This window comes from Dipteris shenzhenensis, chromosome 18 (genome assembly GCF_047967505.1).
Source record: "Dipteris shenzhenensis isolate YYH24624 ecotype China chromosome 18, Dip_SZ_1.0, whole genome shotgun sequence".
NCBI classification, from domain to species: Eukaryota; Viridiplantae; Streptophyta; class Polypodiopsida; order Gleicheniales; family Dipteridaceae; genus Dipteris; species Dipteris shenzhenensis.
This window is the reverse complement of record NC_141613.1, coordinates 42,869,022-42,926,097: the sequence shown is the minus strand read 5'-3', so window position 1 is coordinate 42,926,097 and position 57,076 is coordinate 42,869,022. Positions and strand designations below refer to the sequence as shown.

General features: G+C 45.8%; 1 protein-coding gene across 1 annotated transcript; it reads right to left on the bottom strand.

Annotated features, from left to right (window-relative positions):
* Nucleotides 1–1,003: 1,003 nt before the first annotated feature.
* LOC147891259 (beta-galactosidase 2-like) lies at nt 1,004–56,226 on the bottom strand. Its single transcript, XM_087389190.1, has 20 exons — nt 56,065–56,226; nt 55,849–55,944; nt 55,462–55,574; nt 55,281–55,347; nt 55,071–55,163; nt 54,839–54,976; nt 54,651–54,742; nt 45,949–46,054; nt 45,458–45,545; nt 45,226–45,347; nt 44,080–44,244; nt 43,705–43,925; nt 28,216–28,587; nt 11,195–11,304; nt 8,527–8,636; nt 3,937–4,047; nt 3,435–3,545; nt 2,118–2,275; nt 1,724–2,042; nt 1,004–1,135 (listed from the first exon to the last, which is right to left on the bottom strand). The coding sequence occupies exons 1-20, from the start codon at nt 56,224–56,226 to the stop codon at nt 1,004–1,006; spliced, it is 2,886 nt and encodes a 961-aa protein (XP_087245316.1).
* Nucleotides 56,227–57,076: the final 850 nt, after the last annotated feature.

The window sequence follows — 57,076 nt, the reverse complement described above, 5'->3', positions numbered from 1 at the left end:
TTAATCCGTGGTGTTCATCCATGACCAAATAAATGGACGAGGAAGGATACAAGTCGATAGACATTAAGAAATGATTCTAACTTCCAAAGTTTTGTCAATACATTTTATAGTTGATGCGCTAAGGGATGGAGAGAAGGAAAAATATACTCATAACTCTTTTAAGATTTCCAAAATAGGAAAGTCTTTGAATAATATGTTATAATAAGAATCAATTTATCCATTTAAAGATGGTTACAGAAAATCAAAAGAAGAAGACTTTAAACAAGGTGGCAACCCACTACGACCCTGCTTTTAACAAGGTGGCACAATCACTAAATCCCCATTTAGATAACTGTAAAGTAGCTCGGCTAAATATTACAATAAAATTTTCCAATAACATATAAAAGGGAAAGGAAAGGTGTAAATTGGAAGAAAAGAGAAAGAGAAAAAGGTAGATGAGAGAAAAGAGGGGAGAGGAGAGAGGTGAAAGAGGGTCTCAATATCATTTTTGAGTGGGGATGTAAGTGGAGACCCTCATTTAAATAATACCACATGCTTTTAAATAAAGGTGGTGTCCTACAAGCTAAAATATAAAATTATTCACTACACCTCACATAAGGAATCCTAAATCTCATTAGTATTAACTAAACTTGCCACTAACTTAAATTTAAACTATCATTAAGCAATATTAAGAAAGTCAATAATAAGCAGTTTTGAACTAGTTTTCCAACATGTATCATTGGCTACAAAAATATTACTTTTCACCCTTAGCAGGGCCAAAAAATAATATTTATCACCCACTCTTCATATACCCCCAAATGGGCTCTTAACTAAACTACATGATTACTACTATCATAATGAAACTAGGCTAGGTTTGCCACTATGAGGCCAAAGAGTGCCTAAAGAATTGTTGTGCAAAGAATGAGACGTGGCTACGGGTTGCATAAGGAGCTACAATTGGTAAAATAATAGAGAGGACCTAAAGGTAAGGGGCATATGCCCAATCCCTTTGTTAGAACACCCACTATCGAGTGGATGATGAGCTTATTGTGCAAACGGCCTCCACTGACAAAGTCTTGCTTATGTTGGGGCACGGGTCCTCTCCAAAGGAAGATGATGATACTGTTATAGCGCAGGAAGCCTTCCCGAGGCATGCCTATATCACAATACATAGAAAGGCATGGAGAGAGTTAGTCTAGTGACCTTGCAAGCGGATGTGTGTACTCATTTATTGCAAATGCACTTGTGCACTTGTGCGAATTTATAGAGTCTACATTTTTAAACTACAAGTGCACTTGTGCAAATTTACAGAGTCTACATTTTTAAACTAATAATTTCTTAAAGAGAGCGGATCTACTCTACGTATTACCCATGAAAAAAAAAAGGGAAACAAGGACAGGTTTTTGACATGTGGTAGCATGGAGGAGAAAAGCTTAAATGCTCTACCACATGACACCCTGGGACATCACTACCTCTTGGATTACCACCCTTGGAGTGCGACTCATGAAGTGCTAACAAGCTCTTAGACTAACACACACATAAACGACTCATGAAGTGCGACCAAGCTTTGGGACACACATACATATGCACACATGAAAGACTCATGAAGAACAAGCTCTTGGACTAATAACACACATACAAGTGTTTAGATGCATACAAAAAGACACACATAAGCGTGGCCAGCGAATGCAGACATACTCCCACAACTACACACACATAGGGTGGTAAGATTCATGCAAACTACCTGTTCCACGAGAAGCTTGGATTCACGTGCATGGCAGGCTCCTCTGCGGAATTGCCCACAGCTTCCTCGCGGCGTTCCGAAGCTTGCGAACGCTATCGACGACATTGCTTGCCCTTCGTTACACTCTAGCCTCAGTTCGGGCATCCCTCCTATAGATGGCCATGAGTCTAGCGGTGGAGGATAATCTTCTGATATACTGGAGCAAATGTTGCCTACAGATCGAGTGACCAGTTTGATCCCCGTTGGATCCCCTCCCATCTCCTCAAATAATACTAACAGATTCTCTTGAGGCTTTAGCCAAGCTCTGGGAATATGATACCTGCATCTCCGGAACACATTTAGAACACTTGCAGAAGCCAAAATATGAAAGTTAAGCTTTTGAGAGATTAGTTACCATCGCTGCGAAGGTTGTGAACAATTATTATTCACGGGTATGCAGTAAGCGGGCCAAAACCTTCCGATACTTCGACCATTGACCCAGGCCTGGCCTTTACCCATAGTGAGCAGATCCAGAGCAACCGGTGAATATCCTGTCGGAGAGTCGAACACCGTCTGCAAAACAGCCACAGACAATTTGATCCAGCGTTAGTCGGTAAAGGGCACCCTGTTTAACAGATCGCAAGTTTTCCTAGTTGTGTGACCCATCCGTGAAAGGTTTTCTCGACATTTGAGCAAAGCTATATTTTATCGTCATTTTATGCATTAGGGTGAGTAGTATTCTTTAACAAGACTAAAACAGACTGTTAGCGTTGCCGGTTTTTTTTTGAACGTATTTTGCTCTCATCGACGTTGGTGGTTTACTTTATTTTTGTTATTCTGTGGCAAAGAAAGCAAAATTTTGTCCCCAGAAAGTTGCACAGAAAGCGGTTTTTCACTCAACCAGATTGCTCAAAATTAGAAGAAAGATTATGCTCATTGCAAGGTTGCTGCGTGGCGGCTGGGACAGTTACCAGTTTATAGGTAAATGTGAGACTCCGCTGGACAGCCCAGGCAAAAATGCAAAGGCGTCTGCAGTTGGTTTCATACCACATTATATAAAGAAAGCTAAATATTTCTTGAATGGTTAAGATGAACATCAACAAGTTTTCAGTGAATTGAGTCTGCTATGCAGAAGTCAGGCGAAAAGTGGAAAAACGTTCCCTCTGCCTGTGGGGTTGGTATGACAACTTGCATTTAGGTTATTTTGATGGAAATTTGCTCCTTGGAAGATATGCAAAAGCTTGGTTAAGGGTGCATTGAATTTCTCTTCCAGATTTCATATGGAAGTTTTGTGAAATAAGAACCACAGGCAATCGAGGCACATGGCGTAAAAGGATATTCGTTAGGGCAGATTTTTCAAAAGACACATCTTTGTTTAGAAGGAAAGCCGCATGATTTAGGGTGCTAATGCCTTTGAAGGTGCAGAGGATGAAGAGTCAGAATGGAGCTATACACTTCACACACCAGGGACTCTTTCAGAATGCGTCTTTACACCAGAAAGCAGATTGCAAGGGGAATAACTTACTTACACGAGAAAACAGATTGCAAGGGGAATAACTCACTTCCTGTATCTATGTTCTGCATCTTTAATCTAAACACTTCCATACCACTTTCACTTATACGTCAGGTTATCATGTGTAGCTCCCTGCTCAGAATAAGTGAACGAATTCCTGCACATTGATAACTAGAGTGCAACAATGTATTCTCTTCACTATAATATTGAGATTGTTACCTTGTACCAAATTAATGAATTGTTTTGAGGAGGGACTGAAGCTGAAGTCCAGTTTACGCTTTGAATTCCTCCTTCAGAATATATACTCAAGTTTTCTCCTTTCAATCCTACCTGCAACAAGTATAAATATAGATTTGTCACAATATGTGCTTGATAGATCCCTTTTTAAGCTGGAGGCTATTATGCTACGTGTCCCATCAATGTCGTTCATGTTAGGATTATATTTTTAAGTCAATCAACAGAATTTCGTATGGTTTTTCTTAGCTAAATCTACCAATGTTTTGGACGTGTGCAATGGTGCAAAAAATATCGTTTTATGAAAGGGTGCAATTTTGATGTCTCTGTGAATCCTTCAAAAGTCATTGACCTGCTCACAAGGATGTTATCTTAACCACAGCCAAATGCTTAATTTTGTTGAAGAGTTTTATGCTATTGGCTTTGCTTGTGTTTTCCACCATGTAACCGCTGCTTAGAGGAGATATTGGGCAAAGAGAGCTCTCACCTGGTGTATCCAGGGTTGAGACGATAGGTTCAGGGGTCCATCTTGCAGGCCATTTATTGTAATAGAGCCTTGGATACCAGCATCTCGAATGTGGCCAGGCCTTACTCCAGTCTTGCAATTCAAACATGTAATTATTGTAAGCGTCACTTTGATACAAGTTCATGACTTACATGCACTAAGGTCTTTATTTAAGCTTCTGTTTCCAAAAATAGGTGGCTTATAAAGTCTACACAGAATGATAAGAATCAAGACAAGAAATGTCAGTTGTAAAATCAAACATTCAATGCTCTTCACATGTAGCATAAGCATGTAGTGATTCAACATGGTCATCCTATCCCCCTGTTGAACCCACCTAGTGCGAGAGGAATGATATGAGAACTTTGCATGTTGGACCTCCGTGGCCTAGAGCTCTAGCCTTGCACTCTCGTAGCAAGCACTAAGCCATTGACAGCTTGAATCCTGCTCCTTGAGTCTCTCAATGGAAGCTAGATCCTGTCGCATGGCTCTCTCCTGTTCCTTAAGAGCATGTCTCTATCTGAGGGCCTGTGACTGTAACTCTGTGCTGCTCCTTTGAATCGCATCAGCCTAGGTGGCCCATCCTCACTAGGCCCTCCTTTTGAAGGCTGCCAGATCTCTGCAACTGTCTGCTGCACCTCCTTGTCCTAAAGTAGCTCATCTGGGATGCGAACCCCCTTTTGGGGGAGACCTCTATGGGGCTGATCAGGGTATACTACGGGGAGTGGTCCGATAGAGTGGTGCCTGCCAGAATCCCTATATATCCTCCTCTATGTAGTGCCCAATCTTCAACATAGAATCGGTCCAGGTGCTCCAGCAGCCCATCATGTCTCCTCTGAAAAGCCGAAGGAGAAGAGTATGCTGCTTGGGGTCTACCCCTGAACGCAAAGTTGAATTGCTCCCAAGTGCTCCTCTTTGCTGCCGGCATCTTTGCATATGAAGCACCTCCTTGTTTGTCCTTCTCGATCTCTAGATTGTTGAAATTGCCCCCAACAATCCAAGAGTCTACCTCCGGGAGGCACTCCGTCAAGTGTCTCCAAAAGGCTAGGCGGTGATGTGGGCAGGCTGGTGCATAGATGTTCAGGATGCCAATCTTAGACTCGCCCATGCGGAGGCCCATCCAAACCGCTCTACTTGTGATAAGTTCCCCATGATCATACACCTCGGGTGCCACTGCTTGAGATGCCGAAATGCAAACTCCCCCGCTGAGGCTAGTGCGGGAGACCACACCCCCGGGCCTCTCTTCGGGAGCAAGTGATGACGACGGCTGATATTTGCTGAACATGTGCTCTTGAACTAGAAGGAAATCCACTGCTCGTCCTTATACTGCCCTTTGCAACTCCTGCTGGAGTAACGAGTACTACTAGGGTTGGCTCCTTGTGCGATCATGGAGACCATGCACCAGAGCTAACCATGGTCTAGCTCATGGGGTAGATGACAGTGTGAACAAGGCTCGTCTATGTGTAGGAGCCTGTACCACAGTCTCGGACTCCTGTGATTTTGGGGAGGAGGGCCTTGGAAGGGGAGTAGTCCGTATCCGTGCACCTGTGCACTAGGGGCATGACCGGTTTATTGCCTACCTTCCGTTCCCACTGCATCATGAAGGAAACATCTACCCCAAACTTGTCGACACACTGCTGAAGCGTCCTGTAGGTCGGATGCATGATCTCCAGCAGACAGATCACTGCTACTGCTAAGCCCTCTCTTGGCCTCAATGTGAAAAAGCCTAGTTGATAAATTGCAGAGTCTCCATGGTTGAGCTACAGGTCGATCCACGGTGGGCCCCTCATCTACTGCTCCATCATGCGATACATCTGCTCACTCATCATGCAGTCAAAAAGCGATGGGGTCCACTGCTCCTTTCTAGTGGATGCGAAGTGAAGTCCCCAAAATGGGTGGGTGCGGGAGCCAACCACGGTGATAGAGCCCCCTTTAAGGGGTTGTAGAATCAGCAGGTCATCTCCAGGGACAAAGGATACGCATCGGGGACCTCAAGATAGTTCCACGGACCCAATCTCCAGAACTCCCTCGGTAAAGGCTCTAGGGCGTAGTCTCAGACCCGGTGGTTGAAAGAAGCGGCCGTGTGGTCGAAGAGGCTGCCCTAGGAAAATCTGGTTTGTTGCTGCTGGGGGAGAGTCTTTACCTGAGTGAGGCAAGGTGGGGAGAGGGGCCCCGGCTTTCCCCCCCGCCCCCGGATTGAGGGACCAGCTCTTGCCTAGAGGAGTTGAGGTGGAGGAGGCTGAGGAAGAGGATGGGGGTGCTGTGATGAAAGGGGGGGCGAAGAGGGGGTGGGATGGGGGAGAGGAGGGGGCAGGTGGTAATGGATGCTAGAGCAAGAGGTGGGGGCGGACGGGACAGAGGATGTGAGGGAGGGGGTGGGAGAACAGGCGGGGGAGGATGGCTCACCGAAGAAGAGGCTGCCGACGAACCTATTGCACCTTTAGTGCCTTGCCCCCGTTGTTGCACCGGGGGCTGTGCTCCTTGAGCCTCTACCTTGGCCGGCTGGGGCCTGGTAGATGGGGTAGTTGACACTCGAGCCTTAGGGGATCCTGCATCCTGTTGTTAAGTGTGTGCCCTAGGCCCTAGTCCCTTGAGGGTCCTCCGGAAGTTCAAAGAAGGTCTTATCCTCTAGCGTCTATAGGCATGTTGAGGGAGCGCTCCTTGTGTGCACATCCTGCACATGGGAAGCAGCCTCGCTCTCTGCCACTTCTCCTTTGCCTTTGCCTTTCTTTTGCTGTTCCGTTCACCTGCTTTCTTCACTTTCCCAACTTTGGTCCACCTCCCCTCGGATTTGTCCATCCAAGGGGTGTGGGACTCATGTTGTTGTTGCCTTTGACGCTCGTGCTGCTGGCTATAAGCCCGCTGAGGTCCCACTGCCTGTGGTGCACTCTGTGGGCTTCGCTACATCTGCTGCTATGGGGGAGAGGGGTGCTCGTCTTTGACCTCTAGGGCAATCCTGTGCCATGTGCCCCATCAATCGGCATCGAAGGCACTGGCCTTGAGATCTCGACCCTTTGACAAAGCTCTCCCCCATCTAGTGTCTCAAGGTAGATCTCCTCTCGGCACTCCACCACTAGCCGGAGTCTAGGGACCTTGTCCTCCGCTACAGCTTCTGTTGCTGTGTTTGGAGGGGACTCTAGTACCATGCCAAAAGCTCAACCAATGGACGGGAGGATAACCCTATACTCTCTCAAGAGCCTTGGAAAGTGGAGCATCACTGGAAAGCATGGGACGTGATACGTCGTGTCCATATCCTCTATGTTGAATCTATGGTACCATGGGAAAAGATACACCAATTGGGGGCCGAGGAAGATCAAGCTCTACTCCATGAAGGTCAGGGTGGTATCTAGAGAGCGCAGCTAAAGGAGAAAAACACCCCTTCCATAGATGGTGACCTCTTGAATGTGATCACCCTCCAGTGCCGAGCTCGCTTGGATCCAATCACGCACCTGTCGCCTCGTAGGCGTGAGACCCACGATCTTGCCCATCACGACTTTGTCCAGCAATGATTGAACTGCATGTTGCACTTGTTGCTTATCTTTTGGGGAGAGAAGGACCTTAACGGCAGTGGGATTCGAGGGTGCTGCCATGAGAGGCCCTGTGGCCAGATGAGGGTCACCACCAAGAAATTCTCTCTCCAAGATAAGGCAAGTAACCACAGCTGCAAAAAGGGACAGAGGTGAAAGAGGAAAAGAAAAAAAGGGAAAGGGGAACCACCACCTCTCACTAAAGGAATTTCCAGCCAAGGTGGGCTGTCATGAAAGGAAAAAGGCTTGCCATTTTGCCAAAAGCTGAGTTGAATATCTCCTTTGTTGAAGCTGAGGAAATGGAGGGCGCCAAACTACACAAGTTGCAGCTGTACACAGAAACAGGCCGAGCTGAGCAGCCCTTGTGGGGCACAGCCCCCTCACAAGGGGTGGACATCAAGAGGTCCCAAACGTGGCCCTTGGGCTCCCTCTACCAGCGCGGACTGACAGGGGTGCCCTAGGCGCAGTGTACGGGTGCTTGGGGCAGCAGTTGTCGTGGGGCAGTGAGATGATGGTGCAGCAGGTCACGGGCTGCAAGGAGGGGCCGTAAAGGGGATGGGCAGCAAGGAGGAGGGTGCGGAAGGGAAACGGGAGAGGAAGGAGAGGTGTGAAGGGAGAGGAGGCGGCAGGAGGAGGAGGGAAGGCAGCGATTGAGGAGGAGCGCTAGCAGCTCACGGCCCTCATAATGGCATTTTTTTAAAGTGTGACTATCGTGGTGTTTAAACTGCAATGTTGGTTTGCTGTTACAAGATGAGTTTCAGAAACAAACATAATATATAGAATATGAGAGAGAGAGAGAGAGAGAGAGAGAGAGATAAGGTGTGTGTGACTCTTGATGTGTAACGTATACTTGTCATAGTGGTATGAAGTTGTGTATGCAGTCCAAACCCGATTTGTTTTAGTTATCCAATGTTGTAACCTTAAAATAAACACAATCTTTTCATCTGGATTTCAACCTATTATTTTGTTAAAGTAGCCTTTAAGGAAATAGCATCAACTTTTAACAGTTTTTCAAGAGAGATTTTCTGCTTGGTGTGGTGAATCTGACCTGTAGTCCAACTGTCATGCTTAAGATTGCTATCTGATTTATGCCACTTTGAAGCTGGATCGGTTGTTTAACTTCTACAAGTGGAATTTTGTAATCTCCTGCAACGCTGACTGATCATGACAAGATTTAGTTTGAAAAATATGCGCCATTCTGAATTGGGTATGATGAGTTGTGACATGGAAGGAGGAAAGCATGTCTGGCTGTACAAAAGCAAATTGCAGTACAATTTGAAAATTTGCTCTGAGGTAATACAACTTCAGAAACCTAATCAGGAATGATTATTGTCCCAGATAAAGTGTTACATTGAGGGGAATTGGACATAGACAGCAGAGAAAGTCAAGGTGAAGTCAAGTACCAGAATATAAGAAGAAAAAAATTTAACCTTCAAGGGCATCTCTCTCTCTCTCTCTCTCTCTCTCTCTCTCTCTCTCTCTCTCTCCGGCTCCTCTGGCAGGAATGCAGAGAACGCAAAAGATCAGTTTTTCTTCATATAGTTGCACAATTTGATAAAGAAACATATCAGCTCAATATAAATAGGGTGGGTCTTTGGGAGCATCCATGGAGCTCTCAAGACATTCAAACATGATTGTCCTGTACTGCTTTGTCTTTTATCGAGAAAATGTCACCTATGAAGTTCAAATATTCAGAACGCACCGAATGTCTGCCAGATTGGAGAACGTTTAACCTCAGGGAGCAATTCAACCAAGCTATGAGAATGTTACCATCCTGTTCTTGGTTGCACAAATCTGAGCCATGATTGTGAACTACTAGGTGAGGCACTCAATATCGTGTTTATTGGAGCTGAAAATTGCATTCAAGCAGCTTGCTCAGGTGTGCTTGGCTGTGCATCTCTACGGTTGATACTCTCTCTTCCATGCAGTATGGGTTTACATTGGTATCAAATGGATGTCAAGTCTGACTATATGAAGAAATGCAAGAAGATAAGCAGCAAAAAGTCATTAAGGATCTGAACATTTGGCATGCCATCTTAAAAAGGATCGAGTTCGAGCAGGTCCATGGGCTTGGTAGAGCAAGGTTGACACATATTTCAGGAACAAGAGTTCATAAGGAGTGATCTCAATCATTGGGTGTATATGAAGGGAAGTGCGGATGCTCTCAGTATTATTGCACTCTATTCGGATCACCTCACCATAGCAAGCAAAAATAACAAGCTGATCAAAGCGGTCAAGGTCAACCTTTGCAGGCAGTTTGAAATGCATGATCTAGAATTACATTCTAGGTGTTGAGATTGAGTAGATGGAGAAAGGCATATTTTTGAGTCAAACCAGGTACATAGAATCCAATGGGCACAGTTCATAATGCTAGATGCCATATCTTTGAGTACATCTATTGAGCCTGGGCATAATATGTCAAAATTGAAAATCGTCCTTTACCTATTGAGAGTGTGCATAATATGTCAAAATTGTCTCATTTTGAGATCCAACCTTATATCGATAAATACGCAGTTCGCAAGCTTATATACTTAATGACATCTACACGACCATATATTTTCATATGACTTCTAAGCCACATCAAAGCGGTGTGTCCACCATTGGAATGATGTGAAGTGGAATTTTCAGATATCTTAGTTTGACAGCCAATCTAGAATGACATTTCTTGAAAGAGAGCCAATATACAAAGCTAGCTTTTATATATATATATATAGCTTTTAGGTTTTTGTGATGCAGATTAGGGAGTTGGTCCCAAATGTAAGATACACATTCATACTGAACTCTCAGTGTGTGCCCTAGTTTAGCTACAAGCAGCAACCGTGGCATTGCCTATAGTAGAGGCTGAGTACATTTCCATTGGACTCCATATCCATACGAATAGTCCTCATGGACTTAGGGTAACCCACATTTAGGATTCGATATATATTGTATCATGTTCATGTTTGTAAAGAAAGAGTGTATATGTTTGTATGGCCAAGATAGGTGTGTCTCTTCCTCTTCACTGTGAGTATAAAGTGTGAGTTGTGTGTTCATCCCAACAACTTTTTCACATACTGCACTTCTATTGTTTCCCAATAGGCTCCCAAAAATCCTGAAATGACCTTGTCTCCTCATATTTTAACCATGAAATTCTCTCCAAACTTTGAATCCAAAAGCTTCTCATACTATTGACCAGCAACGTGAGGTCAAATCCTTTTATCTGGACATGTAAAGGAAATCCTAGTCTCTGCTCTTGAGCACTTTCTTTGTGAGATCACAGAAGTCGAGATCACAGAAGGCTACAATATAATGCAATTCTTGCAAGTGCTGTATCCTAGTATTTCTTACCATAAGAGACAGTCCATCAAAGTTTAGACTCATGTAAATAATATCAAAGCCTATAATATAAGCTATCATGGGATTGGCATGTGAATCTTGATATTGTGGGTTTGTGTGTGCAGTCCATCAAATTTTAGATTCTCCTAAAGAATATCAAAGCCTATAATAGAAGCTACCATGATCCTGGTATGTGGACCTTGATATTGTGGGCGTGCCTGTGTACGTGCATGCATGTGGATCTGCAGAATGTGCGCATATGCTCGTTTCTATGTGTCCATGCACGTGTGTGTGAGAGAGAGAGAGAGAGAGAGAGAGAGAGAGAGAGAGAGAAAGAATTCCCATACTGGGGCAAGAAGATTAATTTCTTAGTTTGAGTATGAAGATGTGTTGAAAGGTACCTGTGCGTTCTGTATTGAGAAATATATGTGCGGCATTTCCTATTGAAGGAATTTCCAGAATAGCTTCACTTTGATTCAGTGTTGATCCTTCATCCTGAGATATCTCCACACTGTTGACAGATTTATACAATATCATGGTTGAGAAAGATATAAGTATGACATGCTTCTCTTTAATATATATGCATGCATAACCTTGAATATGAAGATCGTAAATGTCACAGTAATAACATGGATATTAAAATTCATTTGTAAAGAAAGGCATGCATGTTGTTGGGGATTTTAATTCTCCTCTGTTGTAAATTTAAAAGTTGGGACTAGCTTTGGTTCTCAGATCCCTGCTTTCATTTATTGGAACGTAGCACACTTTCTTTATTTAAGAAACGTATGCATCTCCCTATAAAGTTTTACTGTACTGAATCACAAACTTATACCATGCAGGATCACCATTTCATATGATTTGCAGCTATAGTTTCAGCATTGCAAGATCTTTTATCCCAATTTGTAGTGCTGTCCAGACTTGCTCTAGCCCAACAGTCCTCTCTTTTGTGGCAGATTGTGTGTGTTCGAACATGCTCTGCTTCATCTCAATGGTGCATAGAAGTAATTCTACATTACAATGTTCATGATTTATGACGTGTCTCAGTGAAAGAATTAATCACAGTTAACATGAGCAAAAGAAAAGACATGAGAAAGCCGTGGAAATACCATATTTTTTACATACATATAGTTTTGTGAGAAGTGGCAATATGAAGTCTTTTGACAGCCAATAACAGCATTGTTCTGCTCTTCGAAGCACACGCAGGCAAAATGAGCTTGAACAATACTTTTAATGATAACAGAACTAACTTTCTTGTATAAAAATTTATGTAGTATTTTCATGAATCAAGAATCACGCATGTAAGTAGTTAGCATATGACAGGTAATGTCAACGAAGAAAATAACTATTGAGAGATGAACATGACAAGTCCCTAGGAGTGTTAGAAATCGACGAACAGAGGGTACGCACAACGGAAGACTGATAGAATAGCCCAGGAGCTCACATAGTGTGTGTGGTGGGGTGGAATCACAAACTTATTTACTTAGTGTGCATCAAATAGATGTGCATACTCATCAATAGACAATAATCCAGCCAGATATAGAAGCTATCAAAATAATATATTTTCATCCAAAAGTATTTGAGACGAGCGCTCTTGAATTTGTCACTAAGCCACTGAGACACTGGGTCCTGCTCCCTGAGCCTCTCGATGGATGCGAGGTCTCTCCTCAAAGCCTGCTCTCGGTCTTGAAGGGTACTCCTCCATTGAAGGGCGTGAGCCTGCAGCTCCTCACTGCTCCTTTGAATTGCATCGGCCACCCACGTAGCCCAGCCCTCACAGGGTGCCATCTTTGACTGCTCCCAAATCCCTGCCATGACCTGCTGAATCTCCTCGTCTTGCAGGAGGTCCTTTGGAATGCGGACCCCCTTCTGGGGGAGACCTCGGCGGGACTGATCCAAGTGAAGTACCACTGGAGAGTGGTCTGACATCGTGGTACCTGCTAGAATCCCGGTAGATCCGCCTCTGTGTAGTGCCCAGTCCCCAACATAGAAACGGTCTAGTCTCTCTAGCAATCCATCATGTCTCCTCTGTCCAAAGGAGAAGAGAAGGCTGCCAGGTGTCCTACTGAAATCTAGCTCTCTCCACCGGTCTCTGCCACTGACCATGAAAATGAATTGCTCCCAGGTGCTGCGCTTTGCTGCTAGCATCTCTGAAAAAGAGGCTCCGCCCCGCTTGTCTTCCCCAAACTCCAAGTTGTTGAAGTCACCTCCAACAATCCAGGAGTCTATATTCGGAAGACACTCTGACAGCCTCCTCCAAAAGTGTTATGCTCTGGCCGAGATAGCATGACCTCGGAAAGATCGGTGGGCATTTTCTCTTAGATGACTAACTTTTGTAATAGTTAATGTGCGTAATTGAAATGGTCAAGAGAAGTAACTGCCAAGGTCCTAGGTGAGGGTGAAATGGCATTGACTAGGTAGTTCTGAGTGCTAAGGCCTAGGTGCACCTAAATGTGCAATAATGCCAAGGGGCAAGTGGTTTTAAATGTGCCCCAAGAGAGGGGTAATAAGGTGCACCAAGTGGAGAGGCTAAAATGATGACATTTGGCAAGGAGAACTATCTAGGGAATTGAGGGTCTCGTGGATAAGCATGAAAAAACAAAGGAACGAATTTAATTGGGATATCTGTGATCCACGGGAGTAGGCTGGGTGGAACAATTTAATGCTATCGCCCGTGATTTGTATCAACGTAGGAATAGAGATTCAGGACAAGAGATAGAGTTGTTGACAGTTGGTATCAGAGCCTTGTTGAGAAAGCAAGGGACAAGTGACGGAGGCTGTGCGTGAAGGGACCAGGTGGACGGGCAATTTTGTTTGGTGTCGACTGTCCGTGGCTGGATTGGAGCGGAAGGTTCTTGGGTGATCCTTTGACAGCAGTACTCGGTGATTGATCGATTGATAGGAAGCCCGTGAGGCGCAGACGGATAATTGACCTGCGCCAAGAGGAGCGTAGGGCCTAGGAAAGGGTAGACGAGTCGAGCCTGGTAGCTGGAATGGTAGAGCGGGAATTCGTCACAGGGTCAGAGGTGACGCAGCGCAAGTTGACTACCCGTGGTCTACGAAGGATTTAAATTAACGAACTGTTGAGCTTGGGATAGCGTGGTGGTTCGGCGGTCGACGGGAAAGAAAACCAGACGGGACTTCTGAAATTGTGGTTGGAAGTAGAGGGTTGCCGTGACAACGGACAGCAGTAGTTCGGAGGCTGGAGACTGTGTGGTCCGAAATACTCAACGAAATAAGAGAAGGATATCCCGCTAGCTAGCGCTTTGTTTGCATCGGAGCTACATCGGGCGTTGGTACCTTTAACGAGGAAAAATCAGGAAGCACCTTTTTCCGATACAGTTTTATATATATAGTCCTGTTATTCCTACACTGTGAAAAGGAACGTTCAAAGTATTGTATATTTTGGGGGTTTAGTGTGCAGGAGAAAGAAGAAAACAAACTAGGAAAACAGAACAGAAAAGAAGAGTATATATATATCTTTTATTTGGATTTTAGAAAAGACTTAAAAAAAAAAAAAAACCATTTTCCATTGTGAACCTATGGAGGCAGAAGGGCAGAATTCGAGGGTGAATCCTAGTGAGTCTAGAGTACAGTCTACACAACAAATGTCACATCATGCAGCACCTACTTTGATCGGAAGGATTTCGATATTAGAAGATGCTTTACAGCAGATTATGAACCAGCAGCTTCAAGTGAATGCTGGTCAAAATGAGATAAGGGAGATGGTACAAGCCTTGTCGGCTAGACCGTCTAGAATTGATAAGGGCAAAGCTCCAGCAGAGCCAGAGCCCAGTATACATTCAATAGAGCGCACAAGGGTCAAAGTGCCTAATATTGCTAATTATAGACCGGAGAAGTACGCTGGTCGGATGACCGAGCGCAGCTCTGATGTGATCGAGGTTTGGTTACACAAGTGGGAAGAAGCCTTCGCCATTTGTGAAATTAGATCTGATCTAAAGAAAATCCGTGAGGCCACACACCTGTTTATTGAGGCAGCGGATAGATGGTGGATAAAGCAACAGAAGGATCAAGTTGCTCCTACCACCTGGGAAGGGTTTAAAGCTGAATTTAAGAAACACTTTCTCCCACCTGATGAAGAGTCCCGAGCTTGGGATGCTCATAGAAATCCTCGTCAGAGGACTCTGTCGGTGGCAGAGTACACCAACAAATTCAGGGAATGTGTCATGAAAATAACAGACCCTCTCCCTATGTCGGTTCAGTTAAAAGACTATATCTATGGACTGAACGACAAAATCAAAATGGAAGTTCAGGCTAAGTATGTGACTACATTAGATGAATCTATTACAGTAGCCCTGAACTATGAGGATGCTAGAGGCAGATCTGGTGGATTTGTGCAGGCAGGGACTCAGTATGAGTACCCGAAAAAAGGGGGATTTCAGAGGAAATGGACTTCAAAGACAAGTGTCTCGCAGCCAAGTGGCCAAACCAAGCAGGTGAAGCCGGTTGAGGGACCAGTAAAAACAAGTACCACCGTTGGGGTGAAAAGGAAAATAACTCCAATGGCAGCCCGGGCTTGGTCAAAGTCCTCGTTGACCCCTGAACAAAAAGAGAAAGCTAGAAAAGAAGGATTGTGCTTCGGCTGCCTTCAGCGACATCAATGGAAGGATTGTCCACTGAATAAAGACCGTCGCACGGCTAATATGATAATATCTGAATGCGACGTGGAAATGTAGGAGAGTCCCAATGCGGAACATATGCAGATGCAACTGGCGGGACCTTCTCAGAGGTTAGTACCTTGTTTGTTATGTGTGTCTGTTGCTAAGTTAGTGACGAGTGCACCTGATAACATCCTATCTAAGCCCGCAGCAACGGGGTATACGGCCTTTAATGATACGGAGTTAATTAAAATGAAAGGGCAAGTGGCCAGTCATGATGTCATTGTGTTGTTTGACTCGGCGTCAACTCACAATGTGATTAACTCCAAGCTCGTGAAGAGGCTGAAATTAAAAACAAGCCCATCTGACTATGCGTATACAGTCAGAATGGCAGATGGAAGTTCAACTGAAGTATGGGACCAAAGGGTTACCCAGTTGGAGCTTCGGATTCAGGACTATGCTGAGAAGCTTGATTTTGAAATGACCAAGCTTGCTCATGCAGATATAGCCCTGGGTATGGTGTGGCATTCTAGGAAGAATCCAGCCATTGATTGGAAAAAGCACGTATATCAATTCAAGATGAATGATGTGCTTTATGTCTTGCGAGGTGAAAAAGATATACCTCAGGGACCGTTGGTTTCCGTGATGGAAATCCGAAAAGCTTAGGAAGAGTTTTTATTCCTTTGCACAGCATCGGTAGAGCCAGTTGATGATTCTTCGGCTAGCACTGATGTTACGCAAAGTGGTGAGATGGCCAAGCTGGCTAATCTTATAACAGAGGAGTTCTCTGAATGTTTTAGGGATGAATTACCTTATGGGTTACCTCCAGAGCGGAAAGTTCAACATAAGATTGAACTGATCCCGGGGGCAGAACCTGTAAATAGACCTCCCTATAGAATGAGTTTTATTGAAGAGGCGGAGGTGCGTAGACAACTAGAAGAATACCTCAAGTTGGGGCAGATTCAACCAAGTTTCTCACCTTTTGCTTCGCCAGTGATATTAAAGAAGAAAAAGGATGATACGTTTCGCCTATGTATAGATTACAGAGCATTGAATAATAGCACTGTTAAGCACAGGTATTCGATGGCTCGGATTGATGATTTGCTAGATGCATTACATGGAGCCGTGATTTTCAGCAAGATAGATCTAAGTGTGGCTACCATCAAATCCGGATTAGAGCTGAGGATGTGCATAAAACCGCTTTCAGAAGCAGGTTTGGTCATTATGAGTTTTTGGTAATGCCCTTCGGACTTACCAATGCTCCAGCGACATTTGTCATGCTTATGAACGATTTACTACGTCCGTATATCGGAAAGTTCGTAGTACATTTTATTGACGACATCCTGATATTCAGTAAAAGTATTACTGAGCATCGTGAACACTTAAGAATAGTGTTCAGTACTTTGAGGAAAGCCAGTCTTTATGTGAATAAGAAGAAAACTATACTATGTATGGTTAGGCTTGAATATTTAGGGTTCATAATTACTCCACAGGGGGTAGAAATGGATCCGAAGAAAGTGGCTGCGATACTAACTTGGCCAATCCCTCAGAGTCTGACCGCGTGTTGCGATCATTCTTGGGATTTGTCCAGTTTTATAGAAGGCATATCAAGGGATATTCCGGAATAGTATCGCCATTGACTGATCTTTGCCGAAAAAACAGTGCTAATTATATTACTTCGAGAACAAGATACAAAAGGTCAGCTTGTAGCTGACGGGCTGCGTTCACAAATTGGACACAGCCCTAAAAGGTAACACCATAAATCACTCTCTCACGTCGGGATAAGGCGAGTGTGAATGAACAGCCATCGGGGTGGTGAGTAGCGCCACCGAAGGCCCTGCGAAGTCTGCTCGAAGAAGAGGCCCTGAGTGTTCCAAGTCCGAAGGAAGCGTCTCCGCTTCTCTTGACCGGACCGGGAATCTCCCTGAATCTGGTCCCACTGGCCTCTGAGGGTATGAATAATCTCGCACCAAATATCAGTCATGATCTGTGCAGTCGATAAGGAGGTGCCACCGAGGATCTGCGCGCAACGCGAGGTCCAAATGTGCCACCCTGCTATGCTGCTAATAATCTCCCAGACTGGCTGCCTCTCTTGAACTCCTGTATCCGCCTCTGCTAGGTGTTGCGGGATACCCTCGAGCAGCCCCCATGTACCCTGCGTGATAAGGAAAGTGGGGTCCTGCTGGCATGCCTCGCATAAGTGATGTAGACCAGGTGCGGTGCTGCACCAACAGAACGCGCCCCATGTGATCAAGCCTAGCTCTGGTGCTGCGCGAGTGAGAATCCCGAAAGTCCACCTCCACACTTCCTGGGCGCGAGTGCAGCTCCACAGGCAATGCTTTGGTGACTCCTCAACCTCATGGCAGATCTGATAGCGTCCGTCCTGGCCTATCTGTCTCAACCAGCTCCCAACCGGAAGACCTTTGTGGGCGAGAAGCCACAGGAAGTAGGAGATCTTCCGCGGCCGCCAGCTCTCCCACAAGGCCTTCTAGAAGGCCTGCAAAAAGAACCTGGAAATACCCTGTGCATACCAACTGGGCCGCTGGGTGGGGGGGCGGCTCTGCATCCTCCCAAGAACTCGCCTGCCCAAAGTCGTGCTGTAGGCAAAGAAGGAGGTCGGCCCCTGTCCTGTCACAACCTCTGGCCAGCTCCACTCTCCTGGGTCCCACTCAAGCTCTGACAAGGCCCGCCCCTCCCAGAGCCAGAGTCGCCAAAGCTGCAGCTGATCCTGCTCAATGCTAGGATCGGTACGCCAGACCTTCCCCAAAAGGCCTACGATCCGAACCCTCTGCCATGGGAGTAGGGGGTCGATGAGTGCATCCTCTCTCCTGAGTCGTCCATCCCCCATAACCGCGAAGAAGGAAATAGAGGAGTCGTCCAAACGTCTTGCGACCACTAGTGGGATGCCACGAGGGGTGAACTGTCCCAGCCAACGGTCGTAACCAGGCATGAGGATCTGAGGCTCAGGTGGAACCAACCAATCAGCTGGGATCGCGCCGTCGATCTCCGTGCGTCTCGCCTGGGCTCCACGAGCACCTCCAGCTGCGTCTGCGAGATCAGCCGTCTCCAAATATCTGTATGTGTCCCTCCAAACTCGAAGGGACCGGGCTGGCCCCCTCATCCAACCATCCCACCTGATATGTGATCTCTCCCCCAATTGAGGGCCCTCGGCATCTCTGACCTGATCATTCCAGATAAGCGGCTGGCGATCAATCTCCTCCTGACAGCGGGGAGGAGACTGAATGAGACTGAGACGGAGCCGCCTCCAAACCATGAGGAGGCTACGAATGAGTGGGGAACGGGGCTGAGTAAGCGGGGCGGAAGTGAAGATCCACCTGAGGGATGGGAGCCACTCTCCACCTCGTCGCGGGACACAAGAACCGATCCCCTGCTGAAGTAGCATCTTCCACGTCTGCCCCCCCGGGGTCAAACCGCGGATGACTAACTTGCCTAACACGGCCTGACTCTGCAGCTCTGGATCGATGACTCCCAGGCCTCCCTCAGCCTGCGGAAGAATAACTGTCTGCCAAGCAACCCTGGCTCTGATATCTCTGAGGCCATCCTCCCCAGCCTCCTAAGCTGTGCCACACTGGATCTCGAGAAACACCAACAGGAAGCCACATACCAAGCCGTGTTTGTTCCAGTTGATTTTCGCACCAGCAGCCGAACAGAAGACCTCCAGGGCCATCCTCACCCTCTCCAGCATCAACTCATCGTCCTGGACATACAGGGCTGTGTCATCCGCGTACTCCGAGTCCAAGAGCTCCGTGTCCTCCCGGAGGGGAAGGCGAACACCCCTGATCCCTGTAGACCTCGCCCGGAGGTAATAAGTCATAGCCTCGGCGAAGAAGAGAAACAGGTAAGGGGCAAGGGGGCAGCCCTGACGCACTGATCTCTCCAAGCTAAAACGCTCACCCATCCTGCCTGCAATGATGACTCTGCTAGAGGCTGTCCTGTACAAAGCTGAAATACCCTGAATCCAACCTGCTGGGAAACCTAGCCGCTCCGGAGTCCCCTCCAGAAAGGACCAGTCAACCCGATCGTAGGCCTTCTCAAAGTCGAGAAGTAGGATGGCAAGGTGTGATCCGTTATGCTGAGCCCACTCCGCCGCCTCTGAAAAGGTGAAGACATTATCTAGGATACTGTGATCCTGGACAAAGCCTGTTTGAGTGTCGTGAATGAGGTCTGGAAGTAGAGGCCGAACTCTGGCGATGATCATCTTGGCTAGGATTTTGTAGGCAGTGGTAAGGAGAGTGATCGGGCGCCACTGACGGATCTCCTGTCTATCTCCTCCCTTCGGGATGAGGCAAATCAGTCCCGAGGAGAGGCTCTCTGGCATATAACCGCTGCTAAAAATCCTCTGAAGAGCTGCTAAGAGGGGCTGATGGATCTGGTTCCAGAAGGAGGTGAAGAATGCCCAGGATAGCCCATCGTCACCTGGGCACTTCTGTCCATCGATGGCCATCAAGGCCTCCAGCATCTCATCCGTGGTAAACGGTGCCAACAGCGTCGCCTGCAAGGAAGGAGTATGTCTCCACACCTCCTCACGGGCACGACGAGTGCGAGGAGCAAGCGGCTCCTGCTGGAAAAGGGTCCTGTAGAAGTCGGTGGCCAATCCCAAGACCTCTCCTGGATCCGTGACGATGTGTCCCGCCGCTGTCCTGAGACTCCGAAGCTGATCACCTGCAGCTCTCTGGCCATGTGTCCTGAAGAACTCCCTGCACATCCGGTCACCCTTCCGAGCCCAGAAGGAGAGAGAGGCATGATAGGAAAACTCTGAGCGACGCTGGAGTGTCTCCTCAAGAAGGGCTCTGGCTCGAAGGGCCTGGGTCCGAAGCTCCTCCGAGCCCGGGGATGCCTGCTGGAGCCGTTGAAGGGAGGCGAGGTCTCTCCGAAGGGCTCTCTCTCTACCCCACCACTCCTGTCGAGCCTGTAGGGCTGCGAGCTGGCAGATCTGGCTGGACTCCTGCAACGCCTGCGCCACCGAATCAACCAAATCTGCGCACTCGCCCCAATCTCTATCCCAAAGACCGCAAATACTGCTGCGCACGTCCTCCCTCGAGAAAATGGAGTCGGGAATCCGGCATGAGCGGGGGGGAAGGGCCTGAGCTGCCGAATCTAATGATAAGAGCACCGGCGCATGGTCGGAGAGTGTCGTCCCTAGAACTATACCGGCCTGACCGCCTCTGCTGATGGCCCAATCACTAACATAGAATCTATCCAGCCTCTCCAGGAGTCTGCCTCCTTCCCTGCGGAAACCCCACGAGAAGTCCAAGCTCCCGTGCCAACGCCGGAAGGACGGGTCTCGCCAACAGTCCCTTCCTCCTGTCGCAAAGATAAAAGAGTCCCAAGCGGACTGCTCTGCCTGAGACATACCTGTAAACTCCGGTCCTCTGCCCTGCTGGTCCTCCAAGGTCTCCAAATTGTTGAAGTCACCTCCAACAATCCAGGAATCCATGTCTGGGAGAATCCCTGTAAGTGTCCTCCAGAAGGTGGCTCTACAACGGAGATCTGTGGGAGCATAAATGTTGAGAATTCCAACTCTGGAGCCCTCCAATTCCAGACCTACCCAGAGGGCACGACTTGGAATCAACGTGCCGTGACCGAAAACTCCCTGGGCTAGCTGCTCTCCCACGGAAGTACAGACACCACCACTCCTCCCCAGTGCACCGATCGAGGGCTCCCAATAAGTGTGAGAGCGACCAGGGAGGATCTTCCCGCATCTACGGGAGTGAGCCGCCGAAAGCTTGTGTTCCTGGAGCAGAAGTACATCCAAACATCCTATCACTGCTGGCTGAAGTTCCTGTCTCAAAATGAGCTTCCTGGGACCACGGGTGCCAGAAGAGTGAAACCCGTTCACATTCCAGGATACGAGGTGTAGGCTCATGGTGAGGACTGGGAGGCAGCGAACAACTGTCTGCTCGCGGTCGAGGTCGAAGAAGAAGCTGACATTTCGGAGTAGACGCGCTGGCGCTTATGGGAAGGTTTGGAGGGGGAGGCGGGGTCGTCCTGCCCGTCCTTCAACACCTTCAGCAAAGGCGAGAGGCCTTTGGTACCATGAATGAAGGCTTTCTCGAGCCAGCTCGAGATCTCTGAGGTGGACATCCCGTAGAAGGCACGGAGTTTCTGAGGCGTCCAGGCTCTGACATCTTGGGGGAGGGGCCAAGACAGGGGGGGCCTGAGGATCACAATCAGCCTGAATCGTTTGGCGGCGCAGCGCCACCGCAGGCGCACGTCACCCTCGGACCATTGAGTCTCGAGAAGCTGCCCACCGGACGGGCCTATCCAGGAGCAAATCTGAGCATGCGTCTGCTCCCTGAGAGCCTCCCAGACCGAGTCGTCTGTCCAGGTCTCGGTGCCGTCGCTGAGGAACGTGAAAGCAAAGCTAGGGCCATCCCTAGGGGCCAAGGCGGCTATCTTCCCATCTGCCCCTTTGCGGAGCAGGAAGATACTGATGTCGAGGCAAGCAGGGAAGGTCCCGAGGTCGGCCACATCCAAGTAGTCCCAGGGGCCAGATCTGTAAAAGTCGCGGGGGAGCTCTCTCTCCTGAAGCTGAGGCCCATCAGAGTCTGCCACTGAGGGGCTAGCGGACGGAGAAGCCTGCTCCGGTGGTGGTGTAGACTCCGGGTGTCCTGCCAGCGGAGGGGGAGGGGGAGGGGGAGGAGGCTGGGGAATAGGCAGCTCAGACTCCTCAGGGGCGGCTGGCGGAGGAGAAGGAGGGGGAGCGGGAACTGCCCTCGGCTGAGGAACCGTCGGAGCAGCTAGCTCTACGGGAGAACTGAAAGAGGCGGGGGGGGGGAGGGATGGGGCTGCAACTGGAACTGGGGCTGAGAAGAAGGGGGAGAAGACTGAGGAGGACGAGGGGGCTGAAGCTGCGGGTCGGGAGACAAGGGGTGCAGTTGGGGGATGGGCTGGGGCTGGATGGGGAGAGGCTGGGGAGAGGAAGAGAGGGGGACCTGAGGCTGTGGAGGGCGGGCTACCGTTGAAGAAGATGCTCTCCCATGTCCCTAGGGCGGCTGCCTATCGGGTCTCTGAGGTGCAGCTACAGGCGGGGTAACCTCTTATTCCTTGCCTTTATCAGAAATCTTCTTGTTCTTTCCTCTTTTTCTTCTAACCTCAGTCCAGCCGCCAGCAATCTCTGGTCCGGGCTCCGGCTGCCTCTGCTCCTCCTGGCGTGGCTGCACGGAGGGGGGCGGAGAGGGGGGAGGCGGGGGAGGCCGAGAAGAGCTGGCGAAACGTGGGCAGGCAGCCGCTAGGTGTCCAAAGCCGTGACACCTCAGACACTGTCCTGGCTGTCCGGTGACTACCATGCTCTGGGTGATGCTGCCGGCACCTGTCACGATCTCGATCACAGCCGGGAGAGTCGTAGGATCCGCCACAGCCACATGGACTCGGGGGGCTCCTGCCGTAGTCACCGCATCGGCGAAAGTATCGTGCATAACCCAGCCGAAGTGGGAACCCAGGTCCCTAACAATCGGCCGCAGCTCAACAGCAAGACCAGGAAAAACTAGCGTCACTGGATGGCGAGGTATACGGAACCGGGCATCAAAATCTGCTGCGCTGAATCCACGGTACCACGGAACTATCATGATAATCTTTCCGTCCACTGACGTGGGGGAGCCAGCAATCAGGTTGCTCGCAGCTTTCGCACTGGAGAGTTTAAGCCAGAAGATGCCCCTTCCCATAAGGGCCACCTCCTCAATATGGCCGTCCTCTAGCATGAGAGTGGACTGGAGCCAGTCCCTGATGGCTGATCTGGAGGGGGAATGTCCAATGACTCTGCCATAGACAGAGGTAAGAGCAAAGTCATTGGCAACCTCCTGACCCGAGATGATTGCTGCTCAGTCAGGATGACGCGGTAGGCATCTGGAGAGGGAGGGACCGTCTGGGCCTCCGGTTTCGGGCAGGGAGCCGCCATACCGCCAAGACAAACTGCGAGGCTTCCGATGAGGAAGAGGCTGTCACCAAAAAACGGGGGGAGGTAGAAGCGGGAGGGTGGAGCCTGGGTGTGGCGGGAACGGAGGTGGCGCGAGGTGAAGGCATGGAGGCGGGAGACTGGTGAGGTGGGGCGGCGGGAGCGGAAGCGGGGGCGGGGGAGAGGCGGAGCGAGACGAGGTGGCGGACGGGGGGCGGGGGGGGATGGAGGGGCGGAGGGGGCGGGGTGGGGCAAATGAACCGGGGGGGGCGGGGGTGAGGGCGGGAGGGGAAGGCGGAGGTGGAATGGGAGGGCGGAGAGGCGGGAGGGGGCGGGGCGGGAGGCGAGGGGTGAGGGGGCGGACTGGCGGTGGGGGTGAGCGGAGTGGAGCGAGGGGGTAGCGGGCTGGGGCGGAGGGGGGTAGCGGGGCGGGGGTGAGTTGAGGGGGTAGCGGGGCGGGGGGGAGCGGAGGGGGTAGCGGGGCGGGGGTGAGCGGAGGGGGTAGCGGGGCGGGGGGTGTGGAGCGAGGGGGTAGCGGAGTGGAGCGGAGGGGGTGAGCGGGGGTGAGCGGAGGGGGGTGAGTGGGAGTGGAGCGGAGGGGGTGAGCGGGAGGGGAGCGGAGGGGGTGAGCGGGAGGGGAGCGGAGGGGTGAGCGGAGGGGGTGAGCGGGAGTGGAGCAGAGGGGGTGAGCGGGGGTGAGCGGAGGGGGGTAGCGGGCGGGGGGGTGGAGCGTGGCAAGGGGGGACGGAGCGAGGTGGGGGTGAGGGGGGAGGTGAGGGCAGAGGGGTAGGGGCAGGAGAGGCGAGGCAAGGAGGGGCTAGGGGGAGGTAGAGGTACGGCGGGGGAGGAGGGAAAGCTCGCAGGAGCTTTTAGCATGGTATCATCCTACGTTAGAACATCAGGGAAGACTGCATGAGAGATGAAGCAAACACTGAAAGATGTGAGATAGGAAACCCGCCATTGACTGATCTGACCTCAGATAAAGTACCTTTTATTTGAGGACAGAATCAACAAGAAAGTTTTAACACCATAAGACAAGCTGTGGTCACAGGACCGGTGTTAAAAATAGTTGATCCCCAGAAACCGTTGTTCCTAGAAACCGATGCAAGTGGCATTGCGGTAGGAGCAGTTCTCCTTCAAGAGGGAAGGCCAGTAGCCTTTGAAAGCAAGAAGCTTTCTCCCTCTCAAAGGAATTGGCCAACTCATGAATTGGAGTTGTATGCTGTTATCCATGCTTTGAAAACATGGAGGCATTATTTGTATGGTTCAGAGTTTTATGTGGATGTAGATCATGATACTCTGAAACATTTTTGTAAACAGGTTGACTTGAGGGGCCGCCAAGCTAGGTGGGCAGAGCTCATGTAGGAGTTTAATCTAACGATTCGGTACCGAAGAGGAAAAGATAATAAGGTTGCTGATGCGTTGTCTCACATTATGCACAACCTGAGTTTCACGGTATTAGAGAGTGCTCTAATGACCGAGATAAGAGAAACTCAAAAAGTGGACGAGTTTGTCCAGAGCTTATGGCCTAAGGCTCATGTGTTAAAACCCGGGGAAAATGAAAAGGATGACCTGGCATCCAGAAAAGGCCAAACTTATGCAAGATATGCCATAAGGGATGGTATGCTAGTTAGAAATGGCAAGGTTGTAGTACCTAGTCAGAATGATCTCAGGCAGAGAGTCATTCGACAGTGCCATGATAGCCCGTGTGCGGGACATCTAGGAGTCGAGAAGACATATGATCTCGTGAAGCGAGATTTCTTTTGGCCAAAGATGAAAAAGCATATTCATGAATATGTGACACGGTGTTTCTCGTGTCAGGTAAGTAAGGCCGAGCGGGTGAAGCCACCTGGACTTTTACAGCCCTTGGAAATACCACTAAGTAAGTGGGAGAGCATTTCCATGGACTTTATTGTAGGACTGCCTACGACGCAAGGAGGGTATGATTCTATTTTTGTGGTGGTTGATCGTCTAACCAAGATGGCTCACTTCATTCCGACTAGGGAGTCTATTAGTGCCCCGCAAGTGGTGGATTTGTTCATTAGACATATATTTCGTCTGCATGGATTGCCTAGATCCATAGTGTCAGACAGAGATGTCAGATTTACCGGTCATTTTTAGACAGCGGTATTTGAGACACTAAGGACTGAGTTGGGAATGAGTAGTGGGGATCATCCTGAGACGGATGGTCAGACGGAGAGAGTCAACCAGACTTTAGAGGATATGCTGAGAGCATATGTGTCATTGAGGCAACATACGTGGGACAAGTGGTTGCCATTGTTGGAGTTTGCCTACAATGATAGAAAACATTCATCTACCGGGTTCAGTCCGTTTGAGCTGAACTATGGTTATAGACCAGCCAATCCAACTATAGTTGGAGTACCTCAGAAAGTGCCTAGTGCCGCGAACTTTGTAGTTCAGATGCGGGAGATGCTAGCACTTGCGAGAGCTAATATCCGCCAGGCCATGGATAGAGCCAAGGTGTATGCGGATGAGAACTATAAGAGTATTTAAGGAAGGAGAAAAAGTTTTTCTCAGAGTTCCTTCGCACTCGAAGTCGTTGACTTCAGGAGAGTGTGCTAAGTTATCACCTCGATACTGTGGGCTGTGGTTAATTCTAAAGAGAATAGGCAGTGTAGCCTATAAATTAGAATTGCCACAGGGGTGTAAGGTGCACCCGGTTTTTCGTGTTTCGCGCTTAAAGAAATTTTTGCATACAGGTGACTCACTAATCGAAGGTGTGGTTTTGTTTCAGGAGATAGAGGATATTGCAAGGCGCCAGCCAACAAGAATCCTGGACCGAGGAACAATGCAAATACGAAATCGGAAGATACCCACGGTGTTGGTTGCATGGCATGGTCAGCCTCTATCGGAAGCTACCTGGGAATCCGTATACCAGTTACGAAGAGTGTTCCCAGATTTCATCATCGAGGACGCTGATGCTTGAAGAGGGAAGGAATGTTATGCTTTGGCCGAGATAGCATGACCTCCGAAAGATCGGTGGGCATTTTCTCTTAGATGACCAACTTTTGTAATAGTTAATGTGCGTAATTGAAATGGTCAAGAGAAGTAACTGCCAAGGTCCTAGGTGAGGGTGAAATGACATTGACTAGGTAGTTCTGAGTGCTAAGGCCTAGGTGCACCTAAATGTGCAATAATGCCAAGCGGCAAGTGGTTTTAAATGTGCCCCAAGAGAGGGGTAATAAGGTGCACCAAGTGGAGAGCTAAAATGATGAAATTTGGCAAGGAGAACTATCTAGGGAATTGAGGGTCTCGTGGATAAGCATGAAAAAACAAAGGAACGAATTTAATTGGGATATCTGTGATCCACGGGAGTAGGCTGGGTGGAACAATTTAATGCTATCACCCGTGATTTGTATCAACGTAGGAATAGAGATTCGGGACAAGAGATAGAGTCGTTGACAAAAAGGCCAGGCGGTGCTGTTTGCACGCTGGGGCATACACGTTCAGGATCCTGATCGTGGACTCTCCCGTCCGAACTCCCATCCAAACTGCCCGTCTTGGAATGAGCTCGCCCTGGTCGTAGATATCTGGGGCCAAAGTCTGTGAGATTGAGATGCAGACCCCTCCACTCCGTCCTACCGCAGGGGACCACTCCTCTGGACCTCTCCTTGGGAGAAGGTGATGGCGCCGTCTAATGTCTGAAGCTGAAAACATGTGTTTCTGAATCATAAGGATGTCCACTGCCCGTCCTACCACTGCCCTCTGCAACTCCTGCCGGAGTATCAGGTACTGCGGCTGGCTATGGACACGGTCGTGGAGCCCGTGTACGTTCCAACTCACTATGGTCTAGCTCATGAGGACGGGGGAGTCGGGACCCTGTGAGTGGGTGCCTGTTCCAGAAAGATTGCTTTGTGTGATTTTGTCGGGGGTTTAGAGGGCGAGTAGTCAGTATCTGTGCGTTGCTGTACTAGTGTGGATATCGGCTCAATACCGATCTTCCGTGCCCACTTCATCATGAAGGAGGCTTTCACCCCGAACAGCTCCGCACACTTCTGGAGGGGCCAGAGCTGTGCTTGCTCCACCTTTGCCTCCAACGGCAATTTGATAACTCCTGTTGCCAAACCACACACCGGCTCCTCGTGCGTGAAGCTCAACTGAAAGTTCACCTCCGCACCATGGGTGTACCAAAGGTCTAGTCCATGTGGCCCCATCCACTCATCCATCATGAGTGTAATCTGATTTTCCCCAAAATAGCATCGAATACCTTCGGGGACCATTTCTCCACCCCTGTGGAGGCAAACAGAAATCTCCAAACGGGGTGTGTCGGAGATCCCACTACACTGATCAAACCCCCCTTTTGGGGCTGAAGGACCATGAGCATTACCTCCAAAGGTAGAGGATAAGAGTCCAGAACCTCTAAGTAGTTCTAGGGTCCTAACCTCCAAAAGTCCCGCGGTAAGGGACGCCCAGCCTGGAGGTTAAGGGATGCTGATTGGGAAGACGAGCCTCATCCCTCAGGATCCCTCCCTGAACGGGCCTGTTGCTGCAATGAGGAGGTAGAAGGGGGTGTCATCGTTCCCATGCCAGCTGATAGAGGTATCGAAGCGGAAGAACTTGCTGCAAAAGTGGAGAGGGGGACAGCAGGAGAGGGAGCGGTGGGGACGCGGGGGATAGACGGAGGGGGGCGGGTGGTGAGGGTGACTATAGGAGGAGGGGCTGAGGGGGGGGGGAGGGGGCGGGGGGAACCCTTGAGGGGGAGGGGGAAGTGAAGAAGAAGAGGGGGAAGGGTTTGGGGGGGGAGGGGGAGGAGGAGGGACAAGGACCACATGCCCCCCTGCTGGTCGGGCTCGCTAGGGCTCTAGATCTCGGCTCCTCTGTGGCTCCCATCGGGCTAGCGTTTGCGGCTTCTGGAGCTCCTGGGGCTCACTGCTGCTGCAAGGGTGGAATCGGAGGATGAATCTCCGAAGCTGGAAGACTGTCAGGATGGGCGGTGGCCCCTGTCGCTGGAGGAGGTGGCTTCTGCTGTTCCTCCTTCGGGGCCTCTCGATCAATCCTGTCCCTCTCTCTGCGATTGGCTCTTTGCCTGCGGCGCTTGCGGGCTTGCTTGCTTGGGTTCTTTTTCTTTTTAACTTGGGTCCAGTCTCCTTCTGAGGGGATAACCCAAGGGGTCTGAGACTCCTGCTGCTTTTGCCTGAGAGGATGCTGGCCTGAGCCTGCTGACTCTGTGTACTCTGCGGAGGGGGGGGGAGGCGCACGAGGGAGGCCACGAGGGCAATCTTTGGCGAGGTGATCCATCTGTCTGCGCCGAAGACACTGGCCTGGTAACCCAGAAATCTCCACGCTTTGGCGAAGTGTGCCCCCTTCAAGGGTCTCGAGAAGGATCAACTCTGGGAGCGACTCTGGGCTCTCAACCACCAGTTTGATCGTGGGGACTCCAGCATCTGCTAAAACTAAGGCGGCCAACTCTGGCGGGGACTCGAGCACTGTGCCAAATGCCCGACCAATGGGAGGGAGGACGGCTCGATACTCCTTGGGGGGCCCTCGAAAGCGAAGTGTAATTGGGAAAACGTGGAACATGGTGTGTCTTATCCATGTCCTCCACTGTAAACTGATGATACCAAGGGAAGAGGTAAACAAGATGTGGGCCGAAGAGGATGGGGCTCTACTCCACAAGTGTCGAGGCAGTGTCGGGGGAGCTCAGCTGGATGAGAAAAACGCCTCGTCCATAGATGGTGACCTCCTGGATGTGGTCTCCTTCTAATGCCAAGCTCGCCTGGATCCACTCTCGCACCTATCTCCATGTAGGCGTGAGGTCCACAATTCGTTCTACAAGCGCCTTGTCCTGGAGGGACTGAACTGCTTGTTGTACCTGTTGCTTGTCAGCTGGGGAAAGAAGAACCTTAACGGCCGTGGGATTCGAGGGTGCTGCCCTCTGGCCAGACCAAGGGTCACCACCAAGGTTTTCTTTCGCCTTAAGAAGCGTAAATGCTCCCGCTGCAAGGAGGAAGAAGAGGGAAAAAAACATCAGAGGGGGAGGCGGAGATGAGGTAGTGTGAGGGGGGGTAAGGACAGAAGAGGAAGGAGGGAGGCAAGGAGGGCGAAAGGCAGAGAGGAAGGGGGGGACGAGAAGGCGAGGAGGGAGAGAAGATGAAGGCAAGAGACGAAGAGGAGGCGGAGGGGAGGTGGTAGAGGGGAGAAGGCAGGGAAGGCGGCGAGGGGGGAGGAGGTAGGGGTGGTAGGAGGCAGGAGAAGGCAGCGGGGGGAGGAGGTAGAGGAGGTGGGGAGGGGCAGCGGGGGAGGCGGAAGGAGGCGGTGGAGGGAGGCGGGAGGGGAGGTGGTAGAGGTGGGGGGAGGCGGCGGGAGTGGAGGTAGAGGTGGCGGAAGGAGGCGGGGAGGGGCGGTGGGGGAGGCGGAAGAAGCAGCGGGGAGGGGGAGGAGGAGGGGGAGCGGGGAAGCGGGGAGGGGAGACGGGAGGAGGCAACGCGGGGAGACGAGGCGGATAAGGTAGGCGAGGGGAGACGGGGAGGGGGAGTGGAGAGGTAGCGGAGGAGTTAGAGTGAAGAGGCGGAGAGGGGGAGCGGGAAGGAGGAGGGGTCGGGAGGGAGGGCAGGAGGCGGGGAGGGGCGGCGGGGGAGGCGGAAGAAGCAGCGGGGAGGGGGAGGAGGAGGGGGAGCGGGGAAGCGGAGAGGGGAGACGGGAGGAGGCAACGCGGGGAGACGAGGCGGATAAGGTAGGCGAGGGGAGACGGGGAGGGGGAGTGGAGAGGTAGCGGAGGAGTTAGAGTGAAGAGGCGGAGAGGGGGAGCGGGAAGGAGGAGGGGTCGGGAGGGAGGGCAGCGGGAGTAGCCTGAATGGCAGTGTGTGGTAGCAGTGTCCAGGGTCCCCTTTTGCCTTCGAAGAAGGCCCATTCCTTCCAATCTCGCATGACCTGAGATAGATGAAGAGCAGATTCTCTCCACAACATGCTATAAAGGCTTAACTTAAGAACATCAAGTACATACCAGATTGTGGTATTGCCTATGTGCTTGCTCTGAAAGCAAACCATGCACCTCATCGAGGCACATACCAATAACCAGTGTAATCGTGAACTGCCCCCTTCTGAATGATAGCAACCATTTGAACATGAAACCCTAGGGTACTCCATGGAATCCACCCTCATGTCAGTGTCAACAGCCACACACTTGGAAGATACCAAGCAATCCATGCTGTCCTTCACCTTCACAAAGGTTTCTGACTCCTCATCGATCCACATCATCGATCCACATCTCAATGTCAGACATCTTCAATGTGGCTTCTAGGTTGGCATATCTGACCTCAGTAACACACAGAGATGTCACCAAGAACAATTCTTCGATCACCACATTAGCTTTGGCTTTTGTGTTATTCTCTGAACTTGAGTCAGAATCCTTCTTCTTGTTTTTTTGATCCACCTTCTTCTTTCTGCAATCCCTCGCAAAATGGCCTGGTGTGTCACGATAGAAGCACTTCTTTTTCTTCTTCTTGAAAGTGTCCTTGTCATTAGAGTCATCCTTCTTGGACTTGCCACTGTTAGGCTTGTCCTTTCCTTTGCCAGCGTAATCCTTTGCTAGCAACGCCTTGTCATCTTTGTCGTTGTTGTAGAGCTTCTCCCTAGCTTCTTTCTGTAGCAGTAACGGATCCAACTCCTCAAAAGTCAGAGGTTTGGTCCTTTGTCTTGCTATCACGGTTGTAACGAAGCTTTTGAAACTCCGTGGTAGCCTCCTTAGTACCATCAAGGCCAACTGGCACGAGTCCACCTTCTGACCAAATGATGCTAGTTGATCCCTCACCACCTTGAACTTCGTCAAGTAGTCATATACCGAATCTCCCTCATCCATATCCAAGTTGTAGAGCTGATGCTGAAGAAGCAAGATCCGGGATGTATTATCTGTCTCATACAGATCCTTCAGAATGGCCCATGCCTTCACTGACGTGTCAGCCATCTGGATGTGAGGAAGCACAGAGTCCGCCGTAGTCCCTATGATCAATGCTTGGGCGTGGGCATGTCTATCTTCCCAAGATTTGAGCTCCTCTCCATCTATTGGTATGAGTATCTTCCCCTTGTTGTTTTCTATATCCTTCGGCTTCGCCTCCACTCCTCTTGTCAGTTTCCATAGCTTCTAAGCCACTAAATGACTTTGGATCTTCACCTTCTAGATAGGGTAATTTGTCCCATCCAGTCTCCTAGACTCTCCAAAGTTAGGGATAGTGAAAGAAAGAAATCTGGGGGAGGAGGAAGAGAGAGAAGGGGTTGAAGAGGCTTTTGAAATCGACATCTCTGTTGCTTAACCATACAACAAAGTTGAACAAAATCAACCTTCCGTAGACGAGATTTTTGTATGCACCTGACTGAGAACCTGAGTCACCCTCCTTCTCGCAAGGGCACTGTCCTTCAGTCTTGGAAGTCGATTCTCAAGAGCTTTTGAATCAGGGTCGTCCTTCAGCAAGGTCCTTGCCTTCAGGCTCCCACACTTGTGAGCCTCCTACTTCGGCTCTAATACCATGTTAGAAATCAACCAACAGAGGATACGCACAATGGAAGACTGATAGAATAGCCCAAGAACTCACACAGTGTGTGTGGTGGGCTTTAATCACAAACTTCGTTACTTAGTGTCATCAAATAGATGTGTAGACTCATCAATAGACAATAATCCAGCTAGATATAGAAGCTACCAAAACAATATATTTCCGTCCAAAACTATGGACACAACAAAAGAGGATGTACCATCAGCATGATACTTTATTTTGTAGATCCATTTGGTGCCAACCACATTCTTGCCAATGGGCGCATCAACCAAGTCCCATGTAGCATTCTTTTGAATGAATCTAATCTCAGCTTAATGGCTTTCTGCCATGCCGAATCGCCCTGACCATCCTCAAAGCGCTGAGGCTCAGTTTCAGCTTCCATCACTACGGTCATGAGAGCAAAATTCACTTGCTTCTTAGCATTCTGAGTGCTGGCCCTGGTTCTCCCCAATATAGGCTGATCTTTAGCATCTAGAAGTGTCAGCCTAGTCATCTAGGAACTGAATTCTCAGCTGTCCTGCTGAGAATAGCATCTGGATTCTGGTAGTAACATCCTTTGCACGGTGTTGATAATGCTTCCAAATATTGGGCTGTCCCTCCCCATGAGCTGGCTGCAAATATGAAACATTTGAGGGAAAAGAACCCTCAACATGTGGCAATCCTGCTGGAGTTTGAGAGGTAGAGGGAACATCAACTGGAGAACCCAAATCAGCATCATCCTCAAACTGAATGATGTCCAGAGCTGTATCATCATATGGAGGCAACTCCTCACCGATGGGCTGCATGCTATCATGCTCTCCAAACAAAACATCCCTACTTATGATTACTTTAATTGTGGCTGGATCATAAAGCCTAAAGCCTCAACTTTCAGTGCTATACCCCACAAAGATGCATTTAATGCTTTTATCATCAAGCTTGGATCGATTTTCAGCTGGTACTAAAGCATATGCAACAGACCCAAAAACTCTAAAGTGATTCACCTTGGGCTTGTACCCATAAAATGCCTCAAAAGGTGTCCTATCAACCAATACTTGTGTAGGGCAGCGATTCTGAATATATGTGGCTGTAATAATTGCTTCACCCCAAAATGCCTTTGGCATTCTCTCAAATTTCAGCATACATCATGTCATCTCCATGAGAGTCATGTTCTTCCTCTTTGCAATCGGATTATGCTGAGGCGTGTATGGCACTGCTTTGTGATGCTTTATCCCATGCTCTTTCAAGTATTCCTTAAAAGCATGTGAAGTATACTCTCCCCTATTGTCAGAATTAAAATTGGTTTGGTTCTTAGCCAATGCTTTGAACTCCCTATATCAATTGAATGCTTCAGATTTGCTTTTCATGAGAAAGAGCCAAGTGAACCTAGAAATAATCATCAATGAATGTGGCAAAATACCGATACCCTCTATGGGTTGTGACATTCATTGGTCCACAAACATCACTATGCACAATCTGCAAGACCCATTGTGCTCTTACTGAACGTGGACCATCCTTTTGAAATGGTAGGCAATGCAACTTTATCTTGAGCAGGCTGCTGTAATTTTGGCAATCCTTCAACCATATTATGATTATGCAAATATGCCAAAGCTCTATGATGTGCATGACCAAACCTGGCATGCCATAAATCACTTGGAGTAGCAGAAGAGACAGCCATAGCATGCTGATTGTAGGGCTGAGCATCAAGCTTGTAAAGACCCATGCTGGCCTCATAAGAATATGTAGGCACAATCTCATACCCTTTCTTTGGATCCTTGATCCTGCATTGATCATCCTGGAATTCCACAAGCATGTGTTGATCATGAGCCATGGATGGAATGGAAACAAGTGGATGGATCTTCTTGCAATAATTGTAATTGCCTTTCTTCGTCTTTGCACCTTTATCTGCATTCTTTGCATTTGTGTTTGCATTCCCCTCCTTCCTGGGCTGATAAGCATGGCTGGCCTTTTTCTGAAATTTACCCTTTCCATGAGTGGCAAGTGCTTGCTCACTCTGACCAGAGGAACGGGCTGAATTGGAAGTCTGTGTTTCTTCCTGTAAGAGTAAGCCAACTAACTCCTCAAAATTGAGTGGAGCAGCCGTGAGCATAATGGTCAAGGAAGTAACAAACGTATCATATGAGGGTGCCAACTATTGAGGGTGATAGAGACCAATTTCTTGTCTTCTATATCCTCATCAACAGCTACGAGCTCATCCCGAATGTCAGTAATCTTTGCAATATGAGCTGAAATAGTTTGACCTTCTTGCATGGACAAGTCATTGAGCTTATTGTGCAAGGCAATGCTTCTTGCTTCATTCTTCACATTCCATGCAAACTCAAGAATAAATGCAAGTGTACTTGCAAAGGAAAAGACAGCAAATGGACAACTGAAAGACCACTGACTACTATGCAATCACTGCAATGCATTCACTGGCAATGGCCGCTCTGAAATAGCAATAAATCTGTGTCACGGGGGCGTGAGATTGTGATAATTTAATTATTAGGGTTTAACGTGTGACAACCTAAGCCCTAGAGTGGTAAAAAGGCTAACCTTGTAAATTAAGTCCTAGGGCCGAGGGCCAAGGGGCAAGTGGTTAGAAGGGGCCAAAATCCTTTGAATTAAAGCAGAGCTTTTCAGGGCCACATGGCGCAAGTGATTTTGGGCAAAGCAAGAAAGCAGTGAAAGTAAAGCTTTCCCAACAGGTTTAAAAGAACAGAAAGGCTCTCCTTCCGATAGTGCGATTTGTTCCAGGACAACTCCCACTCGAGTTCTAGGCGCCTTGCCCCAACTACCTTACAGTTCCAGCTTCCAAATCTCCACGCAGCCCTTCTACTGGCCTCCACACAGCCATTCTCTCTCTAGTCGCAATCTTGGACAGATCTCTTCATCTTTGTCGTCCCCAGCTTCCATCATCTTCTCTCCCAGACGCATGCTTCTGCTCCATCCTGCTATTCTTTCCCCAATCGCATGCTCCTGTTCTAACCTGGGAGACTGTCTGGAGTGGATCGTGGAGTTTTCAAACTGCCAATATCTGAATTGTTGTTGTTTGGAGCTATTTGGAGGTGCCAGTCTTCACTTTGTTGCATCAGAGAGCTTCAGTTTGCAGCCTTCATGATACTGAGGAGCACGAGACCTCTGGGGATGAGGATTCTTTGCAGGAGGAGCAGGCTCTTGAACAGCAATTCTATGGGCAGCAACCTTTTGGACAGCAGAAGTCTGCGCAGCAAGCTTTTGGGCCCCAAATGTTTGCATTGCAGGTGTATGGGAACCAAGGTCCTGGACAGCAGGAACATCAAGCAACTCCTGTTCAGTCAGAGCAGGAAGAAGAAGATGCGGCTGACACTGATACGAGAGCAGTTGTTTGAGTCGATGAATATCGTGACCCAGTTGATGCAGAATCCTCAACTTCAGAAGATTCTCAACCCTCCTAGGGGGTAGGAGAGGAAGACGCACATATGTCGGCAGCCACGCAGGCAGTCGTTGGAACCTCAGCTAGGTAATCCTTCACCTAATCCCATGCCTCAAGTTCCTATTCAACAGTCACCTTTTGGTCCAGGTGTTGGGCTGAATGAGCAGGCCAACAATTTCCCATTCTTGAATTCCGGACAGCAACCTCTTCCTCAGCCCATTTCATATCCAGGCTACTTTGGGGGCGGTTCAGTGTTTCAGGCCATGGTTGGGATGACCAACAACGGTATGGGCATGGTTGGAAATGCCCCGATGTCAGCCTGGTATGCAAGGTTTCTAGGGCCAGATGCTTGGAGGTACACAGCCTGGAATGCCGAATGTGATGTATGGGAATGTTGGAATGCAGCCAGGGATGCAGGGAGGCATGGGTAATCCCATGGGTATGTTTTGGATGCCTCCTACAGGGCCTGGAGTGGTCAATCCTTCACAAAGGTCCGGAACAGGTGCATAGAATACAAGAAATATGTTGCAGCCCCCGCAGCCACCATATTTACAGCCCCATGTCTATGACAATTTGGCACCTAAGGGCAAAGCGAAGGAGAACAAGGAGGAAGGTTCAGCTGTCAAGTTCGAGACATTCAATGGGATGCAGGATCGGCTGAAGTCATTGACTTTTCTGCAGTAGTTTGATGCAGCCTACTCTGGCGGAAACTTCACCGAAGCTTCCAAAATTTGTAAGGCGGCCACTTTTCTGAAAGGTAATGCTCTTCAATGGTGGACCAATCATCTTCTGCAAGGTTTAGCTCCTGTTACTTGGGTTGATTTCAAGCAAGTATTTTTTTTTTCATGGCTGACCACAAGTTTTGGGGTGGATGTGATGACGGCCTGGCATGACCTCAATGCTAGGAGCTGTGCTAACCTCGAGACTTATAACAGAAAATTCAGGTCAGCTCTCTTACCTGTCAGTTCATATAGGTTTGTGCCCTTATTAGAGCAGGTGGAGAAGTATTTTTGTGGGCCATCCAAAGAGCTAAGAGACTATTGCATGAAGACAAGGGTCAGCAATATATTTCAGTTGATTGAGAACACAAACACAGCATATGCTCTTATGCAAGGGAAGTGCTTTGGTTTCGGTGAGTAGTTGAAAAAAGGTGGAGAGCCTGTCAAGGGTTCCAAGGTTGCAGGTCAACGATGCAAGTTCAGTAAGATTAACACCATTCCAAAAGTTGCCAGAGAACTTGCTACTCTAACTAGATAATTGTGGGTCTGAGAACAAAAATAGATACTTGTTAACCTTTGAGGAGAAGGGAGAACTAATGAAACAAAACAAGTGCTTTTACTGTAGAGAGGAAGGCCACACAGTAGCTGACTGTCCAAACAAGAAACACAAGGAGCCTGATGATAATGAGGAACAACAGAAGAGTGAGCTAAAGGGAAAGAAGCCTAAACCTAGTGTAGGATTGATGCCTGATGTTATCGGTGAGGAACAAAATGATGAGAAGTGTGTCGAGCTTGGGGGAAGGTTCGAGACCACACCTGTTTGATTTTCTTTGACCCAAGAGCTCATGCCAACTTCATTTCACCCGAGCTAGCAGGTAAGCTAGGTATTCGTCCCGAGGAGATGGGGCCACTCTATGAAGAAAATATGGCTAGCCCTGAGTTCACTTCTACTATTACTTCAGTCATTTGGGAGCTTGCTTGCAGATTCAAAACTACACGGAATCCGATGAACTTTATATCATGCCTTGTCTGGGTGTGACGTTTTGTTGGGTATACCTTGGTGCTATAGGGTAAAGGCAGTGATGGATACGTTTTGTTGGGTATACCTTGGTGCTACAGGGTAAAGGCAGTGATGGATACTTTTAATAAGAAGGTGACCCTGACTCATCGGGGAAGAAAACACATTTTGGATGTCAAACTCAAAGGGGAATCTGTTCCTATTGTATCGGCTTTGGCCATTTCTTCAGTAATGAAAAGGAATCTTTTTGCTTGCTTGATTTTTGCAAAAGAAATTCCACCAGATCAAGCTAAATTTCAGCTTTCTGGGCTGGAAAAAGCTAGGACAGATTTTCTTTATGAGTTTTGTTAGGACAGCTTCCCAGTTTTGTTAGTTCAATAGAAGGATGGATCTTGGAGAATGTGCATTGACTACCGTGTACTCAACAAGATAACTATCAAGAACAGGTTTCCCATTCCTCGAATTGATGATGTTCTGAATAGGTTGGAAGGGTCGGCCATGTTCAACGAAATTGACTTGAAGAGCTGATATCATCAGATTCGCATCTGGCTAGAAGATGTGCACAAGACAGCTTTTCGGACCAGTTTTGGATTGTATGAGTATCTCATTATGCCATTTGGTTTGACTAATGCTCCGGCCACGTTTAATCGGATGATAGACAAGATTTTCCAAAATCATAGGGCCTTTGTTGGTACGTTCTTTAACGACATCATCGTGTTTTCAAAGAACGAGGAGTATAAGAAACATTAGGCTATTGTGTTCCGAGAGTTGCAAAAGCATCAGTTAGTTTCAATGCCAAGAAGAGTGAGTTCTTCATGTCAGAGATCCACTTTCTTGGGCACATCATCTCAAAGGATGGAGTTAGGATGGACCCCGCCAAGGTAGAAGCAATCCGTTCTTGGCCACGGCTCAAGAATGTTCATGAGGTACGGAGTTTTCTCGTTTATGCTCCTACTACAGATGGTTTATTAGGTATTTTGCTGAGATTGCTTTGCCATTGCATGCTTTGCAAAAGAAAGGGATGTCTTTTCAGTGGACTAAGAAGGAAACTCAGCTTTTGAGAAGCTGAAAGAAAAGTTGTGTGCAGATCTAGTGCTAATCCTTCCAGATCTTCAGACCCTTTGCTGTTCAGTGTGATGCCTGTGGCAACAGCGTAGGAGGCATTTTGATGCTGGACGGTCGGGTAGTCACCTATGAGAGTAGGGTTTTTCAGCCAGCTAAGATGAGTTTGGGCATCTATGAGAAAGAGATGCTTGCTGTAATTCATGCCTTGTCCATGTGGAAGCACTATTTGCTTGGTGCTGATTTTTATGTACAGACAGATCATTCTTCCTTGCGCTACTTCCTTACTTATAGGAAGTTATCAGAAAAGCATATGAGGTGGGCAAACTTCTTGTCTATGTTCAGATTGTTCATGTACTAGGCAAGAAGAATGTGGTAGCTGATGCCTTATCCAAGAGACTAGTGCTTGATGCGGTTTCTAGGAGGCCTCAAGTCTTAGCAGTAACTATTGCTTATCATAGTGAGTTGGATGCTATGAAGGAACAGTATGCACATGATGATGATTTTGCAAGGATATTTGACCAGCTCATTTTCAGATTGTTCATGTACCAGGCAAGAAGAATATGGTAGCTGATGCCTTATCCAGGAGACCAGTGCCTGATGCGGTTTCCAAGAAGCCTCAAGTCTCAGCAGTAACTATTGCTTATCATAGTGAGTTGGATGCTATGAAAGAACAATATGCACAGGATGATGACTTCGCGAGGATATTTGACCAGCTCATTTGATGGACAGAAGCATGATCATTATACTCTCAAGGAAGGTTTTCTTTTGATGCATGGTCACCTTTGTGTCACGAAGCAGTTGAGGCCGAAGATTCTTACAAAAAGTCATGCTCCACTATATGTAGACCATAGAGGTATTGAGGCCACGGTGAAGGTTGTTGAGCAATTCTTTTACTGGCCAGCTTTGAGACGAGATGTGGACACATTTGTTTGGACATGCATCGTTTGCCAAAAGGTTAAGTATGACCGGCAAAAGACACCAGGATTGTTACAGCTGTTGCCCATTCCTGATAGACCTTGGCAAAGTATTGCTATGGACTTTGTCTTGATCTTCCTCATACGCTATCAGGCCATGATGGGATTTGGACCATTATTTGCAAGTTTAGCAAGTAGTCCCACTTTATCCCGGTGAGGAAGAAGATTTCAGCTGATCAGATGGCAAAATTGTTCCTAGGAAATATCTTTCGGTTACATGGTATGCCAGAGTCTATTGTTGGTGATAGGGATCCACAGATGACGAGTCTTTTCTAGAGAGGGCTTTTTGAGAATGTCGGTATAACTCTTAAGTTCTCATCCTCCTTTCATCCACAAATTGGCGGTGAGTCAGAGAATGGTAATCATACAGTTCTAGATCTTTTGAAGTGCTTAGTTTCAGAGCATAAGGCAAAATGGGAGTAGTATCTGCCACTTGTGGAGTTCGCTTATAACAATACTGTTCATAGTGCAATCGGTAAAGCACCTTTCGAGATTGTGAAAGGTGGTAGAAAAATTCCACCCATTTTGCATACTAGTAAGGATAAGATCTTTGAGGCAGATAGGTATGTGGAAAGTTTGGATGAGGCTTACAAGAAAGTCAAGATAGCTCTTCAGAGGACTAAGGAGAAGCAAAAGAGAGCAGATGATCGCCATAGGCGAGAGTTGGTCTTCAAGGAAGGTGATTGGGTTCTGCTGCTATTCCATAGAGCGAGACTTCGGAACAAGAAGGGTAAGGAAAGGTTGTACGCCAAGTTGAATCTGCGTTACTATGGGCCTTTCCAGGTTTCAGAGAAGATAAGTGATGTAGCTTATAGGCTGAAGTTACCGGATCATTGGAAGATCCATAATGCCTTCCATGTTAGTCTGTTAAAGCCGTTCCATGGTGATGTGGTGCCGGAGGACTTGCCTCATGAGGAATAGCCTGAAGTTGAAGAAGAGGATGAAATTCAGGTACTAGAGCAGATTGTGGCACATTCGGAACGCCAGATTAGAGGTAGAGTTTCCCGTCGCTACCTGGTTAAGTTTCGCAACTATTCAGCGTTGCAAGCGATGTGATGGAAGAGGGTGCACTAGAAGAATACCCTATAGTTTTGCAGCTCTACCTAGATGCTTTCCAGTTGGAGCCGACTCTCATTCGGGCTCTCTCAGGCTCAGTAGAGCATAGGTTTGGAGCATTTCCTGATGCTCAGGAGGGAGGTAGTGCTTCCCCTCCCTTAGTTCAGACAGCTCATCCGATGTCATGAGGTCGCTTGGTGACACTTTTATGTCTCACCCGAGGTACTGCTTGCTGATAGTATTTTTGCCGCGGGGAATATGATTGGTGTACTAGTCACTATCAGATATGCCTTTAGGTTTTAGGCATGATTGTTTATGTATGATTGGTTATGTGCACCTCTACCATACCATATGTATATGTTGTTATTTGTTATTTTTGTTCGGACACATCTCTCTTTTGGATCCAGAAATATTTGATGTTTATTCCAGACATCTGTTGTTCTTTTCAGATCCTGTTATGTATTTGCTGTTTATGCATTATCGGTTACACAGGTACCTATAAGAAATATCGAGGCGGAGTCTGCCATGTGTTGAAATGTTTTTTGTACTTGTCCTGTTCAGTTTTCCTTTTACCACTTGATTTCACTTGGACAGCAAATGGGGCCATTTGCTTGGTTTTCAAGAGGAAGGTATGTCACAGGGGCGTGAGATTGTGATATTTTAATTATTAGGGTTTTACGTGTGACAACCTAAGCCTTGGAGTGGTTAAAAGGCTAACCTTGTAAATTAATTCCTAGGGCTAAGGGCCAAGGGGCAAGTGGTTAGAAGGGGCAAAAATCCTTTGGATTAAAGCAGAGCTTTTTAGGGCCACATGGCGCAAGTGATTTTGGGCAAAGCAAGAAAGCAGTGAAAGTAAAGCTTTCCCAACAGGTTTAAAAGAATAGGCAAGGCTCTGCTTCCAATAGTGTGATTTGTTCCAGGACAGCTCCCACTCTAGTTCCAAGCGCGCTGCCCCAGCTACCTTACAGTTCTAGCTCCAGATCTCCACGCAGCCCTTCTACTGGCTTCCACGCAGCCATTCTCTCTCTAGTTGCACAAGGTTTCTGTTAACAATATTCAGTGATTGATCTCTCAGATATTGGCCAGGCTATGGCTCTGTTGTAAAATTGATCTCTATGATAATATATAAGAAATACCGCAAGGGGCGCCACGCTTTGGGGCCAATACGGTGTCAGGTGTGACCCTCGGGGCAATCTAGCTTTGGGATTGTTGTTCAAAGTTTCTTTCTTGCAAATGTGAAAATTTTAAGTGCCTGTAACTTCTGTTAATTGCTCATTAATTGTATCCACCACCCTTTATGGATTCCAAAGGCTGGTGACAATCTGCCCCAAAAACTCTTCTCAAACCTCAATCCATTCCGGGATACAAAATGCAATCAAGCACTATATTTCTGCCCCAAAAAGTTGTCCTTAACTACAACCAAATACTGGCTCAAATGCAATGTGCTTCTCCCCAAAAATCAGCTTGTATCTCAGCCAAACAATGCTCACAATGCAATCACAAACTCTTGCTCAATAGGCATCCAAAAGTGCATCAACTTACAGCCAACACTTGGCTTCAAAAATGCACAACAGCTGAGCAATGACTTGCACTCAATGTGTAGCCCAAAACTGGCCTAAATGCACTGACACCTGTGCAATGCAATCTGCAAGACACCTGCGCAATGCTTGCAAGAACCAACTGGGAGAGGCTGAAAATGAGATGAAGCAAGGATTTCGAGCTAGAGTTGGTGATGCAAGTGGTGATCTAGAGAGGCAACGAGCAAGTGGGCAAGTCAAATGGCGAGGTGGAGAGGCAAATTGTACGGAAATCAGTAAAAATCAGCAAAACGTAAATGATATTGCTGGTATCTTCTGATTTGTTGTTCATAATGAAATTCTGAGAGCACAAACAGCTCCGAAATGGGAGCAAAACCCCAATACAACTGCTCAAAACTCCTCTGGGTTGCCCGACACAGCTACAGAAGTTCGGGTATCCAAAATTGACTAAAAAAAAACGCGCATGATGCAAAACGAAGTCGCCTAGCTGAGGAGTGCTTTCTGGTGCAAAATCTCACAACAAAACTGAAGCTTGAGATCACACGAAGCTCGTGGGAGCTCAGGCCAGCCAAAAGAGAAGTTGATTAGCAAGAACTAACTTCTTCTCTGCGACAAAAGTGCAACAAGAGCACGTGGGACAACGGGGAAGCAAGTGACAGAGCAGCTCTGGTACAACATGTAGGAACAAGAATGGAGAAGTGTTGTGAAAACAAGAGAACAAGAAGTGAACACTGGTGAACTCCAACTGAAATGTTCAATCAAATGAAGTACAAGTACGTGGTATATATAGTCCAAGTACTAGAGCACACTAAAACTCCAAAATAGACCAACTCCTAGTCTATCCTACACCACCATATCATTGTATATATCTCTACACTCACACTAATGTTGGTTTGAGGCATAAAAGAAATAGGAATGATGGATTTAGAAAACACAATTACAAATTTCATAACCATAGAACATTCAATCTAGTAAATGCTTAGACAAAAAAAAAAGGGAAAAACATGAGAAACCTCATTATATTAATGAAAAAGGAGAGATGAATGCCATCACGATAGGGGAACAAAATGTTGCTTGTCTTCTTCCCTTAGTTGCCCATAGGTGTTATGGTCTATGCAAGGTTATCCGCAGAGTCGAAGAAGTATCATATTATTCGAAACTACCACCCATTTCAGATATCCATGATGTGTTTCATGTTTCATTATTAGAGTCGAATGTGGGTCAAAAATGTGCAAGTGTAGCATGGTTTATGCAGGAGTGTCTAGCCCTTTGTTTTGAGAAGTGGCCGGGGGCTTTGGAATGCTTTATTTGCTGTGGATAGTCACTTTAGGATCACAAGATATTCAGCTCTCTGTATTAACTCTACATACTACGATTTGGGAGATCATAGGAAACAACCATGCTCTTTTTCTGACACGCATCTATCTAGATTGATCTATACACTTTACGAGGTCTGTGATCTTTGCAACGGGAGCTGATGTGTGGATCATTGTGGTCTTGATTCCTATCTCAAGACTTGGACCTTTGACTTTATCTTCTCTATCAATGCACATGGTATGACTTGGGATGACGTTTTGTTCTCCAGGCACATGGCATGAGTTTATCTTCTCTATCAGTGCACATGGCATGACTAAACATTACTTGGCTTTCTATTGCCTAGCTTGGAGATACTTTCCTGTTACTTTTTCAATACATAGGTTACTTTAACCATCTTGCATTTGGTCTTTCTTTCTTCATTCTCTTGATGCCCTTCCTTATAGGCTGATGTTTATTGCAACCAAGGGGTTTCTTTCAACACGTAATAGAACACTTTTTTGAGGTCTGGTGGGGGATAACAATGCCAACACAGATGAAGTTTGTTACAGCAGAGAGGGAGTTGTGGCAATACAGAACGAACAGCAAGCAGCTGCAATTGCCAGGAAGGAGCAACGTTTCCCCCCCCACCCCCATATCTAATATTCTCTCTCATATGTCCTTTCTAATTGCTAATATCTGATGTGCATATGTTCCGGATCTAAAAAGTAGAACCTCTGGAAATTCCACCCATGTATTGCATTGGGTGATCGACAAATTCATGTTACAATCTCACATCCTTGATAATGAGAAAGCATGTACCTTGTCAGATACCAGAGGTAATCAGTTGTGTCTCTTGTGGTTCTGAGCTGCTCTAAGCAACATTCTGTGGTTACAATAGTTTCTCCCCATGCTCCAAGTGGCTCATAGTACCATTCCCATGCGTGCTGTGAGACCACACTAGAGGCTTGACCATTAACAGTTGGTTCCAGGCCTGTAGAGTTTGTTGGCAGCATTTGCATCAAGATTGTCTGGACCCGGACCTGAATGTCAAATTTCAGAGTTATCAAAGAATGACTGCAATATCAAAAAGTAATGCGAAATGTTTTGTAAAACAATTCTGATATTTTTTTCTTCCCTAAACAACTCAAAGTAGACATTTAGAAAATCAAAAACTTGTCAAGAATCAAACTCTACCTTCGCAGAGTTGAAGGCAATGTTTTTACAGTCTGGAAGAATAGTGACGGACGAAGCCGGTAAGTCATAATTGTAGCCATTAAATTGTATTGTTGCATTAGACTCTGTATCAATATTTGAGAGAAATGCAGCACAGTTCTTTGTCCCATTTGAGAATATGAATACCTGTTTAATGAGCATCACGGTCATAGTTAGTTTCTGCATTTCATAAATCTTAATAAGGCGACCTAATTTCAGTCTACTCAATACATGCAATGCATGATTTCTTTCACACAATAGTAAATTTCACTGTCAAACAGTGTGAACCCTGCTTTGATGTTGAAATCATAGGGTTGAAAGTTTTGGTAGACACTTCCTCCTGACATTGAAGTGCAGCAAATTATTTACTCTGTTTCATTTGGTGTGCTCCTATACAAATGTTCTTTGTTTAGAATGTACAAAGATGACGGCATTCTTAATTGCTGGCTGTGTTCCTAACCTTGAACCAGTATCATGAGGTGAAGTCTAATGAACTTAAGTCTGGGAGTTTTTGACTGACTGCAGTGGACTGCACTATATCTTTTGTAAAATCTTGTACCTATTCTCAGAGTCATGATCAGATTCACCACATCACATGGACTAATATATCATTCATGGCATGAGCATGCACTTCATGAGATTAAAGTTAAGGTTGCATATCATATATGCTAAACAAAAGTATCCGTTAATGTCGTAAGAGCAGATTTGGTTGACATGTGTTTATTTTGTATGTGCAGGCCAGATCAAGATCTAACCTCTCAAGTGTTATCACTAAATAAGGGCTCATGATGTGTGCGTTTCGTCCAACCGTGCAATGCATCCAAAACTCTGTTTTACACTAAGAAGATGAGCTTAACTTGGGACTTTTTCAAGTATAATGATTTGTAGATAGCATCATTTTACATTAGAAGAGCTTATCTTGGCATTTTTCAAGTAGAATTATTTGTAGACAACAGCATTTCTCCAAGATACCCTTGCATGTTCCCATTTGCTTGTACGCTAGGCCTTCTTTTTTTGTCTCAAAATGTCTGAAATGCTTATGTCTGGCTGTATTTACTCATAGTTCTTTGTAAAAGGGTGCTGATGAAGGGGAGGTAGCATGCAAGGTGTAGGACTTCTTTGTCATACATCTTGTTTAGGACCCCAAGGTATTCGTTCTGGTGCTATTCCAGTCATAAATGCCGGTTCACATAGCCTCAAAATCTGGTGAAGTTCTTTCAAGTGACCCCACTTTGGCTGGTGTAGAAGTCCTGGAAAAGGTTTACAACCATTTTTGACTGAAAAGACATCCTTGTAAACAAATTTAAAATTACGTCTCTTTTTTCTATGTGAGACTTGAAATAAGAATCTAAAAGTTTACCATATTCATCAAGGGGAGCATCATAATCATAGGTAGTGGTGACAAATGGTCCACCTGCAGTGCGTCCAAAATTGGTTCCTCCATGGTACTTCATTCAAAGATATTGCATGTTTCAGGTACAGCCAAAACATAAACAGAGGATTTCTCTTAAAAATGCATGATAAGTCAGAAACCCTCAAATAGTTGGACGTCTGGCTGAAAGCTATTGTAGTTTTGAAACTTCCTGACATGAATTTCAAATACAAGAATTTCTATGTACCAATATGTATTCCCAAGCATCTGTTGGTACACAGTGTGGCATAAAGTTATCCACAAACAAGCTGCACTATTCAGAGGAGTTCTCCTCATGGTCTTTTATAGTAACTTTCAGGTTGAAAATAGAGTGCACGGACTCTTTTTCAATGTAATCAAGCTGCAGACAGGTCTTGTCACACATGAACTACATCTTTCTCCTCCCTTTTGCACGGCTCTTCAGTGCTTTAGAAACATACCATATAGTAGTTCAGGAAGCTGCCATTTGTTTGAAAGAAGCGTGTAACTTGAAATGCAATCGCCTTTTCAGATTTATGTGGGCGTGGCTCTCCATATGTTTGGAACCTGACAGTGTTTTAAGAATCTCTTAATCAAGATGATCAAAGTGCATGTAAAAGCTATTGCACGTGGTACATCTGAATTTTCTATAAGCTCTAGGGACTTGCAGAACACTAAATGCATTGCCTTGTTTTCATAGTACAGATGTCGGAATCCAAATGAAAAACTTTCCCCAATTTATAATTTTGCATGCACTGTTTAAACTGTCTTATGTGCTGCATTCAGTTTGTGTGCATGCGGGTGCAAGATTGTATGCATATGGGTGCATGTGCAACACACACACACACACACACACACACACACACACACACACACATGCAGGCAGGCACACATACATAGTAGAGAGAGAGAGAGAGAGAGAGAGAGAGAGAGAGAAAGAAAGAAAGTGTATTATTGTCCACTAAAGGCCAAAATGGGCCCATGGGACATCAAGAACTCTGCATACAAGATAGCACAAAATCAACGTGCCACAAAGAAGAGGCATCGTCGAATATCATCTAAGTGCTACGCAATACAATGCAAGTGAAAGTACATAATGTCAAATCTGAGCCTAAATACAAAGTAAACTAGATGCAAGGAAACCGCCCCTGGGTGCAAAATGGGGGGATGAGTACAATATGCCAATGCAAAGATACAAGTCCAGGTGTCACAGAGTCTGAGAACCAAAATAATACTGGAAATCCTGTCCATCGACTCTGCCTCCTGCTATGAGAGTACAAATCTGAGCAAAGGTGAGGTGAGCGGCTGGTGGGGCGAGATCTCCATGAGTAAGTCTCCTCCGAAAAGCTGCCATCATCCTGGATCGTCTGGAGATGAAGCGACGAGTACGTCCCCTATGTAACAAGATCCTGCGGCGTCTACAAACCATCTCATATGTACATCCACAGGGTGGAGGCATGTGTCCTGTGTGAGCTCTGACCTCCTCGTGCTCCTCCTGGTCTCTGTCCTCTGGTATAGCGTGTGCCTGAGCTCTATCAGGCTGGGCTCTATCACGCTCCAGTCTGAGAGAGCGAGAGATTTATTAAAGTTTGCACAAGGCCATAAAGGCCATGAGACCACCTCAAGTAGGCGAACTAGAGTGAACAAAATTGAATTTGAGAAACATCACCTCAAATAGGGGAACTAGAGTGAAACAAAATTGAAGTTGAGATAAATACACTTTGAACATGTATGGGTGCTGCCTATAGGAAAGTTTGTCCTATGTCAGGCATTATTGATCTAAGCTCTGTCCTATGTCCCTTTAGGAGTCCTGGTGTCACTAGGGCATGTTGATCTCTATTGTCGCCCTCTGCTTGTCTTTGTGGGGCAAACTTGGTGGTGTCTTCTGGGACTTCAATGGGAGTGCCTCATGGGATGGGAGCTCACTGATCTTGTGTCTACTCTCTAGAGGATGGGCTTGGCATCCCATGTGTTGCGACTTCCACTTAATGTGGATTCCTTTCTTGCGAAGAAGATTTCTTGTAGGATAGTATTATTCCCCCATCCATCTCATGAGCATGGATTTGTGTCTAGTGATCTCGGACTTAAAAGAGTAGCACACCAATGCCTCATGTTTAAGAAACGTTGGTTAAACAATCCATGGTATTGGCTTGGAACCTCAGTGTGCTGAAGGCATCTAATTGTATGCTCCTCTATCTCAACCTCATGAACTACGTAGTGTCAATTCTTGCTTGCATGCTTGCTTATCACTCTCATTGATGTGTATCTCTAGTGCTAATGCATATACCTTGGCCATTAGTTGGCCTACCATGTTGTCCAATAGTTGTCTAGGTCCAATTGGAGTCTCTTGCTTTGTGAATTGGAATGATGATGTTGATGATCCGTTCACAATATGGAAAATCCTTAATAGAAGGACTAATTAAAGAGCTTGGCTAGGATCAAATCAAGTCAAACAATTTTTAAATATAGAATGCAAAGCCAGGATCACTAAGGTCTTCAAGCATGACTCCCAAATAGCGAGTAATCCTTGAAGGCATTCATAATCCTTGGCTTCACATTTTGTATTTAAAAAAAGTATTTTTTTGGTTTGGTGAAGCCTTTGCTATAAGGGTTAGAATATCACATATGTTTTTCAATTTATTACCAAAACCTTTGCTATAAAGGTTGGAATATCATGTATGTTTTCTAAAAAAGAGTGTGAAATTAGTAAGCAAGAATGTCAGATAGGCTGTCAAGGAAATCATAAAGAGAGTCCTTCCAAATATCATCGTCTTGGATGGGACCTGGTGATATCTTTTCCAAGAATTTCATTTGAAGTTATTGGTGAAAAGAATGTTGAAGAGTTTTTGCCCATGTCATGCAAGGAAATGTCATTTCTTGCATTGCACCAAGCATTGATACTCTCTTCTTCTAGGTTCCTTATATGGATTCCCTTGTTTGGTCTCACTCTCTACATACAAACCGTTCTAAGGAACAACTCTCTTGGGTGGTTTTCCAATAAACTTGATTGCGTAAGGAAATGAGTACTGTGTAGCTAGGTTCGTGGCTATCATGGGTGTGTTCTAGACTTTGGTTGAAATCATAGTAGTAGTAGAATGTGGAGGGAGGCATTATAGGGGTGGTTTGGATGGGTTGGGCCAGTGACAAAATAAATGATAGATGTGTGGTTAGCTCTTGGCATGAAGGGGTGATCAAATATGTGAGAAAGCCAACAATATAGCTTGCTACACTATGGACACCCCATGTGAGCATCTCTTTGTAGAATGTTGTAGACAATCATCTATGATAAAAAGTCGCATCCTATTGAAATTTGAACATCTTTTCTTGCATATGATATGACATTAAAAATGTCTAGTAGGGACCCAACAAGACCTATGGAGCAAACTCCATTTTCCATCTTCTATTATAGGTTTGAGCTCTATATAGGCTCATCATAGAATTCTTTGAATATATCCATAAATACATGTGCAAGGGTATAGATATGTGCCTAAGGCAACCTTCTTAGGTTATATGCTGTGTCTATAATCTTTCTACAAAACAAAGTGATTCCTTTAGCTAGTAGCCAACTCATTTGGCGAGCTATCCAAAAAGGCCGAGCAAGTGATTATGTTTCTTGGCATGGACGCTATGCCTCTCTTGGATGGGTTTGACTGTGTGGTCTTCATTTCTATTTCCTTTGTGTGGTATATATTGCAAATTCTATTTTCTCTTAGGATTGTGTGAGCATGACCATGCACATATGCACATATGCATAAAGCAAAAGCAAGTATACACAAGACTAACAACACTTGTACGTATAAAGTAGGCAGCATTGCGCACAAATGAGAACTACATAGAATATTCATTTTTAAAAGTAAGAAGTTGAGATTCTTTGAATCATCATCGAAAACACTATTGCATACTATCACTTGGAAAAAAACCCATGAAACTCCAATTCTTACCTTTTTGAGTATTTTCACATGATTAAAGAAGCTCTTCCATGGTCTACTAAAGCAATCACATGTCACAATGCTCCCTTTGTAGCTTGAGTGGAAGTAAAATGCACATTGGACATGCCCTTGTAGCTTTGGAACTCATGCACTACATTGGTAACCCCTTTTGGCTAAATCCCTTTGAAAGATTATGGTTCATATGAGGGCACCAAAAGATCCCTTGGAATGCTAATAGGTTCATATGAAGAGACAGACACATTCCCTCGAACTCTATTTTAGGTTTTATGATGAGATTAAAGGGTCTTGGGGGTGATGGAGCTTATGCCATGAGATGACATTGAGGAGATGCACTTGTAGGATCATAAGTTTAGATAGAGACCTCGACGCATATACAAAGATTATTTATGTGCACTTAAGGGGAACAAATGTGTATCCTCACCCAACCCTAAAAATGGAACCCAAAAGACACTAAGCTAAAACATGGGATTTCAAGGTCCATATTTGAAAAAAGTAAATACAATTAATTATTTTTTAATAATAGGCCCTCGAGCTCAAAATATTGTTTATGTTGACTTGATTATCTTAGTCTGTAAAATCCCAAAGCTTTGCCCTAGTTTACTATTCCCTAAATTTGAACATCTTCCCTTGCTCCCTCCACTATCAGCTTTCCACAACGCACACTTGTAGACAATATGGCCTAAATTCCAAGGAAGTGAGTAGAATAAAAGATTCTATTTTGATACTTTTGATATTTAATGCAAATTCTTTTGGAAAAAGGTATTTCTTTCTTAGTTTTTGAATTCATATGTAAAAAAGAGGCAAAAGTTTCCTTCATTTATCAATTATCATCAATTTGCAAGCTCATTTGATTCCGAGGATCAGAATTGCTTGCAAAACACCAAAGGCTTCTTCATGCTAATTTGATTCTCAAGATCAAATTAGCATGAGCCTCCATGCTAATTAGTCCTAGATATTGTAATAGCATGAGCCTCCATTTTGATCACTGGGATTATATTAGTATGAAGTTTTTTATAAGGCTTCATATTATCCGATCCCTAATATCGAATTATTGGGTGACATATCACTAAGTTGGGTAACATGTCTCTAAATTAGGCTGAAGTCAAACTCTTCATAAGCATCACGCTAATTCGAGCCCTATATTGGATTATCCTTAGGATTCATGCTAATGTGATAAATTTCCTTTGAGAATTGCATGTAAACTCTCCTTAGGCATCATCATAATTCAATTTTCGGAATTGAAGAATTGGATTATTTTGAAGAGTTATTAGAGGCCTCATGCATATCACTAGTTTGGTAGAAGGATATAAAAATGTCCTTTCTTTGAATGCTCAGTATATATTTCATGTTGCAAAGCAATTTCTGAAGGGCTTTCTTCTCTTTAAGACTCAAGAGGGAGTCAAGGTGTTCTATCATGATAGCCTTTGTGTTTTTCACATATGTTTAAGTGTGCTTTAGCTATTGGTTCTAGTATGTGATGGAGTTCTCTACTTGTTGTCTTTTGTGCCTTTCATTCTTGATCAAGTTTTTAGCGTTCCTTGATTGGGACTTGGTGGCCTTGTCTTGCTCTCATGCCTATAGCACATTATCATGTGCTTGCTTTACCTAATTACTCTACCTTGGGTTCAATGCCTCTCTAGGTTACGCTCTTATTTTGCAATCAATTCTGATCCATCATATTTTCTCTTTAGCCTTCTCATCTTTGCTTCCCAATAGTGTTCCATTCCTTTAGGAACTTAAAAAAAATTCTAGCTTAATGTCATGTATGATCTTCAAGTTGTTTAGTCGTCTTGGCAACTTGCCTTTGATTAAGAGACCTCACATCCAAACAGTTGTTCTATGTAGTGGTTGGGGATTTTTTGATATAACTAATATGTCACATAAATATAATCAAATGCTTACAGAGTGCTCACGCATGTATTTGTTAATCTTATATAGATCTTCCATCTATGTGGTGAGAATCAATAGAGTGGAGTTTCTTATAGTTTTCCCTTGACAATACCCCCAAGAAAATTGGCCCTTACATCTATTTACCATGCTTTTATGGAACGAATAATGTCTTTTGTAAATTGCCTCCCTTTTTTTTGTTAGGCTTGTTTGCTTTTCATAGTTGTAAATATACATAAATGTACATATTGGGCTTTGCCCCTTTTGATTATGCGCAGAGTTTCAAAATTCATGTGGACATATTGTGTCGTGAGTTTATCTTTGGTGCACATATGGCATTTTGCATTTAGCTATTATATACTAAAACTGATGATGATATCTTTGTCATTGGAGTTCTGTTGTGTACATATGGTGTCATGTATTTAATTGTTATGTCCCTAAAATTGATGATATAGTCTGCCTTTTTATGACACACTTTGGTAGGAGTATGATTTTAAATCCCGTTTGAAGGTTTTTTTTGGACCTTTCCATATAGATTTATATATTTATATTTACGTACCTTGTAAGACCTGGGTACCTTGTAGTTTAATATTTTGTGGACCTATATTGTGGTAGAACGGGACTTAAAGGCCCAAATTAAATGAAAAAACACACATAGTCTATGATGAGGAAAAATTTAATCGAATCTCAATGAATATCAATACCTTGTTGCATTGTTGCTGACCTAACTTTGCAAGTCACTAGTAGGTTTGAGTAGAGTCTAATACTAGGTTGATGGGCCACCTGATAACATTGATAATAATGGAAGGTAAAATGAGGTATTTACTCTTCAAGGAAAGCTCCTATTTCCTACATTCAAACCTTTATAGAAAAATATCTTGATACATACTATTAGGCAACAACCCTTTCATGGATAAATATCAAAAGGGTATAGTATATGTGTAGATTTAGCATTATAAATTTAACATACCCCATCTATGTGTATGCACCTCAAAGATTGAGGCATAATTAGGAAAGTTGTCCTCTTAAATGTATGCACCTTTGTAGGTTGGACAATTAGGAAATGGCCGAGTCATGTGATATAACACAAATATCAAGAGTGATCACATCAAAATTCACTCTTTACAAATGCATACTATACAGCGAAATGATATGCATATGAAGAGTGATCACATAATCATGCATGTGCACCTTTTTTTGATGATAATTACCTAGAATTGGTGGACTGCATCTAGTAATGGTATGAAGAGTGGGGTCACACAATCATGCACACTACGCACCTTTTGATGATAAGTACCTAAAAATTGGTGGACTATAGTATGACTAGTGACTATTGCAGTAGTCATTGTACTACCATGATGATCAATAATAGGCCAATCATTGCTAGTAAAAGGATGCTGGCTTATACTTGTGATAGACCCTTATCCCAATATGTAGGATATTGGAATAATTGAGCATAATGAAGACTCACTCACCCTCTCCCTCTCTTAAAGTCTTATGACTTGATTGTGGTCCACCTTACCCTAGCATACTAGTTATAAGAGCTATGGACTACAATCTCATCGAATGAATAACACATGTGACTCTTGTAAGCATATTATGGTAGGCATAAGATCTTTATTTAGCAACAAATAAAAAGAGCAACTTGCTCAAAAAGACATGTAGCACATAAAGCTGTAATTCTTTTAAGACAAGCTTATACTTGCAAAGGTAGAGGAGCTAGGGTGATGAGCTCCCAAATGACATAGAAACACAACTAGGCCCTAGGAGAAGAGCATAGTGCTCTATAATGCTCGTAAAGTAGGGGAAAACCTATGATAAAAAAGATGCATGAGAACATAGCAACATATACGATGACAATGACATACAAGGCAAGCACACAAGTTGGTAAAACATACATAAAATGTTGAAAAATAAAAGACAATGATAATCATAACTGACATAAACTAAGAAATCCATCTCAATCATTTTGAATACAAAGATTTGAGATCTCATGAGCATTGGGAGAAATGGTTGCTAAGATAGCTTTAATTCAAGGAATATGTTTGAATCATAAAATCCATTCTTATGGGAACATGCAGTATCCTACATTCGACTGGAAGCATAAGAAAACAATCTACTTTTCATGAAAAAACAATCCTAGAACTTCCCTATTATTGCATGCTCACAACATGTAAGATATTGAAGCAATAGACCCTTCGACAAGCATAATGAACACTCACTCTCTCATTTGTCACTCCTCCACAATCCCCCACAATCATATTCATTGGGTGGACATAGATGTGGTAAAATTTTACCCCAACATGCTCGGGGGGGGGTCACTATAAATAGTCCCTTATGTATATTTATTTCTGTAAATTTTAGAAATAGAAAATATCCTTTTGTTGAACTCACGTGATAGGGCTACATATGATGAGTAACCCCCCGAGCCAACATGTAAGATGTTGGAGCAATCGACCACTTCCGCAAGTATAATGAGCACTCACTAGTCTCTCTCCCTCTCCCATTCTTAGCTTCTCGGGAGCTTCTCATGGCTTATTGTGATCCACATTTACCAAGCACACTCAATATAAGAGCTATGGAATACATGCTTATCGAATGAAAAACACTTATGACTCTCATAAGTGTTGAAGTTTTGAAGCTACTCCTTTGACCTTAGCTTAACTAGGATACTCCACTTTTTCAACTAGGAAATCAATTGACTCTATTAAAAAATAAAAGCCTTTAAGTTACCTTTCTCCTTATGTTAAGTTATATGTAAGGAATAATTTGTTGAGAGTAAGTGCCTTTGGAAATGTAGATGGGAAAAATAGATGAGCAAATTAATGGAGGAATTAGGTGAGAGCCATTTAGGGTATGAATACTATTCTTCAGATTGCTGATTTTTTCATAGTTTCACATTAGGTCGGTGTGCAAATATTATACAAAAGAGAAGAGGGCATCACATATAGGTGTGGCACTTTGGCAACAATAGAGATAGTTTATGTAAATGCTCTTATATGAATGGTTCGGATATCCAAGGAAAATTTATCGCAAGGGAGATTTCTAGTTAATGAAAGGAGATTTCTTTGAGGTGCAAAGAGAATACACCTTTGGAACATATCCTAGTAATCCCAAAGAATATAGTCTCTCACCTCTTAGGTTTACACATGTTTTTAAAAAGGTATTACTTGTTTTTTAAAAGTCTTATAATGGATGGAAAAATGGACTTTGGATAAAGTGTGCTATAATGCATATGAGCCTTGGATAACCTTATGTGAAGTTTAGTAAATTTCTCTATATGCTAATGGGAAGAGAGAGAGAGAGAGAGAGAGAGAGATCCATACCATCCTGGATAAGCTTCTGTCCACATTTTGGGTTTATAAGGAGCATTGGGCTCAAAATTCTCAGGAGTAGCACCTCCGTTAAATGTGTTGATCTAGGGGAAAAAAGAAAAAGCAAAGCCCACATTTCAGGTTTACTAGCCCTCAATGTCTCATCACACGTCTTTTCTGGTAAAGCTAGCTGATATTACCACAGGGTCGGGAGCATCCGGTTGTTTGCACATGATCCAGGGAACTCCTGTGTTCAATCCCACTGCCATCTCCGCTGCCCACATTGCATATGAATATGCGTCCGTTTTTGGACCATAAGCTCCGAATTCATTTTCAATCTGAATCACAGCAACCCACGAATTGGTCATTCATTCGTCTTTGCAGCAAACTTGGTCATATATATTGCAATATGCCTGAACTTTTGTTTCTTACCTGCGCCATGATGATCGGCCCTCCCTGCCATGCAAACAGATTTTCATCTTTCATCATTCCAACTATCTTGGTGGTGAAATTTTGCATCGCAGCCTGCCAGAATTGGAACATCAAAATCCAGTATACTCACGATTCTAAGTCATATGATCCATGATCCAACTGCTGCAATAATAAAATCGATAGGGATTGATAACTGGTGGGAGGGTGCACCATGAAAATAGTGTTGTTTGTTCGCACCACCACTCCAGGCTGAAGGTACAACCATACTGGTATGCCCCTGAATATATCAATAATCGCTTAACAGAGGAAATGACTGGGGAACAGTTCAATTTCGCACAATGACTTCGACATGTAATCCCCGCTACAATTCAAAGTCCACTAAAATACACACCCGAAATTCCATTCTGCAGAAATAAATGGACCTATGCGGAGGTTCACGAAAAGTCCTGATTCGTTCACTAACTTCAGGAACTTCACGAGGTCCAGTTCACCTTCAAAATTGTACTGCAAGACAATCGCGAAGATATTGTCAAGCCGAAAGAAATCTCACAGATATACTGTATACTTTTTGCCTCGATGGCGAACTTGTGAAGTATGGTCTCTGCATGAATTAAAGCTTCGATTGCTAAAATGATTATGGTAAAGACCTTCAACCTTCTAAGAGAAACATTTTAGACATACGCCATCAAAGCTGAATGGAGGGATACTCTACAACCTGATGTTATTGAGATTGATAGCATTGTCCACACATCGACAAAGTGATTAGAAAAACCCTTACAATGCCCTGTTCTGCTTCGTGTGCGTTCCAGAAAACATAAGTTTGGATGACGTTCAATCCACCATCCTTTGCTTTTGCAATCAACTCTGGCCACATCTGCAGTGCAATTACGGTCAAAGTGTTAGCAAGTTGCAACTTGAAAAAAAAAAAAAAATTCGTTTATCATTCACAGTGCAGGATTGTTCAAGCTTGAAAGGGGAAAAACAAGGGCAGAACCTCAGGGGTACTTCTTGGATAATGGATAGAGCCAGATATAAGAAGTCGGGGGTTTCCATCGAAGAGGAGACCTCGATGGTCATAAGTAATATTTAGAGCAGCTACTGCATTGTGCTTGAGGCCCCAAGCCGATAATACGAGCAGCAGGAGAAAGGGCAACATTCTGAAGAAATGATTTGCTCTGGCGAGAGAGAACTAAATACATTTGTGCATCAGGTTTTACATCTGCTGAAAGGCTTTGTACACGCGGGAAAGAGGGAGCAACTACCTCCTGTCACGCTCAAAAAACCTTCAGAATTTGCATCAATAAGCAAGCTGGAAGTTATGGCGTTTGAATCGGTGTAGGGAGAGGAGTCGTCCTCAGATTCAAAGCTTATACTTCAATCAGACGTCACAGGCAGCTCGATCGATCGCATCCAAATTTGTGCGGTTGAAGCAATGCACTAAGCGTGAGATGGGAGCTGATCCCTGTCGTTGAAAGGCAACGCTGAGATTTAGAACCGATTCTCATACGTGCTTTAGAAGTGAAAAGAGCAGGCAAGCAAATCTGTTCGCTTTGATAGTTGAACGGCTGCTGCACATGGAAAAGCGACTTCAGGTTCAGTCTAAAATGCCGGTCGAGCTGTATTGCATGAAAACGCAATGTTTCGAGCTGCATCATTTTTTAATGAATCGGCCTGTTGAAACTTTTGGGGATGCTAACCAAGATGCTAATAAGGCATCGTGACATACAGAGAATGCTGGATTAATTTGATCTACACCAGTTTCGTTTGCCATCTGCGGCCTATACAAGGTTTCGAGTTTCGACGGCAGATCCTCATCTTGCTATTCGTGCCGAGTGATTAGAATTTAGGAATTCCGAGTCCCGACAGCGTATTGTCGTTTCGAACGAACCCCAGGTCCTTAGCTCCTCGGCGTCCTCGCTTCCTAAAAAATCCACATTGTAATTTGTCGCATTACAGTTTGCTTAGTTTTCCGAGCCCTCTCAGATGATTGACCGCCCCAAACTTTG

What these genes read in the sequence shown, in the direction of transcription:
- LOC147891259 (XM_087389190.1), bottom strand. Translation starts at nt 56,226, where the DNA reads ATGTTGCCCTTTCTCCTGCTGCTCGTATTATCGGCTTGGGGCCTCAAG. An exon ending in ATCCAAGAAGTACCCCTGAG is followed by an intron (nt 55,945 to 56,064) that starts GTTCTGCCCTTG and finishes ATTGCACTGCAG; the next exon opens with ATGTGGCCAGAGTTGATTGC. An exon ending in TCTCAATACAGAACGCACAG is followed by an intron (nt 8,637 to 11,194) that starts GTACCTTTCAAC and finishes TGTCATGATCAG; the next exon opens with TCAGCGTTGCAGGAGATTAC.